At 39.1% G+C, this 71,435-nt stretch overlaps 7 protein-coding genes, 1 long non-coding RNA gene and 1 pseudogene across 8 annotated transcripts in view; 4 read left to right on the top strand and 5 right to left on the bottom strand.

Moving 5' to 3' along the window:
- The window catches only part of LOC128378223 (hydroxyacylglutathione hydrolase-like protein), a 3,737-nt gene extending 1,722 nt beyond the window's left edge, over positions 1–2,015 (bottom strand). The window contains exons 1-5 of the mRNA XM_053337669.1: positions 1,911–2,015; positions 748–812; positions 521–638; positions 251–359; positions 1–24 (exon numbers count right to left, since the gene is read on the bottom strand). The exon at positions 1–24 is cut by the window's left edge and continues 80 nt beyond it. Of these exons, the coding sequence (XP_053193644.1) occupies positions 1–24; positions 251–359; positions 521–638; positions 748–812; positions 1,911–2,015 (421 nt within the window). The remainder of the gene's footprint in view (positions 25–250; positions 360–520; positions 639–747; positions 813–1,910) is intronic.
- A 1,387-nt stretch (positions 2,016–3,402) lies between these two features.
- Positions 3,403–7,490, bottom strand: LOC128378222 (hydroxyacylglutathione hydrolase, mitochondrial-like). The gene is made up of 9 exons (XM_053337668.1): positions 7,351–7,490; positions 6,042–6,226; positions 5,467–5,531; positions 5,130–5,247; positions 4,914–5,022; positions 4,600–4,703; positions 4,287–4,388; positions 4,101–4,180; positions 3,403–3,972 (listed from the first exon to the last, which is right to left on the bottom strand). Exons 1-9 carry the CDS (start codon positions 7,415–7,417, stop codon positions 3,873–3,875), a joined length of 930 nt encoding a protein of 309 aa, XP_053193643.1. The 5' UTR covers positions 7,418–7,490; the 3' UTR covers positions 3,403–3,872.
- A 362-nt stretch (positions 7,491–7,852) lies between these two features.
- Positions 7,853–10,031, top strand: fahd1 (fumarylacetoacetate hydrolase domain containing 1). Its single transcript, XM_053337670.1, has one exon. The coding sequence runs from the start codon at positions 7,853–7,855 to the stop codon at positions 8,513–8,515; it is 663 nt and encodes a 220-aa protein (XP_053193645.1). The 3' UTR covers positions 8,516–10,031.
- An 8,460-nt stretch (positions 10,032–18,491) lies between these two features.
- LOC128378221 (heparan sulfate glucosamine 3-O-sulfotransferase 6-like) lies at positions 18,492–29,856 on the bottom strand. Its single transcript, XM_053337667.1, has 2 exons — positions 29,336–29,856; positions 18,492–19,110 (listed from the first exon to the last, which is right to left on the bottom strand). The coding sequence occupies exons 1-2, from the start codon at positions 29,854–29,856 to the stop codon at positions 18,492–18,494; spliced, it is 1,140 nt and encodes a 379-aa protein (XP_053193642.1).
- A 10,039-nt stretch (positions 29,857–39,895) lies between these two features.
- Positions 39,896–42,057, bottom strand: LOC128378234 (methionine-R-sulfoxide reductase B1-A-like; annotated as a pseudogene).
- Positions 42,058–44,594: 2,537 nt separating this feature from the next.
- On the bottom strand, positions 44,595–46,982 carry LOC128378235 (methionine-R-sulfoxide reductase B1-A-like). Its single transcript, XM_053337679.1, has 4 exons — positions 46,815–46,982; positions 45,773–45,915; positions 45,405–45,519; positions 44,595–45,246 (listed from the first exon to the last, which is right to left on the bottom strand). Exons 1-4 carry the CDS (start codon positions 46,867–46,869, stop codon positions 45,227–45,229), a joined length of 333 nt encoding a protein of 110 aa, XP_053193654.1. The 5' UTR covers positions 46,870–46,982; the 3' UTR covers positions 44,595–45,226.
- Positions 46,983–53,340: 6,358 nt separating this feature from the next.
- Positions 53,341–56,964, top strand: LOC128378232 (zinc finger protein with KRAB and SCAN domains 3-like). The gene is made up of 2 exons (XM_053337677.1): positions 53,341–53,585; positions 55,834–56,964. The coding sequence occupies exons 1-2, from the start codon at positions 53,402–53,404 to the stop codon at positions 56,850–56,852; spliced, it is 1,203 nt and encodes a 400-aa protein (XP_053193652.1). The 5' UTR covers positions 53,341–53,401; the 3' UTR covers positions 56,853–56,964.
- A 2,518-nt stretch (positions 56,965–59,482) lies between these two features.
- Positions 59,483–61,288, top strand: LOC128379254 (zinc finger and SCAN domain-containing protein 2-like). Its single transcript, XM_053338878.1, has 2 exons — positions 59,483–59,778; positions 60,093–61,288. Exons 1-2 carry the CDS (start codon positions 59,595–59,597, stop codon positions 61,286–61,288), a joined length of 1,380 nt encoding a protein of 459 aa, XP_053194853.1. The 5' UTR covers positions 59,483–59,594.
- Positions 61,289–63,579: 2,291 nt separating this feature from the next.
- Positions 63,580–65,973, top strand: LOC128378236 (uncharacterized). Its single transcript, XR_008323351.1, has 4 exons — positions 63,580–63,628; positions 64,253–64,440; positions 64,849–65,011; positions 65,876–65,973. It is a non-coding gene; the product is annotated as an uncharacterized LOC128378236 (long non-coding RNA).
- Positions 65,974–71,435: the final 5,462 nt, after the last annotated feature.

Genomic DNA, 71,435 nt, shown 5'->3' with positions numbered 1-71,435 from the left:
ATCCACCAATAAACAGCGTATCCCCTGACAACCAAGAGAAGGGACAATTGGGATCTTACAAAGGGCAGTGGCCAGTTCATGTCCTCCCATACAACAAGAACAATGGATAGTGTGCTGGTCAACAAGGACTCATATCTCTAAGCCACTTAAAACTGAGGTAATTTAACATATGTCATGGTGTACTGTGTAAATATGTGCTGTATGTAGATTTCAACTGGTTCACCAGCTCTTTATGTTTCCAGACAAAGACCTGTGAACACAGCAGGGGCGTCAGTGCACTCGTCCTCCCAAACAAAGTAGCACATGTGACCAGAGGTATGGCAGGGAGTAAATAGGCACCTCACATTGATGGAGTTAAACTGCAAATGGAGAAAATACAACATCAAAAGACAATATGGCAAAGACACAACAAGAAAATATTTTATCAAATCATTACATTTCTGTATAATTTACATTTGGAAAGTCATAATAGAAGCACGGGCCAAATAAAGACATTTTACTCCTTTTACAATGTGAGCACCTTCAGTTCTTGAGCGCTGGTGACCTTATCAGTCAGAGCCCCGATCCGATCATCTCCCCCATACACCTTCAGCCCAGGAAGCTCCTTCACCAGAGCCTCATTCCCACGAGCATGGTCCCTGATCAGTGGCAACAGGTTAGAAACTGCCGGTTAGTCATTATATTAGCAGTGACTCGGATCTTCTGTCACTAATATGCTCTTATAATTCTTGCAGTAAACAGTCTTACCAGTGGTGGTGTGTGGTGAGAATAGCCACCAAGGAAAGGCCCTCTCTCTTCACTATTTCTAGCAACTGTTGAAAAAAAAGTCAACTAGTCAATCAACAGAAAAATAATCAGAAACAAATTTGAGAAGTGATGGATCATTAAAGTAATATTTACATTACATTACCAAGTTTCTGCTTTTTTGTCCTTATATGATAGTATACTAAATATATTTCATTTGATGACTTCACTTTGGAGGTACAGAAATAGTAATGTTCACTATTTTCTGATTTTTCTCTACTTTTGTCTCTTTGTTATTCATACAGTATGGGTTTCATACTTATTTGTCTTTTGTTTACTTCTTTCTTCATTGCCATCCTAAACATATTTGAGTTTTTTAATTTAACCAGCACTTTATCCATGAATGTTTCATGTTTTATTGCTTTGTTACTTGTGCAAATATAGATTTTAAAAAGTCCAAAAAGACACATTTTCAATGTACATCACACAGACTGACAGTGTTGGGGATTAACTGGTTACATGTCATGGGGTTAATTAATTTTTAAAAAATGTTTAAAGTAACTGTAATCCATTACAGTTAATGAGAAAAAATGTGTAATTAAATCCAAGTTACTTATGAAAATGTTGATGATTACAAAGGAGGTTACATCTGAAGTCAGACCTTTAAGATTTTGCTCAGGAGGGTTTTTTCCTAATTTTTTAGTATTTAACATGTAATTGAATACATATGTTGCTATTTTTAATTCTTTGAAAACCTTTTTTTATAGTTTGTAAATAAATCATGACGTGGGCTTAAATTGTGTCACAGTACCAATTACGCCCATACCAGAGTTTTTAGTTTTTTCATAAAAATATCTTAATATTCCAGTATCTACATGAACTAATGCATACATTTTCAAATGAGATAAATCTTATTTTATAAAAAATTATCTCCCTTATAAATCATGTCAGTATCCATGAAAAACACCTGAACTGAAAATTAGAAGTAGTAATAAGTAGTAAGTAATCAAGTAATCAAATGTAATGAGTTACATTGCTCAGATTAAGTAATTGAAATAGTTACATTAATTATGACATTTTAAACAGGGTAACTAATTAGCTGTAACCTATTACATTTCCAAAGTAACCTTCCCAACCCTGCAGACTAAACAGTATGTGTCTCTCACCCGGTGTGGTACCGCAGGGTCCACAGCTATAGCCTGTTTGCTCTGCTCTTCAATCACCAGGTACATGTAGTTGTCCTCCAGGATGGAGATCACCTTTACCTTCATGGCAACTCCACACACATGTGCAGCAGAGTGTGCCGCACTTCAGAAAAAGGCTTAGTCAATATATATTAACTTAAAACGACAATTATCCAACAAGCATCTGCATCAGGTGTCACAGTATAACTCTTAGCTGAGCATTAGGACACCTAATAAAAAGCACGCTAATATGCACGTCTGTTCCAATAACCATCGCTTTACGTTAATGTCAAATTAAACAATATGCACAAGTCAAATATGAGCACATTTACCTTGGTTTTACTGGTAACGACTATATTGTTATACACTCTTGTCCGGCTGTAATGCTCTGAAAAATGTTTATACTACATTTCTGCCTTCAGACAAGTTATCGCGACATCATCGAGCCAACAAGTCAAAACTCAGACATTTTAATCGAGACGAAATCATCCGACAACACGCTTTATTTTTTTAAAGTGCTTCTTTACTTAAATTTGTAGATATAAATATGACATAAAATTGATTTAAAAATATTTAAAAATTTACTTTTGTCAGAGACAAATATTGAATTATTATCATAGGTTTAATTGAAGTATTTCATATATAAATGCAAGTTCACCGAATCCTTTTTATATATGGGACCAAAGCCTTAAAGAGGATGAACAGTGTCCAACCTCAACATGAGATCCTTTGCCAACTAAATACAAAAGCATAACCCTGTGCATTATAAATCACATTTAATAGCTTTTTAGCCTTCTGTTCTGATATTAGATAGCTTGAAACACTTTTTTTCCACTAATGATAAACTTCATTTCACTTCCTAGTGAGAAATAATTTCAAAAACCAAATGCTCTTGTTATCACCAGGACATTTAATCAAGCACAATTTTGGGGTATTTTACTTGAATCTTTCCTATTTTCTACATCACTATGTTTCAGACAAAAAAAAAACATACTTCTTACTCCATAATATTTAACAACTATAGATATTTACTTTTGAGTGTAGCTTCTTTCTATAAAATATGATTCCTTATTTCAGATTGACCTACCCAACACTATACAGAGTAGTTAAATTTGATCCACCTCTATTTGAATATTGGTAACATGTTAGTACTTTTGATGATCCAATAATTCTGCATGAGTACTTCTGAATCATTTTGTTGAAAGTACACATTTACACATTGAATGCAAGACTTTGCAAGAGAAGTGTATTTATTGCTAATTGTTATTTATTTCAAAGAATATGCAATATTCTTTGTAAGATTGTACTTAACATGCAAAATAGCTTTTGGTGCATCTAACATTTAATGCTGGCAGTTGCTTTTAAATAAAGGACGGAATAAAAAACATTTGTGCTAAATTCTATGTAATGTAAAACCTAACTAACAGCATCCAAACAATGATTCAAATAAAATGTTAGGAGGAAACATTGCAGGTCAGAATTGAAAGAAACTTTACAAAGAAATGACTTTAACAATTTACAGACATTTTTACATATTTTCCAACATGTCACTTCAGTGGCTCAATTTATTATTTTTTTTTAAGCACTGAAAGAAACAGTAGTTTGTACATCAATATATTACAACATGATACTAAATAAACTCTAGAACATTGCCATTTACAGATTAACAAACTTATTTCTCATTTAAAACATTCAGTTGTTGGCCATATATTCCTTAAAACTATCACACCAACAATCAGACAAAAAACTGTTGCTGAATAGAACTAAAATAATGACATAAGTTTAAAGCCATATTAGGGCTTGACAGAGAGTGAATGCAGTAGATCTATTTCAAGTGGCTTTGAAGATGAGTTGCAGATATTTCCTTCAGTATGCTATTAAATTAACTATTGCAGTGTTGCAAGCGGGCGGTCAGAAACGGTAAGTTGTTGCATCGTGAGCACGTCACTCCTTCGGCACGCGGAAGCCATCCTTTTCTTTCCGGAGACTTCTCATGGTTTCAATTGGTTCAGTCTGTTTCACGTGATCTTGCACAGACTTTTCTCTAAATTAAATATTAACAAAAATATGAGTGAGTAAGGCAGCATGTTAACTGTAATTATCTCTAAACAAACATGTTGAAGTTTGAAACAAAATGGATGAAAAAATTAGTATTGATCATGTTCTACATACTTTACTCTCATAAAAGGGTTAAATGTGAATTCATCCTCCAAAGTGGACGGGATAGTAGGTTCTCCGCTGCTGCATTTCTCCTACAGAAATGCAAATACATGCACACAAAAGGTGGTTTTATTCAGTGAATTGCTAATCATCTGATTGAGGCAATAATTGCTCGGATGTGACACATCAGTACAATACCTTTGCCCATGCTAGCTTCTTCTGAATGACCTCATTGTCTGGTTCCACATGACGTGCAAACTTCAGGTTGCTGACAGTGTACTCATGACCACAGTAAACACGCTGCAGCACAAACACACCACAGTTAGTAGGTCATGCAACCTAAATATAGTTCATCAATAGATGAGATTTTTAAAATCCCAGAATGGAAAATGTATCCTTTATCTCTGATGAGTTTTTCTATCTTAAAACTGCAAAAACGTAGATTTAACTCTTTCAGTTAAAAAAATGCTGACGCTACAGCACAACACTAAACATGTTGTATCATATTTACTGTCTCAGGAGGTAGGCGTCCCAGAATTTCTATCAAGGCTTTATACATCTGCTCTGCAGTACCCTCGAAGAATTTACCACAACCAGCCACAAACAGTGTGTCCCCTGCACAGATTTAAAGAACAAAAACAAAAAAAGTTCTTCCTTAGGGCATTGAAAGATCACACAACTGATCTGCTTTTTAAAGAGTCGTATTAATACAGGTCAAGCTCGACAGATTAAAGGGTTTTGTTAGAGATTCCACTGTCTCTGATATAACCCCATATTTATTTCTGGTGGTCATCTGATCTAGGGTGCTTGTGTGATTAGACATACCTGTGAAAACAGCTGGAGGCTCAGTGCTGTTTTCTTTGGTCACATAGTAGCAGATGTGACCAGTTGTGTGACAGGGTGTAAACAGGCATTTGATGTTGAGAGATCCAAGCTGGGAAAGAATGACACCAACGAGAACACATGTTGATTTTAGCAGATTCTGTAGACTCTAAAAAGCTGAACATCTAGATTGCAGGATACTCGGTTTGATGGCCTTACTTTTAAATTGTTGGAGTGAGAAACTTTCTTTGTTATCGCATCAACTCTGTCATCTCCTCCATAGACCTTCAGCCCTGGCATTAGCTTCACCATCTTCTCATTTCCACTAGCATGATCCCTAAAGACAGAAAATGATTAGTGTGAGATACTACTAAAGGCTTTACTACTAAAAGGCAGTTTCATGCATGTGTTAATGTTTTTTTTTTGAATATGGCCATTTTTGGCTGGTTAGCTAGTGAATTCAAAAATGCTATTTTTAATATAATATGCATAAGGTATCCACTGTAACAACTTGTTTATATTTTTTTAAATCACCATTATTTAACATGTAGCTTACCAGTGATGATGGGTGGTCAGAATAGTTGTGAGTCTCACGCCATGTTTTCGGACTGCCTCTACAACCTGTAAAAAGCACATAAAGGGTTTAACTGAAGTCATGCTGAAATAGTTAGTTGAGTAATCTGTTAGTTGGACGAAAAGAAAATGAATCACCAACACTTAAAAGTGTTAAGTCATTTGTAAAGCAAACATGGCAATCAATCATTGTTACAACTTTTCATATTTTCCTCATCAATCATTGGGTGCATAAAACATCAGAAAAGTGTATTTAAAAAAAAAGAATAACTGTTACCCAAAGAACAAGATGCAACTGAAATGGTGTGTTTTGTCCTGAACAACTGTTCACAATGCAAAAATATTCAGTTTACTGTTATTGCAGTTCACTACAATATCATATCATAATTGCTGAAAGAATAATTGATTTGAGATTATATAAAAGGAATAATGCCCTATAAAAAAATATTCACTGCAGGACTTTTATTTATATAACTTTTAAATTACCTCAAAATTGTGTGCAAGTACATTTTTTGAATGCATGAAGTTACTTTTCACCACTGATATGATGTAACACACCTTTATTGGCTCCACTGGGTCAACAATAGCTGCTTCTTTGGAGTCCACGTCAATCAGGAGGTACATGTAGTTATCAGTGAGTGCTGGAAGAAGTTCAATCCTCATGTTTGCTTGTTCCACCAGAGACGATTTCCTCACTGCGCTGTGAAGGAGAGCAGCTGCTTGGGCCTTGACTTCCAAAGGTGCTGGATGGGGGGGGGGGGGGAGACACACATATCAATATAATATGACAGATACTTATGTCAGAGTGACATGAGGACATTCTCAATTAAATTTAAATACCCCCTCCAGACATGTCTTCAGACAAAACTTATCTGCTTGGAATAATATACCACTTTAAAATCCTTAAACATTACACAACTCCTTCTCCCTTTCTATAAATATGCATTTCTAGAAGTTTAACTGCTGTACACAAAATAATAATAATAAATTTTATTTAAAAAGGTGCCTTTCAAAGCACTCACAGACACCTTACAAGACACACATAACACAACAACAGTACATCAAACAATATTAATCAGGTAACATTGATGTGGAAGTTAGTACAATTGATTGAAGTTGTATCTGACTTCACTGTAAAGTCCTTCTCAGTGTATGTGTACTTGAAGGCTGCAAGTTTCCACATCACACTTGTGTAAATTGACTATTGGACCATGATGACTAGTTGTTATGTCACAACATCATGCTTGTAAGGCCCACCACTTAAAACTGTATTTTCAGTGAGCACAGATAAAATATTCAACTGAAGCAACAAGAAGGATAACATTTTTGACTATAGGGAGACTTCAAATAACTACTTTTATCATTATAAATCACCATGGTTTCATGACAGGCACCTCTTTCCCAAAAAAATAAAATAAAATGTTTATCTCATGCAGCCACAAATGCTCTGTGTAAAAGTTACACCCTGGATCAACACATACAAGGCCTGGTACACTAGCCATAACCTTAACTCGGACGTAACTTAACACCCAGACATACACCCAGCTGGATCACTCCCAATATATAAACTAACACATTAGCTGGATAAGCAACAACACTAGCTTTAATGCTACCTGTAAAAACGTGTTATTTTTTTCCCCTGGCTAACACAGCATTGGTTTAACTTGACAGTCGCAGCCGGTGAGATTATGCAAGACAGTGCAGATGTTGCTGAGATAGGCCATGCTGTGTTGGTCTGACAGCTCTTTTCTCAAGACGTCACGAAACAGGAAAAAAACAAGTTAGCCCAGCGTGTAGTTCACTTTACAGTCCAGGAGCTAATATTAGCATGCTAACAGAAGAAAGAGATAGTAGCGGTGTGACTTACCAAGTTTGAAAGCGGTCGCAGCTCCTATTAGAGTGCAGGCACTCCCTACAAGTGACCTGAGTAACATAACAACACCAGCCTTATCACTTTAGTAGAAACCAGAATGGTTTAGTTGTGGTTCAATTCCGCCTCCGCCTCCTTTTCAACTCTCACCCCCCAGGCTCCACCAATCTACTCTAGGGGAGTAGATCGTTAATGAGTAACACAAAAAAACTTCAACATTTTGGTTATTGACGCAAATTTTAAAAGATGAATCCATAAAGATAAAGCAAATTATTATAGAGTGGTATTACTACACATTTTGGCTGCTTAAAATGACTCAAAAACATCGCTAGATTCGCGTTGATTTGAGGTATGTCCCTGTTGGCTTGCCGTAGGTGAATAATCTAGGTTGTAGGCAGCTGACTGACAGGTCAAAGTTGGAGTTGAACCTTTATACAGTCTATGAGTTGAACTGGTGCTCACTGCTCCAGAGCGGTTCAAACCTTCACATTTCTCCACAATGACTACGCGAAACATCTCTCGGTTTTGGGAATGGGGCAGGAAGATAATTTGCGTTGGGAGAAACTACGCAGACCACGCCAAAGAGCTGAAGAATGCGATTCCAACAGAGCCAATCCTGTTCTTGAAGCCACCTTCTGCATATGTCAGAGAGGGCTGCCCCATCCTGGTTCCGCTGTACTCCAGCAACCTGCACCATGAGGTGGAATTAGGGGTGGTCATCGGGAAAGGGGGCACGGCGATCCCTCAGTCCACCGCTATGGAGCACGTCGCAGGCTACGCGCTGTGCTTGGACATGACAGCTAGGGACATCCAAGACGAGTGCAAGTCCAAAGGTTTGCCCTGGACCATGGCCAAAGCTTTCAACACCTCCTGCCCCGTCAGTGAGTTCATCCCCAAAGAGCGTATCCCTGAACCGGGCAACGTCAAGCTGTGGCTAAAGGTGAACGACCAGCTGCGACAGAGCGGCTGCACCTCCCAGATGATCTTCTCCATCCCATTTCTCATCAGCTACATCAGCGACTTCATCACGCTGGAGGAGGGGGATCTCATCCTGACCGGGACCCCAAAAGGAGTGTCATCTGTGCAGGAGCATGATGAGTTGCAGGCTGGGATCCAAGACGTTGTCACCATGACCTTCAAAGTAGACAGACCAGATCAGTAGTGAAAACAGCAAAAAAAAAAAAAAAAAAAAAGACACTTGTTATGGCAAGAAACATGATCAGAGAGGGGACTTTACCTGGAAAGTTGAGGCAAATATTCAGGATCTGTCCAATATCTATTGGATCAGCAGGTGGCAGTGCTGTGCCACTATAAGGGACCATAGTGCAGATACTTGAATGTTGCCTTGATACTTGAATGTTCCCCCCATTAAAGAAAAAAAAAGTAATTATTAATTGATTGCATCAGTGTACTTATGATCTGTTTCACTGTATCATCTACTTAAATCAGAGTTATGAAAAGTATTCACCCATTGTCACTGTCTTTGTGTGAGATCACCAGTGGTGGAAGAAGTATTCAGAACATTTACTTGCTACTAACTAAAAGTAACAATACTATGCTGTAAAAATACTCTATTACAAGTAAAAGTCCTGCATTCATAATTTGACCAAAGTCATAGGATGAAAGTCATTATGCATTTTATACATTTTGTTACTGTCTAGGACATAGTTAAATATACACTACATTAATATACTTAGTAAGATGATCATTTACTTTGTATGTTAAATGATAATCTGTAAAGTAACTAGTAGCTGTTAAATGAATGTAGTGAAGTAAAAAGTGCAACATTTTCCACTCAAATGTAGTAGAGTATAAAAGGGAAATACTGAAGTACAGTTCTTGAGTAAATGTACTTGCTTCTAACCTCTGCAGATCATATTTTTGCCTTCATTACCTCAAAAGCAATACATAAATACTGTAATGTGGACTTCAGTTAAGTGAAATGAGAATTAAACACTTCCTTTCTTTTGGCAAAAGATTTGTATTTTAATGATTATTTTCAGGGGCAATACTACTTACAGGTACTCTGGATTAGGTGTTGTATCAGAGCACAGTCAACTGTATTATTATCAAGACAGAGTCAAAAATATTATATATTTTTTATTGTTGTCTACTTGTGTATGTCACTTTATGGTAGACAGCAGCCGTTCCCAATTGTTTTGGCCCTTAAAATGAGTTACACTAGTGACGTATCATCACAGATTAAGGCCATAAGAGTGATTTTTCTTTTTGTTTTAAAGGATTTTAGTGGCCTAAGGAGGTGAAAATAATGATTTCATAAGAAAAAGTGAAAAAGGGTTAGGGTTAGAATTAATGAATCATCTTGCAATCCCTCAGATTTACCCTGTGTTTGGGGCCCACTGCTATAAGGGACCAGCAACATGTATAGCATTTTGAACTCATTACACCATAAGCAAGATAGTGTGTTTCTCTAGCTTGCGTGCTTTGGATAAAGCCACCTCACAGGAGAGAACATTTCTTACAGTTACATTATTAAGCTGAATTCATGTGGTCCATCTTTCAGAAGCTTAAGTGTGAAATAGAGTTTATCCCAAATGAGTTCAAGTTGAGAAAATAGTGGAGTTAGTGAGGGAGTTTAGAGTACTGACGGTTTGGCACAGACTACCTGTGGTTCCTCTTAAATTTGGAACACATGATGCTGCTTGTTGGATTAGTCGAAATGTGTCTTCTTCAGAGAGTTTGATGAGGTCACGTTCAGACATCATGTTTCTGCTGCAAACTAGCATATAAACAAAGGTTTTGATACATTTTTGTAGCTGCACAGAGAGTTCTGTTGTTACCCCTTCAGTGCATGTTGTCTGGTTGGCCTTTGAAAACAACAAGAAGACTCCCTGCTAACACCTCGTAATAAAACAATATGAACTGTTGTATTTCTGTTCATACAGTGTAATTTTGACCTTGTGGCTCCACCACATCTTTTCTTCCGAGACTGTTTAACATCTGTTCCAGGTTCAATTACAATTCTCCCACAGGCTTCTCTGTTTTCAGGATCAATCAGAGCCTCCATCAACCTGTCCCAGGCCAGTCTGCTGTAACCTGAGTCTGTGTACATCATCTTCCCACACCTGTAGGGCATGTTATCTCCAAGACTCACAGGACCCGAGCCCTGGCCCTCAGGGGACTCTGGGGTTATATTTGTCCATCATCAGAACAGTTATGACAGATTTCAATTAGACTTAGGATCTGGGAAATATTTCTCCACCACGTTAGGATATGGCGTGTACTCACAGGTGTTGTCTTTTACAAGATATGAATCATACTATTCATTGTCCCCGTGTGAGTGAAGGTATTAAACCCTAGCAGGTTTAACAATGGCTTCAAAGCTCGGATTCGGCTCTGGTTTAGCGTTCACCACATGAAGTGGTGTGTTGTCATCAAGCGGGAGCCTGAGAAGGTATATCTGACGCTTTCTATGCATGAGGGGATTACGTGGAGACTACAGTCTTCCGATCTAACATGCACTAACAATGATGTCACTCATGACATGAGCCAGGTGTTAATGGGGAAAAAGCAGAGTTTGAATAGAGTCTCCTCTGAAAAACAGGAAGGTTTCTGCAGTGATACCAACGAAAACTTAAAATTAAAAATCTGCAATTTCCACACTGTTAGCTGTGCAGTTGCATAATGCAAGTAAGTTAAAATGTTTACATTCTTCATGTTCTTATACGAGGTCATATAGACTGAAAGTGAGCTGATACACAGGCAGTTAAATACAAGACTTGTTTTGCACCCATAACAGTATATGTGACTTATTACTTCTGTTTAACAACATCTGTTCATAGCCATCAGTTCAACAGGAGGTTCAGTGCAAAGTTATCTATCTTGCTGCAGGTTACTCAGTCAAATCTCTCATGGAAATCCATTTGAATGCAGGCTAGAACATGTTTCCTATGGATCATGATCATGAGTTGTTTTTTTTTTATTCACAAACAGTGAATTCCAGTTAAATGTGTCTTTTTAGAACAATGTCATTTTAGTTGCCGTCTCTTTGTAATTATAAAATGCTCACATCCTAGAATATACTGCCTTCAGGCATCTGAAAATGTGAAAAAGATTTTTGCACCACCCTTTTTTATTGTAAATTCAGAAAATGACCATTCGTGATACCTCGATGTGCGTGCCGTACTGTATGTCACCAGACGGTGCTGTGGTGAAGCCATTCTTAGCAGAAAAAAACACTAACATACACGAGCATTGGAGAGACTGAGTCAGAGAGGATATATATGACATTGCATCAAAAAGACAGCGCTCACATGGCTAGGAAATTGATTTTATTTAACATTTGGAAAAGCATAAGGGCTACTGTGCGTGTCTGCATCAGTATGTGTGTGTAATTGTACACACTCCCCTGCCTAGGTTTTCCCATATGTGCCAAATCATTGACATGTTTGACTAGATCTCCAGTACATGCAAACACTTACAGTGTGTTTAATTAATCTCACGGAATGAATAAGTGGATGGTTGGGGATTAATAAAACAATTCAGCAAATCAAATTTGCCGTTTTTATAGGCCAAACTATGAGGCTGTAATTCATTCCTGTCGAATAATGAATGGGGTCTTTGGCAAATGAAAAGAAGCCATGCATGAAGTCCAGGTGCAAACCTCTTTCATTCAGAGAGATTGACTGCACACAGTGTGTTAATATTTTGTTTGAAGATGCAGGTGGAAGGCAAAGTGGGTGGTGTATGGAACATACTGTAGATTTAACAACTAAACTCAGTATTTGATTTGATTCTTGTGAAAACAATGCACTTTCAAAACTTTTGCATGTTTCCAGAAGAGCTATATTGATGCAATAATAACACAGTTTTATTTCTCAATGTAAAATGTTTCCATCCGTTTGGCTACAGTGTCTCAGTTAGTACCTCATCAACCAAGTGTATGTTTCTCTATAAAGTTTGATTGTTCAAATTTTCCAATCAAGGCCCAATAAGCAGGGCAGAGTTTGTATTTAGTAGACTAGAATGGCAGTGGAAGTATGTGCTGAAACCCGTCCAGAAAAACAATGTTATAAAATCCTATTGTAAAAGTTCTTAATCCCATATCCCCAAAAAGTTCCCCAATTTGCGCTACCATGACCATTTGAAAATCTCTCCAACCCAAATGACGCTCTCATCAATTAAAGTTGAAGTTGCAATTTAACAAGATACTGTGAGGCCTAAAACCGCAGAGAAGAGAGAAAATCCCCGAGCATTTCTCCACTCAATCGAAGGAGACTGTGGTATGGGTGGAAAATGTGTGGAGTCCTCAGTACGAACTGTCTTCATTTGTGGTTCCTCACAGGGAAACCACTTTACACTCTAATCCTGCTTTTTATCTGCTGTGTAGAAATCATCCCTTTTCCTTTAGCGTTGCCTTCAGAGTGGTTCATCCCTCCCTCAGAGTGTTTTTGATTAGTCTGCCATGTGCCCATTATTCCCAAATAGCAGTCACCACACAAAATATACATCCCTCATCATGCCTAATCTCAAATAGTCACAGTGGCCTGTAACTCTATCCACATTGGGTGATTTTCACTCGTGCAAACAAATCCTCATTGGTAGGAATTGATGGCATGCATTAAATTGTGGGCTCAAATCCTTGGAAGCTGCATGCCAGCCAAAGCTTAACAAATTGCTGTCCCCATGAGAAGGGAAGATTTGCAGTTTTAAGAGCCTGTCATTTTTGTATTTGCTTTTAGTAGTTTTGAACAAATGTCATCTGAGTATCTTGTATTTCAAAGTGAAAAGCTAGTGTTTCAATCATTTGTATTTAGTGTCATTGTTGAGTCATCTTTTACAACTGTTACCTCCAGGCTGTCGCTCAGTGTATGTTTCAACTCTGTTTATGAACAGCCCAAAGGGTTACATTTGTCACTGGTGAGCTGGTGTAACTTGTACACAACACATTGTATGATGTTGAATTGTATCATAATAGAAAAATTGATCTTATTAACAATGCAGTTCTATAATTATTCCCCTTCAGACATGACATATAAAATAATCGACTTGGAGTAGTGATTGTGTTATGAGGTTTCCCTAAAAAAAACTTAAATTCCCTCTACTCCTTCTCCCTCACAAAAACATCAAAAATCTATGAATATGCAAATATTTATAGTTTCAAAAGTTTAAGTGCTAGACAGAAGATGTCTCCTATTTCAATGAAAATTCTCGCAAAGCCATTCTCAGTTTTTGTGCACTGGAGGCTTCAAGTTTCTACACACAAATTGCAATTTTGGGCCATGACTGGCTTTAAAAAATAGTTGTAATGTCACAAAATCATGCTTGCACCTACACAAAGGTGAGCACAGAAAAACACCTTTTCAGCAGATGAATGTGCAAACAGGCTCCTAGTGTCAAACTCTGTACATACGTCATTCTGTGAAGGTCAAACCAAGTGAAGTGACAAGAAGAAAAACACATTTTTTGAGTGGCACTGGACTTTAAGCTAAGATGAATTATTACCTGTTTTTGTCACAATTTTAAATGATAAACGCAGTCGTTTTGATACTTCTTAAATGTTGTATGTTGTTCAGAAACCAAATGGTTGGTTACTTTGTTCTGAATATGTTTATATATGCTTGAATCTGAAAGATTATACAAGTAAGAAGATGAATCCTATAGCAAATTGCTTAGGGAAATGTAAAACACATTCAGACAGTCTTTATTTCAGTGTCTGACTCTGTGACACCACCTCACTCTATAGCAACAAATCAAGTAATGACTTTTGATGACAGAATCATAAAATATGACTAAATGCTGGTGATAGTAGATTCCTGCAGCAGCCACAAATGAAGGTTGTCTATTCATGAGCTCATACGCAGCAAAATGTGCTAACACAGACCAGAGGCCTTGTTTGCTGAGATCACAGAATTGGATAAAGTAGATCTTTCTCATGAACACCAACACCCATCTACATATCTTTTTGGGAATATATTCTCAATCATTCCTCAAGTTTTCTTGCACGTTCTTTCATTCGACTCAACTGCTTCTCACATCATTATCAGTGTTCATTATGCTGAATGTGCGGCTGATTTAATACAATTTAATATTTTTACTGGGGTTCTTGATTATACAGACAGTACAAATGAATAAAATGGTTAGTCTTGGCAGCGAATACAGTATGCAAGTAAATAAAAACAGTAATTAAAACAGAGGTGAATATACACATGTTACAGTAATTAAAAAGTACAAAAATCTTGAAGATTGCATGGACTACTCCACATTATAATTCCAGTTGATGTTCTGCCACCACCCTTGTCTTTGGCTTTATTGATCATTACCAACATTTCTCCATGAAGTTCCTCCAGATATTAAAACACCACTGTATCTTGTAAATGACCCCACTAATAATGCCTGGATTGTTATCAAACTTCTACAGTAGTACAGATTGGGTCTTTACTCATAAATCGATGCACTGAAAATTTTGTATGTACACCAGGAGTTTATTAAAATAACACTTACCTGATGGCTTTTACTCTGCTGCTACTGCTAAAGCTGTAAACATCGTCGAAATATCGCAAAATTACAAGATACACTGATGGTCCCATTAGCGTCTGTACTAAGCCATTTGGCTGATAGCTCTAACTCCATTATTTTGCGACCAAATGAAAAAAAAACGGCTGAGGTGCTGATTAGATAGACCTCATGGTGCATATGACGCTAGGTCAAAATTACACCGAACCATCACTTTAAGCTACGTGTTAATTATGTGTTTGAGCCTTCAGGCATACCTCAGACCATTCCTCTTCTGAGATTTAATCCCGTAAATATAGCCTCTAGCTTTTAAATTCATTTTCTGAAGTAAAGGTGACTCATCTACAAACATTTCATAGAGCAGTGATACCTGCCACCTACCACCTACCAACAGCGTCTTTCACTGTCTTCCAGTATTGAGAGAAGTGCCTGAGTAAGCGAGTGGTTTTGAGATTCAGAGATAAAATGTCTTATTTGTAAAGACTTATAGAAGAACCTTGAAGAAATACTATACTTTTCTTGCAGTTGAGTAAAAGACATTAGAATCCCATCATTGTATAGATCCATTATCCTGCTTAATCCCTTGTTTGCTGTGAAAACCTGACAGTGGGGGGGATTTCCCCTATATATTTTTGGGCTTTGTGCCACATTTATAATGTATAGTGTATTTTTTAGAAAGTTTTTTTTGTGTTTTTTCCCAGCTTTGTTGGCTCAGAAGAGTAAAGGTAGCTGCAATGTGGTAATGTAGGTTTAGGAGTTATAGACCCCCTCTGTCATAAGACAGGTAAAGTAAAGTAAAACAGAGTCTAAAGCGTCTATTGTTCCAGATGAAGTTGGTAAATTCTTAAATCTTTGAAAAAATGACTTGGATGGTGTTTAAAACAAATAAAGCAGCTTGACTAATGTATTCATCTTTAAGACGTTAATGTGACTAATTAAAGAGATAGACTTAGACAACAAGTCTTTCTATTATGTCATTCTTCTACAATATCCACGATAGGATTATAGCTGGCTAGAACCAGATCATTAATTTGTCATTTTAATTCCGAAATAAATTAATCCCTCTTCTTTTTAAGTTTGGAGATTGTATTCTAGGTTGCTGCCTCTCTTGTTCATTTAGACATAGTATTGATTGATAAATTTTCTATCTCATAGCCACCTGGATTGAAAACCCAGGTGGATTCATAACAAATTTAGAGATATCAAACAATAAGAAATTGGTGAATGATCAGAAATGACAATATGGTCATACCAACAATGTGTAATTCTTTACATCAGACCCATATAAGTGAGTGGCAGCATGACAAGAATATGCTCTGGATACTGGTTCACACAAACAAACATTTTGGATCAGCTGTTAAAGTGTCTTTCTTGTTTGGGAGTGAGAGGTGGACTCCAGTGCACAGTTAAAATCTCTGCCTATGATATAATGACCTGGGAGGGATGATAGAGTTAGAAAAAAGGGTATTGTGAATAATGGAGTGTCTGCCTCTCCTACAACGGGAAAAGTAGGAAGCTGCAATAACCAGGGGTATTATATCTTTTCTGGGGTTTATGAATATCACTGTGTGATTCCTGTAAAAGCAGTATTTTAGAATTCAGTTGCTTAGCTCTATTTAAAACTTGTTTCAGTTTGGATTAACATACATTCCATAATGTTAACTTGAATTGTATTGGCCACATTCTTTTATTTAAACATTAATAAAAAAGTATTGAAAAGAAAAGATACATACACCTGAGTGAGTATCGCCAATGAGACTGCTCAACAAAACTATGAAACTTAAAGACTGATACTAACATCTTTCCCAGATGGCAGGATGGGAAATCAGTTATTTTTAATGCCTGCTGTTGGGCTGGCACAGCAAAAATGTACCTATCAGTATGACTGGTAATGGAGAGTAATAAAACTTGGCATAGATGAAGTGAGGCGGGCACATTTGAAATTATTATGAGGCCCACTAAAAACTAATGCCAGACATATAAAACAGAGGGGAATGTGACAGAAATACTGACTGGAATTAGAGGAGGCAAGATGTACAGAGGGAGCCAAAGCATTGGGCGTGTGTGCATGCAAAGTTGCAAGAATACACACGTAAGCGTGCTCATGCAAGCAGCCAGTCCTTTTTCCTCATTCACAAACCACTAACATTTCCACAAACAAAGCTCAGGCTTACAGTAATCAATTTGATTGAATATTTTTGGTCTAATCATTTTGAATATTTTTGGTGTAATCACTGAATGCAAGATACAGTATGGTCAGGCATACTTCCATGCATTGTAAAAAAAAAACAAAAAAAAAAAAAACATCTGCAACTCAGTGTATCATAAGTGGGTTCCTTTTTTGGTTGTTCCACCAGAGCAGATGTTTTTTTTCTCTTTCTTCCATACAGGATAGTGTACCATGAAAGAGAAGAGCACTGCTGCTAATTCTGAGCCCAGAAAGAAAGGAGGGGGCTTTCTGAGTTCCCTGACATCTTTCTCATAATTAAAGGCCACAGCGCACACAGGCCTCAGACTGTACATGTGGTCTCACTGTGTGGAAGCGGCGAGAGGAAAAGCAGTGTGAGAGAGAGACTAAGGAAGAGAGGGAAAGAGACAGATTTCTCTCTGGCAAAGGCATGAGAGAAAATAAAGTTGGAGCTTGTGAGAGTAAATAAAGTATGGAGCAGTAGAACATGAACAGACAGAGAAAAACATTATTGATTCATAAAATGGATCAAATATTGCACTCTGGATAGACGTTATGTCAGATAAAACTTTATTTCATAATACAGAGAGTTGGAGTCAAAATGAAGGTTTTATACACTGCAATGTGCTTTGCATACTTTACATACAGAAGTCGAAATAGTCCTGTGAGTGAGTAACAGCTGTTACACTTGATACTGTCCAAGGCAATTAAAACAGTAATGTACATTTGAAGGGACAAATATGTACAAATTTGTACATTTCTGTGATTGGACCGCTTGTAAGTGTGGTTTCTATTAACCGTTACACATTTATTATTTACAGATGAGGTATCATTTGGTATATTAACTGCAATGTACATAGCTGGCAATATCCAACTCATTTCATTTCAAAGGCCGTTTTGAAACAGTAATGCAAACATAAAAGCAGTCCAAGAAATAGTGGTTTATCACTGAGTGTGACATTTTTTCCCAATGTCGTGTCAAAGAATGTTTAATGAGTCTCATGTCTTGCTTTGTCTTGTAATAAATACTTTCTCTCATAAAAAAAACAACTCTGTAACTTATTTTAAGTCAACAAAAACTATAAATATCAGCTTATTCTTATAAACAAAACATAGAGCAAGTCTAAAATTATATTAAGACGCAATGTATTTTGCTTACCATTTGGTACTTAGTTTCCTTCTAACATCAACATACAAGCAAGAAAATGGTTTAATGGTTTCTTAACCGAGCCATTAACTATGTATGTAACTTGCATATTAACAGCACCTTGTCCAGCTTCTACTCTGCTAAACAGCTCCTGTGCTGCATGTCATGTTGATTCCACTGAGGCGGACTGGTCCAAAGAGAGTCCCAGCTGGTGGACTTTGTATTCCTCTACCCCGTCCCTGAGAACGTTAGCCCTGCAGAGCATTAAACAGTCTCTACAGAAAGAAAGCAACTGGCTTTTATCTGGGCTATGATAGGATCCTGCTGTTAGTCCCAGCCGAAGTCTTGTCCACTCATCTGGTAGAAACGCTGGTTAAAGGGCCTGTAGAAGTCTCTGAGCCTTTGCAGGACCTCAGAGGGGATCTGAGGATGGGGCCTGCCCTTCGACTTTCCAAGGCACCGAGGCCTGCTACTCCCCTCAGGCTTCTTCAAGCAGGGAAAACCTTTGGTCTGATTGAAATAGAAGTGCTTGTCTGAAACAACCCTTTTCAGTCCCAGGAAGTCCTGAACCCGGCCCATCTCCCCAGCCGGATCTGACACCAACCGCTCACCACTGACAAAAAGAAAATGAGACAGGGGAAAGTGCTGGAGCCAGTTCTCCAGATGTTTGGCATACAGGCCGATGCGCACGGCACTCCACGTGGTGTCAATCAGACCTGTGGAGGAGTTTTTCAAGGCCAGACTCTGGAAGGACGGAAGACCTGGGTTCTTGGACAGCGTCTGGGTGTAGTCAGACACCGCCCGCGTCACAGGATCCCTCACCACCACAATCAGCTTGGTTTGACAGTTCATAGTGCAGACACGACTGGGAGCCTCCTTCGTGACAAAGTAGCTGGGGGTCTTCTCCATGGTGATCTGACCATCCAGCGTTCGAGGCATCAGGTTCCTGAACGAAAAGAAGAAACTCTAATTAATCTCTCAAAGCCATAATTGTAAAAACTTTTTTCAATGCACTACAATCCACCAGTGGTCATTTTATGTTTGAAAGCTTTAGTTGGGCCTGCACATTTTAAGTTTTTTGGCTACCATGGGGCAACAAAATAACTGAGCAAGGAATGTAAGTCCAACAATCACCCTGTTTTTTAACTCCACTTTGGTCTCTACTAACTCCTGAGGGAAATACCTGGCTTGTTAACAGTTTTAGCCACTATTTTCACCAACTAGTTGCTAATTTTTTCTCAGTTGGTTTACCAGAGCTGATTACACTGCACTGAAAAGAACATCAAGAGATATCTTAAACACATTATACAGTACATACTATATATTAAAGCACCCCAAAACGTGCATGATTAAAGCTTCACACACTGTTCTGTGTTTATGTACGAGGGCCCCTGACAGCCCATCAGAGTCTCATTGCCAGGCCTGCACAACAGTACCATGCACTCGCTTTGGGCCTGATGAGTCAAAACCACAAAGCCTCAAGAACCACTTAACAGCAATTTCCTACATATCCCCCCCTCCCCTTCTTCCTGCAGGAGCAAAGTGTCCCCCCCTTCACCACCCCTCACTTCCCCTACGGGTTCTTACAAGGACCCAAACAGACCAAAATCTGCAGGAAGTGCGACCATGATGGCTAACTGCTGAGCTCAGCTTGTGTGTTAAACATATGGCTGCAATGAGGAGAGATGCTGTGTACCACACACTAGTGAAAAGATGTGTTGAATTACGCGTTATTACATTGTGAAGATGGAAAGTAATCGAGTAATCTTAACTAATCTATAAACTACTAATCAAGTCATTTATCTTATATTGCATATTTAAAGTCTTCTATATGCATTTTCTTCACTACTTTACAAACTTAGTGGACCTGCTGCTCTCTAATTTGATGGCAAATAGCTGGCTTTGTGTGCATTGTGGGTAACATGGTATTCAACAGACCTTGCATTCATTCATTTGTCCATTTCTGACATTGACGGACTGTGTGAGGCAGAGCTGTGGTGAATTTGAGTTTCAGGGAAAAAATGTTTTGCATGAGAATGGCATGATGAGCAATGTTTGAAACAGCAAATGAAGGTTCTGTACTTCATTTACCCAACACGTCTTCTAGTGTTACTGGAAACAGGGAGCTTTCATGTGGTTTGCTGTAAAATAAACAAGTAATAGAGCCTCTGTGCTTTATTCGTTTCAGACTGGATGTCTGTATAAAGTCCAAATTTCAATGACAAGAGGATTTTCAAAGCTGCAGATGATGATGATGATCATTCATGGGAAATTTATTTTAATTTTGCCAGTTATTCTAAGGAAAGTCTCTGCGGTCAAAACACTGATTTGATGATTATTAGTCCCACTCTTTGCTTGTTCAAATAACGACTGGCAGCTTTTAAGAGAAAAAAACAACAACAGTGAAAGCAAGAAATTGATATTAATCATTTTTTTTGATCAGAGAATAATATTAAAACTTTTTTCTGTGGGGAAAGATTGACGAACCTCACTTAAATTGTAAATTAAAATGAATGTCTTGAGTGCAGTATGCCAACATTATTTATTTCTGAGAGAGAGCAGTATTAACTGATTTTTTGGCCACTTGAGAACATTGTTGGGAACAAGTTGGGAAAACAAAAGGTAAACTGTGTGTTATCAGGTAGAGACATTTGGTCATTGCATAACGGTTCTTGTGGAGTGTGTGTGGAGAGGGAAAAAAAGCCCCTGTGTACGTTTCAAGTTTCCCCCCTTTACTTAAAGTTTGCTTAAAGCCATTTCAATCCAGCCCATTAAATGATTCCCATATTAAAAGACCATTAATTGATTATTACCCAACTACAAGAGCTGCAAATGGCTTATCCCTGCCCGTCTGTCCCCTGTTTATCTGTGTCTAATCAATATGTCTGTCTCTATATGACAGATTGTTTGTGTGTGTGTGTGTGTGTGTGTGTGTGTGTGTGTGTGTGTGTGTGTGTGCGTGTGCGTGTGCGTGTGCGCTTCAGTTTGTGCATATATACACATGCATGCAGGAGAGCACAGAGGTGTCAGTATTTACTGATGAGAAATTGAGCACCACCCTCCCAACCTTCGTCTTGTCCATAGTCTTGGATTTGTCCTTCAGTCCTTCACACAAGTGTCACTTCAGTAATTGACCATAAGTTGTCTTTCTATCCTCATGAATAGTTAATGAGTTGTGGCTTCCCCCCAACTCTCCTCAGGTCCCTATCACCCTCATCACAATCTGTCTCATTATCAGAGAATCAATAATAGCCATTTACTATCATAAATCTGTTCCTGTATGTGGTGTCAGGAAAAATTGTAAACAGATCAGGGATGATGAATTTCTTGTCAATTTTCTCATACATGCAAATCTATTGCTGTGTGATTTGTAATTTACAAATACACCTTTTTCATTGGGAAAATACCTTTCAGCCTACTCTCTTCAATAAGTAACTCAGGTCTTGAAGATGTTTTTTTTTTTTTTTTTTACTTATCCTTGTATTGGAAAGCCTTGCTGACTGGCCACATTAGTCTGGAACTGCCTGCTGTTAAAAGGATGTAGCGCTTTTCCTCCCTGAAGTGCTATAGTGCTGATTACATTACTGATATGTTCTGGCAGTCTGGATCAGAAGATTAAATAGCCTACTAACTGTGGCAACAAGGATGTGGCCAAGAGACTTCCTGCCCCTGAGATTGTGGGGTCTCTTGCTGCAGCTATAGCCCCCGTAGTGCCCTAACAAAAGGGCTAATTGTAGATAAGAAAATCATTTAAATAATCTTAATTATCATTTTGCTTTCTCAAATAAGAACAGATACAAAATTCAATGAGTTATTATATTCATCTACTTGACCGTCTAGCTACTGTCTTGCTGAAGGAAAGAAGCCTTCTGCTTTGGCAGACATCTCTTCAAAGAGGTGGTGAAAAAATCAAGGTCGTAAAAATGAGAAAGAAAGCAAACAACAAACTAAAGGAAAACATTTCCCAGCAGCACTGCTGCGCTAAAAGGGACAGAAGGAACCCCAGGGCCACAGGCAGCCAGTCAGACTGAAGAGTGTGGGAACTTGCCTTTACACCTCCATATGCTGCTGTTGTCTTCAGACCAGAAAACAACAAAAAACAAGTTATTTTTCTGTGACATGAAGGCTAGATGACACATAGTGTCTGAGACACCACACTTGTATGTGCTGGTGTGTAAAACATATTATAACTCTTTTGATTAATGATCAGAAAATAGAGCAGTTTAAAGAAATAGTTTGACATTTTGGAAATAATCTTATTTGCTTTCATGACGAGTTAGATTAAAAGATTGCTGCCACCCTTGGCTGCTAATTTATCTTAGTTTAAAAACTGGAGACAGCTAGCCTGGACTAAGGTTCACTAATTAAAGTTATATCTTGTTTGTTTAAATAGATACAAAAACCAAACTGTAAACATTTGCAATTTTATTGGTTGGCTATGTGCCACCTTGATGAATTTTGTTACAAATAGCAGCCAATTAGTTTAGCACAAAGAATGGAAATAGAGGGAAACAACTAGCAAAGCTCTCTCCAAAGATAGGGTGGATTTTGTTAGGCCTATCAGCACCGAAAAAGCTCACATACCACCTGTGAAACCGCAACTTTCGGATTAAACAAACAACATATAACATGTTAATTAGTGAGTTTCTGAGTTGCTGGTATGCAGGTTTATTTTAACCTGTGGAAACTGGTCTTTGGCCATTTTACTCATGGTAATGTGTCTAATTGTCATTTTTGATCTTTAATTGTTGTCTTGACCAGGAGCAGTTGCCAGGCAACAAGGGGAGGCTGGCTAAGAAATAGCTATAGAAATAAACATGTTAATCCATGAAATCAGTGATCTTTTTATCCAACTCTTTGTAAGGAAGCAAATAAGTGCAGTTCCTAAAAATGCCTCACAATAGCTGTAAGTATAACCTGAGTACACAGCCGTGGCAAAGCATGAAAGTTCATCATATGAAGACGCCACTGTAACAACATAATATTACCCAAGACTACTGGAGGACCGTTGCCGTCCTGCTGTCTCCATGTTCTTTGTCTAAACAGAAACTTGAGCAAGCAAGGGGGCCTCAAAGTGTCACAGACATCAAAGTTGGAAAGAAATAGATATTAATGTGTATAATACCAAACGTAGCCTGAGGAGGGACTTACGACTGAGCAACAATGCAATAAACAACATGTCACGACAGCCAATGACACAGTGTCTATTAAAGTCATATTCAACTCACACACTACTGAAAAAATACTTGATGCAGTGTGTGTCCCATAAGTGCCTGGAGGTGAATTTCTGAGGCTTTTACTGACACACATCACCTCTCCATAGGCAGGAAGAGGAAGTGGAGAGTTAGGTCCCTCTGGGAAACCACATGACTGGTAGAACGACTGTTGCCACCCACAGATTTTAAATATAATCTTATCAGATAATTTTTTCCCCATGAATAATGATGCAGTAATGTAGTGAGAGTAGGGCTTTCTCGACAGGAGGTTAGCTGAAGTGCCATGCTTCCACAGAGATTATAGTATTTTACATTTTCATCTTTGGTGGGTTACAGCAGGATGCCACCGGAATGAGTATGAATATGTGTGTGTTGTGGGTGTGTGGGTGGGTAGGGGGTAAAATCATATACATGTGTGTATGAGAGTTGTGTATGTGGGAGGGTTTTCTATAAAGGATTGCAATACATTTTGTTGGCTGATGGCTAATTAGTGAGTAGCATTGCCAGTCTCAGTTAGAAATCGGATGTGATGTCAGTGATTTGCTGGGGAGTTCAGTTATGGTCTCAGCATTTGGCACATGAAAGAAGCAGAGGCACATTTAAAGGTGCTGATTTGGGTTGGGTATTTTATACAAAAGTCTCCTTTCTATTCACAAAATCTCTGTGGATGGCAATGTTGGTCTGTCGGTTGGCTCCACCACTTTGGTCCAGACTGAAATATCTCAACATCCAAATTTTGACACATATATATATGATGGCCAGGCGATGAATTCTAATGATTTTGGTGACCCCTTGAGTTTTCCTCTAGTACTACCAGCAGGTTGACATTTTTGTTTCAGAGTTGAATTTTCTCGCAGCTTTTGGATTGCCATAATGATTTTTTTCCAACAGACTTTCATGCAACCCTCAGGGTGAATATTTATATCTTTAATGATCCACATAACTTAACCAAGAAATAATAATGAAACATAATATATAAATATAAATATATAATCACAGAATAATTCAGCAAGACTATGACTTTGAAATTGAAGCTAACTTTCAGTACTGACACTAACTTCCAGTACTTATGATACTCGGTTGTACTCCAAATGTATTAATATGTATTTGCCAATGCTATTATTGACATGATCATGATGTACATGATGATATCATTTATAACATTTATGAGAATCAGACTCAGACATGTTCCTTTCCATTTATAGATCAGGTTAGATTCAAACCATTTAATTTTTGATTAAGTGTGATAAAGAAATTGTTTCCCAGAGGCAATATGGTTGAGTTTCCATTGGATACACCCGTCGGTTTTCAACCTCATGTTATTCTTTTCTGGAAATGGCAGTGCATCTGAGCATGACTACCAAGCATCTGAAACATTTCATTTTGGACGAATGAAACAAAACCATTATTTCTTCACACAGCATTTTCCTCATTCGCTAAGTACAGAACTGAGCAAAAACGACATGACTGAAACCTCCTCAAGATTTTACAGGCGTCCCCAAAATGGACCACAGTGCACCTCAAATTATTATAATTCCCACCATATGGGGTGTGAGTGTGGGCCTTTTCAAACCTTATAACACCAGCAAGACCCAACTCTAGCCAAAACCCACCCATTAAAACACACTGCAACTCAACACTACAGAGACCACTTCCTGGTCTGTTACACCAATCAGTTGCGCTCAGCCTCTATCGCTAATGGCCTCAGGGCTGGACACAGAACGAGGTGTCAGGAAAATCACCCTCGCTCTGGAAAGCGTTGCACTAAATGTGCACTAAAACAAGTCCACTTTCACCATTTCAACTGTCAAAAATCTAGACCGACACAGTAAGTGTGCCAATCTGGCCCCCTGGAAACTGAAATAAAACAGGCATGACTTTAATTTAAGTACAGCACAGTACATAACAACGCTGACTCACAAGATTAAACATATAAATAATGGAGGTAAAACTAATGATTTAGTTCCACCATACAGCAATTAAACACTATGAAATTGAAGAGTAAAGTATATTCATTTTCAGTTATTAAGTATACAGTCAGGACTAATTTATATTCACCAACACAGCAGCATCATTAAAATAGTGAATAGCACTTTCCGCTCAAGATTAAATATTGTGCAGTCAATACTCTGTCACGCCTCATCAATGTCTTGAAATATGTCTTTAATTGTCTTTTAATTGAATATATAGGATTTCTAGCCTGTATGGTACTGTATAACCTAATTTACACATAGTAATATAACACATTTTCTTTAAAATAAGAATTAATATTTATTTATACAGTTAATCAGAAAAATGTGAAGGGTCAAGGAACATTTTTATGTTTGTGGTTGAAGTAAAAAATTATGATTTTCTTCCAAATTAAATATGTATTTAAGTTTATTCTCTATATTTTGTAACATCCATCTAGTTGAAAAAGTTACAGCTAGTTTGAGCTATTTGTAAGATCTGGATTAATAGAAAAAGAAAATATAGAAGAGGGAAGTTAAAAAGATTTTGTGGATTTATTAGCCGTCACATTTCTCATCAAACAAGATTGGTCTAAATAACTTGATGTTAAAATAAACATATTTAAAGTGACATATATTATCCTCTACAACAGCAGACATGACCCTTATTTTCACCTGTTGTCATCACCTTTTTATCATTGTCTACAGATATGTCTTTTTAAAACCAGTGTAATTTTCAGCAGGGCTGACATTTCTTGTTGCCCTTGTACTGCTGCCCTTAAAGGACTTACTAAACATACTATATTTCAATAGCAATCCAATCAGGCATGGCCTTTGGTGTCAAGACTGTAGGTCAGCCAATTGACAAGCTTTCAAATATCAAATATTGATGAGGTTTGCGGATTGGCGTTTTTCCTCAAATCAAAATGCAGAAACGATCTTAAATCAAATTTTATGGAGATTCAGTTTCTAGAATTTATTATTTTGGACCTTAGATCCAAAGCTGTGTAACGGATGGTTGCAAGTGCAGTGTTCATCTCTTTTAATTTTTTTTTTAACTGCTTGTTCTGCTACACGGCAACTAAAACAAATGTGCTCATTTTAACGTCATCAAGGAACTGAAGATATACCAAAAAATGGACAGAATTCATGAGTTACTCATTCCAGTCCACGTCATGGTGATAAACCCATGACAATCAGAACCATTGTGCCATGGAAAGCTGAGGTTTTTCAGTTTTCTGCGGCGGCTCTCAAGTCCCATATGAAAGCCATCACTCCATGAAGTCCCCTTAAAGCCATAAAACAACACAGAAAATCATTAAATCTTTGCTTCATTTTCAATGCATTATTTGTGGCTTTTTCCATTCCCGTAATGGGCTCATGCACACATGCAAACAAGAAGATGGGACAGAGACAGACGGGGTGAAGGAAAGGCAGAGAAGACTGACTGGATCGCTCGGATAAAAGCAATGGAAAACACACACATGACTGAGGTCTAAGTTTGTCTTAAAGACGATAATGCTGTTGGAGCAACACAACAGGAGGGCACTGCTGTGTCTGTGAAGTGCCTCCAGTATGCAGATCACCTCTGTTTCCATCCAATATCTGACAGGAAAGACTGTGCAATATATGACAGTGCCCGACACTCATCCATCTGCTAGAATCGCATCCAGACCGTGCTTATTTCTCAGTCCAAGACACGTGGAACCAGACGAACTATCACAATACATAAATTGTTGTCAGATATGCTAATCCAAGACCATGCGTCTTTGGCAAAGGCAATGTTTCTATATCAGATTCTGACTCGTCTGCAATGATGAACAATGTTCTAATTTGGAGGCTTTTGAATACATTTTTATATTGATGGTGGCAGGCAAATATCATACAATCAATAAAGAGAAGCAATGTAGATTAATTTGTGCTATATTAATGATACAGTGAAATATCTATATCCATATTTATGTTTGAAATATCCTGTTGACCTGAGAGTAGCAGATGAAGTGAGGAAAAAGAAAAAATGTCAAAGGTCAAGGATGTCTTTCAGAGCCTGTCATGCACAGCAGCCCTACTGAATCAGTGAGTAAGTGAGTAAGTGAGTAAGTAAGTGAGTGAGTGAGTGAGTGAGTGAGTGAGTGAGTGAGTGTGTGTGTATGTGTGTGTGTGTGTGTGTGCGCGCAAGAGCGTTTGCTTCCAGATGTGAGTTGACCTTCTGTATTAACTGACAATCAGGTGAAAGGGACTTGGTTGCACCACATGGATGAGTTCTTTCTGTCACTGACACACACACAAGCACACACACACACACACACTCAAGAGCCACTGCTCTACACCACTTCCAAGCGGCTTCTCTGTGGGTCGCCGCAAATGACAGAAAACAGATTTTTCCAAGATTCGGTGACAACAGGAGAATCATCTTTCAGTGATTTCATCCAGGATCACATTGTTGCTGTCTCTTTTGTTCTATTAATCCTTCCAACTCTTGTCCACCTCCAGTTTCAGCTAAGTTCATGTCTATGTAAAATCTCCAGTGTTAAACCCCAGTCATAATGTTGGATAATGCTGTTTGAGATATTATGGCCATGTTAGTTTTGCTGCAGCATCACAGCAGTAACAAAACTACAACATTAAAGCATAACAGCTTTACAGCTCTAGTGAGGCTAATTAAAACACACAGAAACACACATAAAACATGCCCTGGAAACACCAGGACTGCCACAGGTATTTCCACATAAAGACAACCTATAGCACTCTAAAAAAAATAATAAAGAAGGAAAGGCAGATGGGAGAGGAAAATGAAAGGGTGAGAGAAAGTTGTGAGAAAGGGCGTGGAAAGGTGGACATATGAATTGAAAATGCGTTATCGAGAGACAAGAGAAGTGTTAAAGAGAGGCATAAGGGAGCAAAGTGCTATGTGTGCGTGTGTGTGTGTGTGTGTATGTGTGTGCGTGCGCGTGCATGCGTGTGTGTGTGTGCTGAGAGAAAAAAGAGACAGGATGTATAGCACCATGCTAAAATTATCAGCTGTGAAAGTGTTTCCATGTGTTAGTTAAAACGCAACTAAGGGGGGTTCAAAAAGAAACTGAAGATTAAATTACACGTTAGTTTCAGGCCTTTGCACCATCTTGCTGGTTTCTCACTTCTTTTCATCCTATAATGTCTTGTTCGCTCCTTATGGTACCTAAATGATATTTTCACGCTGCCATGCTGAGACGCTTGAGCTCAGTTGAGACTTTCTCCGGGAGCTTGTAGAACATCTGGAGATGATCAGGACCAGCTTCATCCAGACCCAAATCCTACTTTAGGGCCTTAACTACACTTAAATGATAGCTCTGGTCAGCCTGGTCACCCCAAATCAGCTGCTGTAACTACGACAGAAGCCCAAGAACATTTTTTGGACTTCAAAACAGCATATGACATGGAGCAGAGGCCATCTGACACACACCATGCCAGCATGATATAATTGTGTCAATCAGGTTTATTTGTATTTGGAAAACATACTGTTTTATCACTGTAATGTTCTCCTGAATGGCTTTTTTGGCACGACCATTCAAAGCAGGGTGTAAATGTTAATACACGGATGTCACATTGAAGTGTATAAATGGTGTTTAGATGACTGTCGAGATGATGAACAGCTCCTCAGAGACCCCACTAGCCTTTTGATCTATACATTTGCAGTACACATGAGAGAATATTGGCTTATGGTGATTTAAATACATCAGCCAGTCAGAGCAGAGCCGCTCCAGCACTTCTGCACAGGTGACTGGATGTCATCAGGGACATCAATGCTGCTCATCTGACCCTTCAGCCTGCCAGCCTGCCTCCATACATCATTATTTTGAAGAATTCATATTCTTACTGTGACTCATAACATGTCTGTGGCATTCAATAGTGAATTTATGGTGAGCCTCAAAAAATTATAACTCATATTTATGAGTGTGTGTGTGTGTGTGTGTGTGTGTGTGTGTGTGTGTGTGTGCGCGTGTGTTCGTGTGTGTGCGTTCCCTACCTGTACCAGTCCAGTCCTCTGTCATAAAACCTGTCGAAGAAGTGAGGCTCGGCACCGACAGCTCTCACGTCGGGATGGATGCGGAGAAACTCCAGCAGGGCGCGGGTTCCTCCTTTCTTCACACCAATTATAATCGCCTGGGGGAACCTTTTGGACCCGAATGTGTTGGACACAGGGATGCCGTTGCTCTGAGCGCTCTCCTTTGTGCTGTCCGACTCGTTGGGTGCCAGCTGTCCCGGTGCGTCCACCTGCTCTCCCGAGGAGACTGTGCGGTTCCGGTGAGACAGCCCGTCTGGGACGAGGCGTGGTGATGGTCGCAGGTCGCCGAGAATGCGGTGATGATTGTCCAAAATGTCATAGTCTAAGTTTTGTTGGTGATATAAAGTTCTCGGAGCGGAATCACAAAATCCAGTGAGGCAGTAGAAGAAGTAGGTGAAGATCAGGACCATGGTAAAAAACACCGAGACTTTGGACAGCGCTTTTCCAAAGTTGAGCCTGACTCTGCATCCACTACATCCCATGAGTTGATCTCCTGCTCGGTGCCCAAGGGCCGAAACATTGACAGCATGCTTCTCCTTCCTGCATTGATCGGAGTCGCTACTGTTGAATGTATCTTTTGGAACCTGTTGCGTAAAAGTGAGGCATCACATTGGCTCAGTGGATTTGTCAAAAATGATCTTCATAATCTTTGTGTACTTATTTTTTCAGGAAAGATTTGTCCAAAATGTCATGAAATCCTTTTAGGAAGAGAAGGTTTTGTCATAAACAAATTTAAAATGATTTGCAGTCTGATGAGACTTCACAGCCTGCTGTATCTGAGCGATCTGAGCTCCACTCAAGGTTTCTCCGCTTCTTCTCCTACGCCCTTTTTTTCCCCACTGAGTCTCCACCCTTCTCTCCTCAATAGGATAAACATGCCTCATGTGGAGATCAACTTCATATAGAGGCAGAGTAGCCAATTTATTTACATATGGCAAACATATTTTTAAAAAAGTTTAAAAAGTCTTATAGGCTAACATAGTAGCTATCAAAACATGAATGAAACCCAAATGAGAAAACATAATTTTTTTTTGAGGTCTGTGTTTGGTGGTCTTTATTGCATTAAAGGGATTATTTGTATTATTTGTAATATTTGTAATATTTGTGTTGTGTGACATAAGTGACTCAATTTGTCATGTTTGAGGAGCGTGTTGCCTTACAAAAACAGTTCTGGATCACTTTAACCTGAACTGAGATCATCAGTGTTTTACATATGTAAACTGACCCCATAGAGGAAAATCCTCCATGCCCCTTTGAACCCATATGATAGATGGTTCAGTCAGCACTGTGAATAAGAGAAGCCCTCAGGATGTCTATCCAAAACCTCTTGTACTCTCCCTGGGACTCAACACTGAATCGGTACTAGTGACAAGTCCCCCGACACAACCTCCACAAACAATAGGCCTGAAGTGAGGAGGGGGGCTGTGACTGCTCTACCTCCATCCCATAAATACAGTATCTGGGGATGGCTGTGTCACCTTTGAGGCTGTACAGGAAGGATCAGCAGCGGGATGTTCCCTCCGTATAGAGTTTCTTCTGGCAAAGAGATGCAGTTCAGACTTTGAACCTGACTAACACACCAAGGGCGACTGCCTGAATGGATGAGAGGATAGAAAGAGAGGGAGGAGAGGGGAAGGGGATGAGGTAGATAATCTGTCTGAGAAAAAGTACGTGCACACACACATGCACACACACACACACACACACACACACACACACAGCTTCCAGCACAGTAATGAATTTGGCAAACTTACCGCATTGGCTAATTGAGGATTTTAGTTTTCTCCTTATTTGGCTCTATTCCTCAATATCCTCAGAGAAAACACACTGAGAGAGCTTGGTTAAAAAAAAAAGCTTAAGTGAACCTATAAACTTTTCAAAGTTAAGTTTTACAAAGCCTGTGAATGCAATTTCCTGAGATGTTAAAGCAGTTTGAAAAAAGGTGCTCAAACAAATGCCTCACTGGATAATGTCATGACCCTGGCAAATATAGAATAATGATATGTTTTGAAGCACAAACAGCCATTGTAAACCCATCCAAAGAGGGGCCAGCCTGGCACTGAGGAATTCACAGCTTTGGAAATGACTGTCTGCTGGCTAGCAGGCAGATCCAGTCAGAATGAGGTCAGGACCCAGCTTTTGCTTTCATCAGACATTTTATTTGCTTTTCCCTCATGCTAATTGCTCCATTTAGAGTTATCCTGACAGGTTTGGACTCAGAAATATAAACAGTGAGATTAAAGAAACAAACAGGCTGCAGCAGTGTTGAGGAAACAAGTTGTGAACTATGTCTGTATGTATGTATAGGATTGAGGTTGTCTTTCTGTTCATATGTTGCACGCATGTCCATGTGTAGGCATTTATGCATGTATGTGAGCCATCTAGGCCATATCAACTGTCGCACCTGCAGGTGTGTGTTGTTGCATCCCTATGTGTGTGCCGCTGATAGAGCTTTCCATAGTCAGAGGCCTGCTGATGGCATGTACATGTGTCAGCCATTACAGCAAATCCTCCTTTGCAAAAGCAGAATGATCCACTCTCATTTTGTAGTTTCCAGTATGAGGAAGAAGATGTAGGCCATTTCCAATAGCCGCAAAATCCCTAGCCAGCAGAATCCTTGCAGCCATCATGACAGATCTTTGAAACCATCCAGGAGATATCCATTCAGCAGTGCAGAGGCATTGAGCCTTAATGCTGTTATCGTTTTTGGACTTAAAGGAGAGGTTCACAGTTTTTCCAGATCTGTCTTAAAACAACAGTTAGGTGCACATATGAATACTGAAATAGGTTTTTCTTGCCACAATCATTCCCCCTGTTCATACTGGCCATTAGAAGATCTTTTCATAATGAACTTGCAATGAAAGTGATGGGGACCAAAATCAAATCAAAATCAAAGTGCAAAGTGTATAAGATGGGTCAAATGCAGAGGTCAAATTTTGTGAGTGCTGACAAATTACAATAAGGAAACTTTAATCTTAATCTCTTGAAGAATTGTGAACCAATAATTTTTAAATGACAATTTTTTTAAGTGACCACCAGATTGAAGATCAGAGCATTTTCCATATGTGTTTGGACTGGATCTCTTTCCTATTCAAGCTTTTGGTTTTATTACCTTTAAATACATTCTAGTTTCCTATGCAGTGATGTGGTTATCAGATCAAAGTGTGTTATCCCAAAACAATTCCTTTTAATGCCCATATTGTAATGTCTGAAATGGAGCTCCTTTGAAGAGATCTCACACACATGCACACACTCTCTGCCATATGTAAGATGCTCAATGGCCTCACCCTCAGGTAGTGAGGATCCCAGAATACAAAAGCCAACAACAAAGTAACTGCCAGGGTCCCACCCTTCTCCTGGAGCCTTCCCAGCTTTCATCTGCAGCTTTCCACAAAACGTAAGCAAAATCAGTAAGAATGATGGATGGATGAGGAGACAGAAGCCAAAAACACTTAGATCTCTCCCATCTAGCATATTCTGCTGCCCTCCACATCCTCCTCTCTTCATCCATCATCTCTCTCCACCTTCACACAGGTGCATCAAACTTTTTTCACACCCAGGAGTACTTTTAGACTCACCCCACAGCTTGATAGAGACATCACTGAGAGAGAATGGATGTACTAAAGATCTGATAGGGGAGATGTTTGTATCTTATGCAACATTCTCAACAGCCTCGAAGGTTCAAAGTGAGAGTCATTTCAGTCTAAGGAAGAGTTTGCTACGATTCATTCCAGCTCCATGAGGGTTCGATTTTATGCATCGATCAAAGCCAGGAGGTTCAATTATATAACTGGTATACATGTATAGAGATATGAGCCCGCAGATATTTCTCACGTAAATAAAAATGCATGCAAGCGTTCCTCGACCACTAGAAACAGCTGCACAGAACCGTTTTCAATGTGTCTTTCATCTTGGCAATAAAAACTAAAATGCCTTTCCAGGGAGCAAGTCTACACAGGAGCCTCGAGTTTTTTTAAAAACTGTTATTTACAGTACTTTCTCTTTGTGCTTCACTGTAGCAGTAGATTCAGGCGAGCAGGATTCTAAAGAGTACAGAGGGAATTAAACTGAATGACAATCATGTCATCACACAAGCCGCAGACCATTTGGGAAATGCCTTCATTACTAATCCGCGGCTCTGTGGTGAAAAGTGGGATCTGGCGGTGATATTGGGTGTGTTGGGAAGGGTGGAGGCGCGGGGGGTGGGGAGGGGTGGGGTGCAAAGGGAGCTTGTGTGTGCCTATATGTGCGTTTGTGAGACGAGCCTGAGTGAGAGACAAAGTGAGTGAGAAAGAGGTTAAAGAAGAGACAACTGTGATTAGCTCAGTATACAGTTTCATGCCTTCCAGCTCACTTTGGGGGATTCACTGAGACGTGTGGATGCAAATCTGACAGAGCTGTGAAGGTGAAACAGTTTGAACTGCAGCATGTGTCTGACTATATGTATGTAGGTATGCATGCAGAATTTTATGCCTCTAGGGTCTTCTACATGCATCTATGTATGTGTTGAGACCTATTGTTCCACTCTGCATGCACATGTACCACTTGCGGTACCCAATCCCAGACTGTTAGTGACTGAAATTCTTGTGGGTTGCTCTGTGTGGCTTTCGTTCATTCAAGGCCCCGTCGTCTTAAATGTTGATTGCCATGACGTCATCTCTAAACCGCAGCCCGGCCTTTTATGTGTCACTGTCACCATCTATTTCCGCCAGTGTGTGAAAAACAACTTTCTTTCCATTCTTGCAAATTCACTGACATGGACGGTTGGATCGAACACTGTGCTACTGTTACAGGGCCAGAACCACCACCCAAATGGATGTGCTCGTTAATTTTCACACTCACTCAGCTTATCCAAAACAATTAGAGATGCAGAAGATGTGAGTGTGTGAACAGGCATCAGGGCTGAATGTGTCATTATTCAACCAGGGCTTATGTGCTCATTTATGTAAACAAGTCCAACCTGAAGAGTCTCTGTAAATAAAAACATAAAGCGTCTTCAGATGGGTGTTAACTGGCTGTAATTACTGGTGTCAAACCACAGCAGTTTGTCTCGCCACTCTCTGGAGTTTCCCATGTTTTTGGAATTCCAACCTGTCACATCGACTGTGAGAAAAGAGAAAAAGAAAAAATGAACTCCTGTCCATTGCCATTCCTTGAGTCAGGACTGCTAAAATAGTATCACCTGTCCTATGATATCCTGGGGGCCAGAGGTGGCGTGTGTGTGTATGTGTGTGTGTGTGTCTCAAACTATTTCATGCTGCAGAAACAGGAGATGGGCTTCTACCCTGTGGGACCAGTCTGTATTTCACACGAATGCAAAATTATGTTCGACTCAAACAAGCAGACCGTCAGCTAAGGTGCTGATGGTTGTTTTGGCCAAAGGGGACATGAGTGTACCAAATATGTGACCCACCAGGAAAATGGGAGATAAATGAGCTTTAAAAATGAAATATTTCACCCTTTTTTTCAGATGGAAATGTGATTTAGTTGTAGTTGTATTTTTTGTGATTTTTTTTTATGGGTTTCATGTGCCCTTGTCCAGTTTATTCACTAAAATGTTTTATCTGAACCAAAAATGTAACAGAATTTTATCTAGCAAAGTTGCCGGTTTGCTTTACCTTCTCACCAATCATATATATCACTGAAAACATCCCAAAAAGATAAGCTACCATGCTATTTGGATCAAGATTTCCTTTTACACATCTGCACAGATTTATGGTTTTGAATCTGTGTAATGGAAGAGTTAGAAACACGTTTTCTTGACAACAGCATGATCACGCCCCTCACTTTGTCGTAAAGCTGATAATCACATCGGTTTGTCTGTGCCCTCCATTCCTGTGGGAATGTATTCTGAGCCTTTGACCTCTTCTTTTTTAACCCCTTTACCAACACACACCCAGACATGCGCAAACACACACACACACACACACACACACACACACACACACACACACACACACACACACACACACACACAAACACGCACACACATGCACGCAAATCTTCCTCTCCTTCATGTAGTTCTCATCTGGTCTCACTTTAGGTTTTGAGGTCTGTGTTTTGGGGACAGAACAGAGCTGCTGGTCCAAATGACAGCAGGAAGGCTTTTTCTGCAGACTTCCCCCAAAAATACATTTAAAATTAATTTTCGATTCTGTTTTGACAAAACAATAATTCACTTCCTGCAGTAGTTGTCACAGATATGCACTCTGTCTGCACTGTGTCTTTTAGTGTTGGCGTAACATGGTGTTCTGTACTGACAAGCCAATAAGGGAGAGGCTATTGGATAGAGAGAAACAATTACTGCTGAGTGACTGGCAGGCGAGATTAGAGAATATTTGCTTTTCTGGTACAAAAATAAAAGAATAAAGAGCAAATGTGAAGAATTAAAGTGTGCCTGTGCCAACTGCTGATGCCGAAGAAATGTTAATCATGTGTTTGTAGATGATTTCTTATATATAAGAGCGGAGTGATGAATGATAACTCTAGAAAGATAGTTGGCTCTATTATTGAATACTTGAAGGAGTTATTGTAATAAAGATTAAAATCATGGTGTGTATGTGTTGCACAAAAAAGTGCTGAGGGGCATGAATCTGTAGAGGTGAGTGGAATTCCCCACATTCAAGGGATCCAGATGTGATGGCACAAACAAACACACACTCTAGTACACGTGTAGGTATACCGTTAATGCATACACACACACGCACACACAAAATTCAAACCCAGTAATCATTATTATTTGTAGCAAAATATACAAATGGAAGCTGGTTCTTGGAGAGCATGCCTTCCTTCTGTAGCTAAGGGCAACAGATAGATATATACTGGCATACTGTTACATACATCTATCACAATATCTTCTAAGAAAGTCTAAAGTCAGAACACCTCCATAACCATCTCATAATACTGATATCATGTACATTTTGAAATGTCTGATTGGGTAATCACAGCGGAGAATAAAGAGCTGAAGCAACCCTGAACATTCATGCACAGAAGTTAGCAATCAGCATGACCAAAGGAGCAATTTTGACTATTGGGACCACCCATTTGGGGCCTCTCGGGGGGTTGTAAGGTTCACAAAAGTTCTACATAGACCATATGTATAGCCTAAAAGTGTTGCAAACACACACATAGAAAACGTTGCATAAGAATGTGAAGAAAAGACACTCACAGTATAATCTGAATCTCATCTGGAGAACTGGGATTACTATCCAAGATGAGAGAGGATGAGCAGCCACAAATTGCAGAGAGCCAGGGTTAGTTGCTGGGTGGGTGGATGTAGGTTTAGGAGGAGGACTGTCTGTGGCATCGTACCCAAGGAAAGACTGTCTGGGGTAATTACTTTCCTCTCCTAAACCTTTCTCGGCGTCAAAGACCTCTGACGTTTTCTAGACACGCGCTGACACAAATACAACATTTTCCAAAGTCTGTCACTGTTCTTACTATCTATGAACTGAACCTCCTTTTAAATCATTCAGCTGGAAACCATCCTGATATTTCCATACTCTGAGGACGCGTTTTATAATGTTTCCTAGCCTCTTGCGCACTTTCATCTGTGGATCTATGTCATTGTTTTTACCAGTCCTTCACTCTGAAACGTATAAAGCAAACACATAGAACAGAATAGATGTTTGACATGATGCACCCTTGTCCTCAGTTTCTTTTTGAGGCCTTTCAAACGCCCTATAGTCTCTGATCAAGGCAGGATAAACATGGCCATGTGGGCACACAATCAGTCAGTCTTATTCTCCTGTTCCTCCTTTCTCATCCCCTAGCTTTCCTGGAAATAAGGACTCCTCTCCCTGATCCACCTGAACAATGCCAGTGCCACACACCTCAAGTATTGCTTTGAAGCTTGCAAGCCAACCTGTGCTGCTGTCTCGGGGTCCTATCTCCCTGAACCAGATCAGAGTACAGATAGCGAGTGATATTTGCAAATACATATATGTTCAAAACCCTCCCTGTATTATTGAAGCTGGTGGAGCTCAGAAACAGGAATGTGATCCTGCGATAAAGGTGACAATAAAGCGGCAAGATATGTGGTTTCTTTGAAATTTGTCGTATTGTTTATTTTCATACTGAGAGCCCGCATACTTGGGATTTTAAAGGGTGCTTTTGGGTGCTTTTTTGGCTTTCTTGGCTTTGCTGTGCAAGTTTGGAAAAATAATCCCTCACGTTTAAAAAGGTGAAATATACTGTTCGACATTCAGATTCACTAGATGTCGCACTAGAGCAACAGCATCTCAGACCAAAACAAATGCGCGCGTTATTCTCTCAATAAAGACGGGGGTGGGGTGGGGTGGGGTGGGGTGGGAGGGGGGGGTCCTTGAACTGACAGGTCACAAAACTCAGATCAAACTGTAAAACTAGGTACTGCCCGTTTCTCACCTACAGAACTGGATCTTGGTTTAGCTGTAATATTTGAAACTTTGCAACCCACCCACCATCTTGAAGACAGACGCGGGGGACTCACATGCACTATGATTCATGCATGGCTGAACCAGCTTCCAAAACAAAGAAGAGAGAAACTTCAATAAGAACACACACAGATGGAGTGTGACTTAATTCTCTGCTGAGGACGCCATTATTGTAACTTTTTATATTATATTTTATCTTATATTTGCGGTCATCTAGAGGGCCTGAATGTCATATATTGCACCTTTAAATGGTTGACATTTGTTTGGAATTAACATAACTTATAAGAGGTCTCCCATAGTTTCTATATTTACGTACAAATCCATACTCATTCCATTTTTGCAGTGTTTATAACCAATACATGTATTTCACATACCCACGCCACATAAAATCTGTTTATACTCACAGTAAACTACACATCATTTCACATTGCGGTTCCCTGCTGGGCCTCTCTAGGAGAACGAGAAAAAAAAAAAAAAGAGTCTCATTTTGGTTTTCATAAGCTCCATCTTTTTCAAGCACATGTTGTCCTGACAGAATTACAACAATGCCCAACCTGGAGTGCCTAGAGTTTCCTTGAAGTCTCCTTTGATCCAGAGCGGAAATCACATTCCAGTGTCATGTATAAAAGCCTTGTTTATCCTTTCATTCATTACACAAAGGGAGAGAGATGTTTGGCCAACATATGTACGTCTGAAACATGTGGAGGGCAGTCTCACGTATGGAGACATCATATATAACACGCATACTGCAGATATTACTCCCTGATGAAAGGAGTTTTCTCCATTTCTGCTACAGTTAAGTATTGAGGAGTTTTATTCCTTACGAGCCCACAAAGTGATCACAGCTTCTGTGGCGTGTGTGTGGATGACAGATGTTTTTAGGGAATCCTATCTTGATGAACTGGATATAATGTCATGGCGTGTGGACTGAGAATGAGACACTTTTCTCTGGCAAAACAGAAGCAGGTGCAGTAAACAGCCAATATCTAAGCAACAGGCTAATATAAACTACGATTAAAACAAGATGTCCTGCAAATGAGTCACACACACATATGTTTAGTCAAACCTCTAGGTTCAGCCTTTAGGACTTGGGAAAGCTTTGGAGTAGTAGTGGTTTAATGTAATTAAGGATCCCAATCCAGGATGAGCCCCAGAGGTCAGTGGGAGAAAAGTGCGGTTGCAATCCAAGTCTGTCTCCTGATTTTATCAAAGGATTACCACTTCCTCCTTCCTGTTTGCTTCCTCTTGGCCATGCAGCCGTTTTCAGATGCCAACCAGAAAGAGTGCTCTCACAGATAGCAAATGTTAATTACAGCCCTTTTCCTCTCCATCTCTAATTCTCACATCTGGTTTATCTTTGTGTTTTGGTCTCTGTCTGTTGTTGGGTTTGTCGTTCTTCCCCTCTCAAATTCTCCCTCCCTCTTTCAGACTTCCAAACTTCACCCCGAGGACAGTTTAGTCTGTGTGCCATCTGTGTGTAGCGACATTACAGAGAATCCACAACAAAGACATTTAATCAGTCACAAGGAAGGTATTAGTGAATTAACAAAAAGAGTTTGAGGTGAAGTTGACAGGCAGAGGGATTTCTCTCTGCTTAATAATCTATGGGAAAATAACACTACTCTTTAAATACAAGGGACTTAAGTTCTGAAATTAACTTACTTTACCAGAAAACTTTATCTTCACACCAAATGATACAAGAATGTCTGTACTTTGTGAAATACTTTATGACTACATTTAATAAACATCATTACAGTCTATGAATGTTTGCACTTCCTTTCTTAATCCTCTGGCTGACACTGGAGCTTTCATCTTCCCCTCTGATCTAACAGCCTTTGAAATGAGCAGCTCCACACCTGCTCATCCCAGAGACATTTAAACAGCACAAGAGGCATTGAACATACCCTCACATCCTCACTTTGTTTAGAATTCCATTGCTCCGCGGGCCCTTTCCGAGCCGCAGGTCTACTGAGTTATCTGGAAAACGCAGGACCCCTTCAAGCCTGGAACACAGAGGGATGTAAAAAGGCCTGGTTTGAGTTTATTAAGTTAAAGATATCCAGATAACTCAGTAGATCTGCTTCACCCTTGGCATGAGACAGTGGAAGCATGTTTTACAGATATGTACTATACTTGTAATCAGTGAATCTTAGCAGCTTAATTAAGAATGTCAAATAAATTACACGCACAAATATGTTCTATTGTAGTTTTTCCTGGTGAAATATGCATTGAACTGTTACAGGCTGTGTTAAGGAATCCTCTTGCAAAGAGAATTGGTCTACAAACATTGTGACTCAAGAAGACATTGGTACAGGTACCTGCTCTAAATGTTCATGTTCAGACCACACTAGTGCATTAGGTGAGGATATATTTTGTAGGTTAAATAGCACCATCAACTGCTTGAATCATGCAATTACACTTTCAAAGAGGCCTGTGTTTCAGTGTGTTCAACATATTTTAATGCACCCAAACCAGTCGTGTAATTTGAACTAAGGCCTGCAAACCATATGCAATACTGACACAAAAAGGCTGCGACTCATTTTTTGGCCAGACTTCAATTAAACATCTTACTCTGTGTACCAAACAGATTACTTAAATATCAGAAGGATAGGTTGTCACGTCTGTTATTTTTCAGTGGTCAGGTGTACAAATGAACACTGAACATTACTGCAATAATTCCTTACTGCCAATACTGGCCATTAAAATATCCCTTAATTCAATTCCAATCTAAGATGAGTGACAAAATCCACAGTCTTCCTTTTGTGTTAAATTGTATTTAAAAAGTATATTTGAGGCATATATGAGGTTTTGGTTGTCTGAGTTAGTCAAACCAAGTAAGTTACAAAAAAGAAAAGAAGTCATAAAGAGCTAAGCTTTAAAAATATCCATTTTATGACCAATATGAATGGCTGAAGCTTTAGATTGTTTGTTTTTAAGTGTATTATGAATGGATCTGATAATGGCCAGAAACAGGAGGAGTGATTAGAACTAAAACCTGTTTTGCTGTTCATTTGGACATTGAATGCGGCTGAATTTGTATGACCCTTTTACATGTGTCTGTGCCGATTGTTTTTAAAATGCTGACCAGTCCTCTTCTCTTGCCGTTATGTGAGGACACTTTCTATCCGTGGCCTGGAGCTCCATAAGGCTTTGTCCCAGAACACTTCATTCACTGTCCACACCCTCAGCAGCAGATAACGTTCCCCTCTTTCACAGCTCACTTTTCTGTCCAATAACCTTTTCTGTGGAGACAGAAAAGGCCAAAACAGTGGGTTAAAGGTGGATAATGGTATAATCTATCAGCACAACTGTGTAATGCACTGTATGCGAGTATTAGAAACCACTGATAGGCAAACCTTTAGGTATGAACGTCATTGAGCTGCTGAATATTCAGAAGCGTGACAGCCCTTCTCTTGGTCCGTCATGCAAGAACTCGTGGCCCAGCCCATTGCCACACTTTCCACAACAAACCTGGGAAATTTTAATTCAGCTGGTTCAAACAAAAACCTATAAATTATGACAAAAAAGGTGTCGGGATAAATCCCCATTTAGTCCAGCTGGATATGCTGACATTATAAAAGATATCTAGCTGTACAGTTCTGCAGTGGTAATTTACCTTTATGGGTCCCCATGCTTCAGGGTGTTTGGAGACACTGTCCTTATGAATGGTCTCTGAGAAAGCTGGCCATGGAGAAGAGTGCTCGAACTTTGACGAGCTGGAGAAAAGCTCATGTCCACATTCAGAACACACGTATATACCTGAGATGGGAAAAACTGTCAGTGAATGCAGAGCTGACATGTTTTAAGACCTATGAAAAGGATTTGCCTGAAGTGTTATTTCTGTCTATTATTTTTCAACAAAAAAAGTTAAATTACCCTGCTAAAAAGTCTTAAAATTACATCTATTCTTTCTTACTAATTGAATCAGAATCTATGAACATATAATATAAATATTTGGCTTCAACTGTCCACATCACACTACTGGGTTTGAACACTGGTGAGATCACAAATCACGCTTGTAATTACATGCCTTCAACTCAGATTTTAGGTGAGCACAGAAAAACATTTTACAGAAAAAAAACAATGACTGGAGAGGTTCTATAATTTTCACTACTGTGACTTGTTGCCCTTCACATGAAGCGTCATGCTTCTTTGTCACTCACCAGGATGGAAGTGATTTTTATATTCTTCTCCGCCAGAGAAAGAGCAATATGACATTTCATCCATGTCCAATGATTCAGTGTCTAATAACCAGAGGTTTAGTTTCTCTTCAGCTTGAAGCTTACAGTATGTTTACAAAGAGTCACCCAGCTTAAACTAGAACAAACCTGCATGCCCAGATCAAGTGTCAACAGCTATGCCCTCCTTGTGTAATACTGGAACGTATTCTCATTACTTCCACATGATGGCAGTACTTACATCACTGAGCAACAGTGTCAGGCTATTTACTGAACCCCAATCCTGTGTTTTTTACTTTAAAAGCAATACACATTCACATAACTACTTTACATGCACTTTTATACTGGGTTCTAGCAATGCTGAGGGTGGGAGGGTGTGTTTAATGTATTCACACTGGATGGATGGGGACAGGAAATAATCAGAAAAATGGCTATTTCATGTTTAAAATTATATTCATAATTTAAAAAATATATTATGTAGCCTAAATGGCGCTAGGCTCCAGATTACTAGCCCAACTTTAAAAGGTCAAACAAGGAGAAGAAATGTATATAAATGAAATAAGTAAGACTTATATAATTAAAGCTGGTTATATCTGGAGGTTGATATTCTCAGCACTCAAGGTCATCTTTAAAGTATGATCATTGCAACAAAGCACAAACACTTTAGATCAATGAAATGGCTTCCCAACCTCTGATTCCAATCTCACCTGCTTATCTTTTACACAGGTTCTAGTGAGCTTTTCTTAATAGCTGATGTATTTTTAATGTTAGACAAGAATTACCATAACTTCAAAAGCAGATTGTCAGTTGTATTATCTTAAATCTTTTTTTTTTTTTTTTTTTTGCACAACCCAGAAAGTGAGTTTAGCTCATCAAGTCTTAAAAGCCATTTTAGTCCAACTAGACCTTACTGTGAAACCACTGCTTAGAGTAAACTGGTATAAGAAAATGAGAATAATCAATATAACCAAAGAGAGACTAAATGGAAGGAGATAATTGCACAGAGAGAGATGAGTCCTCATATTTAAAAATCATTCCATCCAAAGTCTGACTGAAACTAAAGCAAAGTGGTCTACAGAAGTCTAAATAGGTCACTTTCCACTGCTGAACATTTCACTGTTTGTTTATTCAGACTGGTGGCAGCTGGTGACTCAAAAAATTGGGGAGGACAGGAGGAAAACCAGCCCAGAGCCCCATTACTTTTTTATACACTAGTAAACACATTAAGTTTGTTTTTCCTTTTCATCTTTGTGCACTGTGTAGATAATCTTAATTTAGTTTTAAACTAGTCTCATCCTGCCTTCTACAAAAAATTAACACTTCCACAAAATTATACTGTAAAATGGAATTTAAACACTGAAAAAGACCACAAAAAAAAGTAGTACTTTGCTTCTACTTACCCATCCTACCCTTTGTCCTCCCAAGCTAATTTTTTTAATAAACTCAACTCTTGGGTGGGAAACATCCCATTGCCCTTCACCTATCACAGATGTGAGACATTCTGATTGGGTGGATTAAAGATATCCCTGTTAAATTAAAATTAATTCCTCAATTGTTCAGAATATTGTTCAAGTTGAAGGTGAAAATCCAATCAAATAAAACACTGATATACTGTATTATAGGAATGGGAATAGCAGAGTGGAGCAGGGAGCAATGCAAGGTGAAGGACTGAACAAACAAGAGATCCACGATCCAAACTGGCAAACAGCTGACGTGGCAGGTATTTTGGAAGCTAGCGTGGTGAACCTGAAGCACAGGCAGAGAACAAGATTAGTAGAATTAGGATTAGAAGATCAGACAAACAACCTAACAGGTTACAAAGGACTTGACCGTAGTGTCTGCACCGCATTGGTGACTGAATGATCTGGCAGAACCTGGAGAGATGAACTGGTGCTTTATACTGCTGTGGCTTGTCGAGTTGATTAGTCGATCAGCTGCAGGTGCTCAGGTTAAATGGTAGCAGAGGGAAATCAAGAGGTCACACCCAGCACACACACACAAACACAGTGAGACACAGACTGGGGACAAATATGAAACATTAGGAAGGGGAAACAACATAGAGGAAAACATATGGAAGACGCCATAATTGAGTTACTGGAAGACACTTTAACTTCTTGGTCTACTGATGCCATTATGTGTCTACGCATCAACAGTTACCTTGAAATCAATATCTATCATTTTTAATGTATAAAATGAGCAAATTAGAGAAGAATGTGGGAAGCAAACATCCTACACTTGAGGATTTCAGTTTGAGTCACAAAAATAGAGAGGGAGTATAATTAGTTATTTAAATGAATCTCTTTGCTAGAAAAGGCAAATGTGCATGTATCTATTTACTGCCTGGAAGAAAGATATTACTTTACAATAAGCCTAATTAGCCCTCAGTGGGGCTGTGTTTTAACTTGTTAGCTATGGTCGTGTTTTGTTGTTGTTGTTTTTTACCCAATTTTTGATCATCATACAGTTCCTACACTCAACAGATTACATTTAAGCAGTCGATAATCATTTCACTATTTTCAGCAGTTCTGAGTTGAAATAATTTTTTTTACCTAACCCTAATCTTCTTCTGCAGGCAAAACCATGACTATGCACCTCCTGAATGAATAATGGGAAACTATTCACAGCAAGTAGGAAAAAAGTGACTTTAATATTTGAAAACAAGATTATAGGCATGAGCTATTTATCAAAGTACCATTATCTTAATTTAAAATACATTTCAGTTATTTGCAATCAGTCATTGTGACTAATTTAAAGCTACTCAGTAGTGAAAATATGATTTATTTCATTACAAAGTTTCTGCATCTGGCATGACAAACATTGCAGTTAGAGGTCATTGTAGATGAATGAATATTAAAAATATCATAAGTAATCTTTGGAAGTCTTAAGTTTAAAGTTTTACAGATTGGTGTTTGCTCACTTTCAGTTTAAACACACACTTAAACTCTCTGTAAGAAATTGCTGACAAAATCATCTGAAGTCTGTTACATAAGAAATGAAGTCTCAATCAATATGCAACTGATGAGATAGTGAATGTGTAATCAGTGATGTTATCCTGGTTAATGAGTCTGTGATTATTGCATAATAAAAGATTTGAGACAAGTCCTCTGTTCTTGCTGTCCAGTGAGGCCACCGTCCATCAGAGCCCTGGTGCTCCCACATTGGGCCTTTTCCCAGAACACTTCATCCACTGTCCGCACCTTCAGCAGCCCAGCCCAGAGAAACGTCTACAAGTTCAGCAGCACTTCCCCCTGACAGCTCACTTACTGCCCATCAACCTTATCTGTGGAGAGGGGAGAGATACGAGGACATGTTGGGCTATGTGGAAGTTGTTACCCAGCAAACACTTGGGTCTTTGTCCAGTACCTTTCAAATTATTTGAATGTATTATCCTTTTGTTACATATACTGAACAACAAAATGCATAGGAGCATTGTTTTACCTTTAGGGATGAACTTCAGTGAGCTGCTGAATATTCAAAAGCGAGACAGCCCTTTGCCTGGCCCATCGTTCACAAATTCATGGCCCAGTCCATTTCCACACTTCCCACACCGAACCTGGAACAAAAAAAACATACATCTGAATCACATGTGAGCATTAGTGCAATAAACCAATCATTCAAATGAAAGGTCCTTTAGGGTTATGAGTTGTTTACAAGCTACTGGTATCTGAATAGGTGGGTGACGTAAACTGCAAACAGCTGCTGAACTGAATATTCAAGTATAAACTGTGTGGTGGCTGGTGTAGAAGTGAATTTCCTCTGAAGGATTAAGTTATTTAAAAAGTAAATCTCTCTGCTACTGATGGTACCTTGTATGCCCCAGGTCTCTCCTCATGTTTGGACACACTATCTTCCTGGATGGTTTCTGTGAAGGCTGGCCAGGGAGATGAGTGCTCATATTTGGAGCGGCTGGAGAACAGCTGGTGATCGCACTTGGAACACACATACATCCCTGAGGAGTAAAGAATGGAAGATGATGGTTAGTATTAGAGCTACAACTAACAATTATTCTCACCAATCAATGAATCTGTTGATTAAACTTTCAAATTATTGTTTAATATCAATGTAAATGACTGTACAAGTTAGGGTTAGGGTTAATTTCATGACAGAAGAAAAGCAATGAATTAAAGTTGCTTGACGTCAACCTGCTGTTTGGTGGATTTAAATAAAGAAAACCTTATGCATCAGTCGAGACTCTCTATTGTTTTCAATCCAAGGACTGCTACAATCAATGAAACATCAGAATTGTTGCAGCTCTAGTTTTAATCAATCTTAACTTTGTCGGACTCTACCACAGTATCAATTAACTTACTAAATATCGGCAGGAGAAAGATCTGTTTAAAATGAAAACACACAAACACGAATCACGTGTTATCGTCTATTTATCACTGGAGATGTTTTTGTTTTAATTAAATTCCTTCATATTCGTCTATATAATATGTTTTATATGCTTTTTAAATCCAGGTATGTACATAGTGCTTTGCATTTCTTCAAATGTGTGGTTGATTTCATGAGTGGAACTTAAACTTCTTATCTGCAATATCCAGTTTTGTAAGAGTTGTGTAACCTGTTCATGGGTTACAAAACAAGCTTAAATTGGTTGGGGTTTTTTTCAGTAGCCTATGCCAAACAATGTCAACCTTTCCTTAAAGTTAAACATTTTAGCTCCACATCTACAAGCCTGTGTGTAAAGTTATTTACAGTAGGCTAGATAATAGTCAGGTTTGTTGGCTAACGGTGGCTAGCTGGTTATCATTAACTCTGCTAAACCGTCTGTAACGCCGTCAAGCAGAAACGTTTCATACATTACAATACGTCGACGATAACAATGTAATAAGATGATAACAATACCTGTTTTGAAGTGGTCTTTGTAGACCTCTCCCCCGAAGAAGCTACAAAATGACATTTCTCTGCAGTGAGACCAGTCACTCAGCTGCTGCGTCGTCTTCTTCTACTTTGGTTTTACTGGCAGACTCAACCAAACTTAAAGGTACACGCCGGTGTTACACAGAATTTGGTGACCCATCAGATTCATGACACCACAATGTAAAAATAGGCTAGTAGTAGCCTACTTAATTAGCCTACATGTAAAAACATTTTATTCATTTAGTAGCTTCCTTATTTTCACAATTACATTATAGTTTCATTTCATAATGCCGTTTGTCAGAATTTAGGTACCTACATTTTAGCCTATTTCATAGCCTATTGGCTGGCAAAAAGTCATTCTGCTGAAAAACAATATTATGAAATAAACTATGATGTAATAAACTATGTGTTTGTATTTGATAACCAACTTAAGCAAAAGTACATTCATACAAATTGGGATAGGCTAATTTCCTTTAAAAATAGCCTACTTTTACTTCAGTTGCCTACAAGTAAGATTTTAAATGCAAGATAATAAAGTTTATATGAAGCTTATGTGAGTAAGTCAAACCAATTCGATATCTTCCACAGTTAGGCTGGATGTGCTTTTGTATTTAAAGTGTTTTCCTGTTGAGCTGAAGTTGAAGGATGGCAACAAAAAGAATGAATAAAAAATGCAACTTTGGTACAAAAAAGACTAACTATGAGAGATATGCAATTGATTTGACTAATTGTGATGTTTTGATGCTTTAGATTAATTTTTAAATGTGTTTGTTTGTCCACCATCACTTACATTGTACAGTAGGGGCTGGCTCAATTTGCGGCAGCGGCATCTTCCGCGGCATTTCGTGCGGCACCCAGAGATGCCGCAGAAAGTGCCGCTGGCTGCCGCCGGCAGCCGCCGGCAGCCGCACTTTCCGCGGCATTTCTTGCGGCACCCAGAGATGCCGCAGCTAGATGTCGCTAGTAGGCACTTTCCGTGGCATTTTTTGCGGCATTTTCTGCGGCATTTCTTGCGGCACCCACAGATGCCGCGGCTAGATGTCGCTAGTAGGCACTTTAGTAGGCACTTTCCGTGGCATTTTTTGCGGCACTTTCCGTGGCATTTTTTGCAGCACCCAGAGATGCCGCGGCTGCTGGGTGCAATTATGTGATACGGCATGCCGCTGTGTGCCGGGGGATAATGCTTGTGTCACCATGTGCTGGAGCATGGAGGAACACGTAGGGGGACGGGGCAGATGATAATAGCCTAAGTGCGGGATAGGCTATTAGTTTGAATTTCGGGGAAACCTGAGGAAGTATTTAGCAATGATATCCAAATTATAGCCTACTACAATTTGTCCAGATAAACCATCAACCACGAAACATCTCAAAATTATAGCCAAACAGATTAATAGATTTGTTCTGCTGTTTATTTATTATTATTTTTAATAATTCTCTTCATTTCTGCCCTGTTCCTAACTTTAAGCATACGTAATTTTGATGAATTCAACCCTTGAAATTACATTTTTATGGTTTCAATTAATAGCCTTGCAATGTTTTCCATAAAAATTTATTAACAAAAAGAAACAAACACAACAATTGAACAAGGTTGTGTGTGTGTGTGTGTGTGTGTGTGTGTGTGTGTGTGTGTGTGTGAGAGAGAGAGAGAGAGAGAGAGAGGGAGAGGGAGAGAGAGAGAGAGCTATATGCACACATCCACTACTTACTGAATTTCAGCCTGCTCCTGGTTTCCCATCCTACATTATTGGACAAACGGATTAATCCAGGTGTGTCTGACCTCAACTTTTGGTCAGACACACCTGGATTAATCCGTTTGTAGGACGGGAAACCAGGAGCAGGCTGAAATTCAGTAAGTAGTGGATGTGTGCATAAAGCACATTAATCTTCAAATCTAGCCCACACTTTCAAGTCCATTTTATCTATCAATTCTTGATTGAAAGTGTCATATTCGGTCTTTTTTCCAAACACAAATGTGAGGTGTTCTGCTGGAGAACATTCGTCGTAGTCCTCGTTCCACACTTTCAGTTCCTCCAGCAGGTCCTTTTTTTCTTTGTTGTCCATTGAAAGAACCGCTGGCAGTTTCAATTGTCCTTCAAAGGATCTCTTTTTGCACCAGTCTGCAGCTGCCACAACATCGCGGAGAAACACATTTTGCTGCAGTGAAGATGAAAACATGGTCCAGGTATGGATGTCATTCTCAAATAGGGTTAAAATTTTGAATTTTTTAATTGCACACCATTAACCAATAGAGCCTAGTTCATAACTTGTACGTAATAAGGAGGACCTGTAAGGTGTTGCTGAGGTGATGAATATCTCAATTTCCAATAAGTTACCATTGTGATCTTTTTCCGGATAAGCAACAGCAGATAGATGTATGGATTTCATCTACCAATTTTGTATTTGTTTAGATCCACTTTTACAATATACAATAATGGATCTGGCAAAATGTTTAGATATCTGTGACATTTAATATTTTTGATATATGGTGTCTCTAAATGTGCTGTATGGCTTCCCCCAACCTGTAATACAAAATTACTTTTTCATTTCACAATAAGATGCAGCAGTACTTTCTGAGAGCCAATATGTAAAGCTCTTTTGTTAGGTGCAGAAATAGTAACTTGTTACCTCTTCCTCTGTGTCTGCTGTTATCATATCTTCAGCACTGGAAAATAAAAAAGAAATTATATAGGTTAAATGTATTGATGCAAAACCACTTTATGCCACAACTAGCGCCATAAATTATTTACTGGCACAAATTTGGCATCTACACCCACACTGCAAATAAGTTGTGTACCTTTGCTCTTCCCAGGTAGTTGAGCACTCCTGAAGCACTTTTTCAGCTCGATATCGGCACATGTTGCTGCTTGTTTGCAACCACCGGATCAAAACCTAAAAACCAAATAACAATAAATAGAGTGAAGTCACGTTTTCATTATGCTGTAGTTGTGGTATTATTTTAATTGTCAAAAGCCCATTGACACTCATGGCTCCTACAGGCATATGTCATCAGTCACTCACTATTCTATCTTTTTATATTTATCTATTTATATCATGTACATGTAATTTCTTGAAGAGTTGACAGAGTTGTTGATTGGACTGAGTGGTTCTATTTGTCTAGGTATGTCCATGAGAATGTAAGTACTGTGGATAAACTTTGAGAATAAGCAGTGGTTGGAGAAACATGCTTGTTATATTGCAGTATGTTAATATTAGCATGTGCATGCCATGTCCTCCTTTGTTAAGTTATGCGGTCCTATAAATCAGACAGTATTATTCTCTTGTCCCAGAATTTCCTTTGTATGACTGTAGAAATTGTTATTAATCTGTAGAGTTCCAGATTGTGTAGCATTCATATATATATATATATATATATATATATATATATATATATATATATATGAGTTATTGTGGCTGTTTAAGCTACACGCTGCATACTATGCAAAGCCTTTCATTTGAAAAGCTGAAAACGTAACAAGCTTGTTATAAGCTAGTGCCTAACTACTTTGGTGAGAGGGGGAGGGGGCCTTGCTAGAAGTTTTAAATTTGCCTACTTAATTGTCAAATTACTTGAGTGGAAATAGCAGACGCTTTAAATTATACAACTAAAATCAAGGCACACATTTGACTAAATTGATTATGACTTACCTATGTTTCTCCAGTCGTCAATGTCTCTTTAGGGATTTGAAATACAGGACTGACAGTCGTACGCTGATGTGACAAATGAGTGGGCAGTCGTCAAAATGATTTGACACGCTCTCGGGTTGCCAGGTGTGACAGGTAACTCTCCAAAGTAGGTTATGATATTTAAAAATGCGGTTTTATACACAATTTTCCATAATTAAAAAAAAAAATCTCTCATAAAAATTAAGTATAGGCTATTTTAGTAGGCCTTGCCTCTTATTATGTCACATATCTCCAACACTATAACAAAAATACACAAATCCGTTTATCAGTATTATAGACCAATTGCCTAAAAAGCTGATGTTAAAAATGTGACGCAGTCTCATTGTGTCATAAAGTGTCACAAATCTTATTGTAAGTATTGCCTTAGCACACGTCCATTTTAGTTATAGTGGATAAAGAAAGATGAGGACAGGGAAACCCAAACATGGCAACCATTCTATATGTATTCTTTAGGCTACGTTTAACATGTGTGGCATCAAAACATAATTATTTTCTAACGTTGACATGTCTGTAAATTGCCATCTAAAGCCTAAAACCATGCCACAGTCATGAAATCATTGCCGCGTAAAGTGCCTACTACCGACATCTAGTTGCGGCATCTGTGGGTGCCGCAAGAAATGCCGCAGAAAATGCCGCAAAAAATGCCACGGAAAGTGCCTACAAGCGACATCTAGCTGCGGCATCTCTGGGTGCCGCAAGAAATGCCGCGGAAGATGCCGCTGCCGGCGGCAGCCAGCGGCACTTTCTGCGGCATCTCTGGGTGCCGCAAGAAATGCCGCGGAAGATGCCGCTGCCGCAAATTGAGCCTGCCCTCTCTCACATTGTAAGCGCATGATCTATGGATCTGTTAATGGTCAGTATGAAGAGGACTGCTATGGGACCAAACACATATCTCACGGGGGTTAATGCGATTGTGGAGCGAGGAAATATCAAATAGGAGATTTAGGATGCACCCCTGGATTCACAACCCCTGCACTTAGTAAAAGTTACCAAGTCAAGTAAGTGTACACATTCTGCTGGTACAATGCGACTTCCGGTTAGAATGCCTGGCCTTCAGAATAAAAGGTGTATCGTCAACTCATGGGATTTCAGTGGCATTACACCGCGTTCCAAATTATGCAAATGATATTTTTCTGATTTTCCTAAATAGTCAATGAGAATGACAGTCAGTATAATTTTCAAGTCATCAACCGTTAGAGTATAATTCGAATTTTATTGAACAAACGTCCCAATGATAACAGTATTTTTTTCAAAAATAGAAAACTCAAAATGCACTGTTCCAAATTATGCACAACACAGTTTCAAAACATTTTATAGGTTGTAAAGAACTGAAAATGGTCATTTGTTGAATTTGCAGCATTAGAAGGTCATAATTACTGAAATCAAAATCTATTTCAATAAAAAAATAAAAAAATAAAAAAAACACATCTTAACAGGCCAAGTTACATGTTAACGTAGGACCCCTTCTGTGATATCACCTTCACAATTCTTGCATCCATTGAACTTGTGAGTTTCTGGACAGTTTCTGCTTGAATGACTTTGCAGGATGTCAGAATAGCCTCCCAGAGCTGCTGTTTTGATGTGAACTACCTCCCACCCTCAGATCTTTTGCTTGAGGATGCTCCAAAGGTTCTCAATAGGGTTGAGGTCTGGGGAGGATGGGGGCCACACCATGAGTTTCTCTCCTTTTATGCCCATAGCAGCCAGTGACACAGGTATTCTTTGCAGCATGAGATGGTGCATTGTCATGCATGAAGATGATTTTGCTACGGAAGGCACAGTTCTTCTTTTTGTACCATGGAAGAAAATGGTCAGTCAGAAATTCTACATACTTTGCCAAGATCATTTTCACACCTTCAGGGACCCTAAAGGGGCCTACCAGCTCTCTCCCCATGATTCCGCCCAAAACATGACTTCCCCACCTCCTTGTTGACGTCACAGCCTTGTTGGGACATGGTGGCCATTCACCAACCATCCACTACTCCATCCATCTGGACCATCCAGGGTTGCACGGCACTCATCAGTAAACAAGACTGTTTGAAAGTTAGTCTTAGTCTTCATGTATTTCTGGGCCCACTGCAACCGTTTCTGCTTGTGAGCATTGGTTAAGGGTGGCTGAATAGTAGGTTTTTGCACAACTGCAAGCCTCTGGAGGATCCTACACCTTGAGGTTCGTGGGACTCCAGAGGCACCAGCAGCTTCGAATACCTGTTTGCTGCTTCGTAATGGCATTTTAGCAGCTGCTCTCTTGATCTGATGAATTTGTCTGGCAGAAATCTTCCTCATTATGCCTTTATCTGCACGAACTCGTCTGTGCTCTGAATCAGCCACAAACCTCTTCACAGTACGATGATCACGCTTAAGTTGTCGTGAAATATCTAATGTTTTCATACCTTGTCCAAGGCATTGCACTATTTGACGCTTGTCGGCAGCAGAGAGATCCCTTTTCTTTCCCATATTGCTTGAAACCTGTGGTCTGCTTAATAATATGGAACGTCCTTCTTAAGTAGTTTTCCTTTAATTGGGCTCACCTGGCAAACTAATTATCACAGGTGTCTGAGATTGATTTCAGTGATCCAAAGAGCCCTGAGACACAATACCATCCATGAGTTTAATTGAAAAATGAAAAATGAAATGTTTATGACACTTAAATCCATGTTGCATAATAATTTGGAACGCGGTGTAGAAACCTTTGTTTTTACTCGCCACATCACGATTTGGTGCTGACGCTTTTATTCTGAACAAGTCACACCGGAAGTCCTATTTAGTGAATTGACGGGTTAGAGCCTGTAGCTGGACGACAGTCTTTGAGCTGGACTGACGGCTTTCATACAAAGGTAGCGGAGTTGATCTCCTAGCCGTCATATTTTAATACCTCTGCATGAGACATGGACGCCACAATGTTTCAGCTGAGGTCGTTTGTTCACCACCGGCTGTATGCAGCAGCAGAGGAGATCCTCGGAGAGGTGGAGAAAACCATCACGCTAGCTCTGAACGAAGCTGAAGTTAGTCGCTCTAAAGAGGAGGTGCAAAGTGTGCGACACCAGCTGGACCTTCTGCCAAAGAAATCAGGTTGGGGAACTTGTGTAATTTTTTAATTTAACATAATAATTAACACATTCAGGAGAGAAAAGATAGCTTTGTAGAACAATGGATGCTTGTCTGCGCATGCGCACACGTAATCCACTCAAAGTATTGCTCTCCTATGGGGTGCCGTTTGTAAAGCGGCTCACGCTGAAAATAAAAGGAACATTTTGTCACATTTAGCTTCAAACAATGTTTAAAAAACTGGTGTGAATTTTTGAGAGTCACTTTTTTGCACATTTACAACAATATTTGTCAACTTAGAGATATTTTAAATATTTAAATCCAAATGTTAAATTTAAATGTTAAATCTAAATGTTAAATGTAAATGTAAATGTTAAATGTAAATCTAAATGTTAAATGTAAATCTAAATCTAAATGTTACATTTAAATGTTAAATCTAAATCTAAATGTTAAATCTAGATGTTTCGAGTGAAACTAAATATTTAGCTAATATGCAAATTCAAATGCTGGAAACAGGAAGTACCAAAATAAAAGCTCGAGGAGGTCAGAGTGTGTTTATAGTGGCAAATAACGAATAAACCCCATCTTATCCGGGGAAATGGACTCTTGGACATGGATTATCGTGATAATAACTACTTAAAATAACAAACACGGTTGGAGAAACTTTATTTGAAGAGTACTGTGAGTTTTTAGTGTTACTTTTATGAAGGGTGCCGGACTTATGACCTGTAGCCACTACAGCCATCCACAAGGGGGCTCACTATGACTGATCTGTCATCCTACACCGTCGCTCCTCCACCCGGTACACTGTACTGTCGGCCATGATCGCGCCGCAAACATGACTGAATCTGCTTTAGCTGAGAACATCGGCAGAGCCGTTCTGGCGACAATACAGAGTATGTCGACAGCGGGATCATTCCTATGTTCCCCGCTTTGTATGTGACCGGGGAACATAGGGATGAACCCGTCTACAGTTAGCCAGTTAGCTGAGTTAGCCGCCGAGTTAGCAGATGAGTTAGCCGCCGAGCTAGCAGCCGAATTAGCCACCGAGCTAGCAGCCGAGTTAGCCGCTGAGCTAGCAACCGAGTTAGTCGCGATCGGGGAACATAGGACCCGGGGAACATAGGTACGCTCCCGTCGACAGCGACAGCAACCGCCACAGGGCCACCACAGGCCACCTCGGTAAGTATGTTTTCCAAATCACGTATCATTGGATGCTTGTCAAGGCTAACTTAACTAAACTAGTTAACGGTAGCCAGTAGAGATTTGCTACTAGCACCAATGCACTTTATGTGTAGCACAAGCACATATGTTTCTATAAACAGTAAAACTCACACCGGTAAATGACAAGCATCCAATGATACGTGATTTGGAAAACCTACTTACCGAGGTGGTCTGTGGTGGCCCTGTGGCCGTTGCTGTCGCTGTTGCCGTCGCCGATGTTCTCAGCTAAAGCAGATTCAGTCATGTTTGCGGCGCGACCATGGCCGACAGTACAGTGTAGCGGGTGGAGGAGCGAGGGTGTAGGATGACAGATCAGTCATAGTGAGCCCCCTTGTGGATGGCTGTAGTGGCTACAGGTCATAAGTCCGGCACCCTTCATAAAAGTGACACTAAAAACTCACAGTACTCTTCAAATAAAGTTTCTCCAACCGTGTTTGTTATTTTAAGTAGTTATTATCACGATAATCCATGTCCAAGAGTCCATTTCCCCAGATAAGATGGGGTTTATTCGTTACTTGCCACTATAAACACACTCTGACCTCCTCAAGCTTTTATTTTGGTACTTCCTGTTACCGGCATTTGAATTTGCATATTAGCTAAATATTTAGTTTCACTCGAAACATTTAGATTTAGATTTAGATTTAATATTTAAATGTAACATTTAGATTTACATTTAACATTTAGATTTAGATTTAGCATTTAAATTTAACATTTGGATTTAAATATTTAAAATATCTGTAAGTTGACAAATATTGTTGTAAATGTGCAAAAAAGTGACTCTCAAAAATTCACACCAGTTTTTTAAACATTGTTTGAAGCTAAATGTGACAATGTTATTTTCAGCGTGAGCCACTTTACAAACGGCACCCCATACTCTGCTGCAGTAAAAATGTTTGATTTGTGTACAGCTTCAGAGTAGTGAGCAACACTTTTCCTGGCATTCCTTAGAATAAAAGAGCTTGCAGATTTGAGGGTTGTATATCATGCGTCTAATTTAGAATCTAGTGGAAAGTGACTTGTAATTGGGTAACCTCTTTTGCACCTGTAGAGCGTTCACCGACCAGCAAAACTGTGGAACATGGAGATGAATGTGAGTTCCCACTGCTGCAGGAAAATCCAGGACCATCCACGCCAGAGGAGTCCAACTTCAGCCTGAGTGCTGCTGAGGTCCCAGGACCCTCTCAAACCAACACAGATCTGGATAATAACTGGAAATACTGTCGGGTTGAGATAGTCAAGATGCCTGAGATCAAACAGGAGCAGGATGAACCATGGGACGACGGTCACACACAGGAGGCCAATTTTCCTTCTCCTGAAGTTATGAAAATTGAGGAACATCTGCCGGAAACACCAGGAACTTATGAAATGCAGCCAGTTTCTTCAGATGGATCTGCAGCTCAGAGTGAGAGCAATGGCAGTGATGAGGATTTGGCGAGCACCAAAGAAGAAAAGACTAAAACGATGAAACAGAATGTAAAGATGTTGCAAGCACAAAGCGTCAGTGTTAATAAGAAAAGTCACGTGAAGTTGTCTTATGAGAATTCCTCTGCTAAAGGTCAAAAGGAGCGCAGCTTTTGCCATTTGTGTGGCAAAGCATTTCAGTACATCGCCTCTTTGAAGAAGCACATAAAAACACACGACAAAAAAATACATTGTACTGTTTGTGGGGTAGCATACCAGTCTATAAAACTTCTGGTAACACATTTGAAAGGTTATCATAACAAACATTATTTTTGTTACATCTGCGGCAAGACCTTTGCCAGTAACCGTTGTCTCCAGATGCATGGGAAAATACACACAGGGTTAGGGGAGTTTGCGTGTCAGGAATGTGGCAGAAAATTTTCCCGGAGAGAGCATTTGGTATCGCACGTGAGGATTCATTCTGGGGAAAAACCATATCACTGTGAAATATGTGGAAAAACATTCAGCCAGAGCCAGAACCTCACTACTCATAAAAGAAGTCATTCAGGGGAGAGACCGTATAGTTGTAGAATGTGTGGCAAACTTTTTTATACAAGCAGTCACCTCAAAAAACACATGAGATGCCATTCAGGAGAAAAACCGTAACCGTAATTTTACCTAGGCTACTTTTATTTCATATTGGCTGGCAAAAAGTCATTCTGCTGAAAAACAATATTATGAAATAAACTATGATGTAATAAACTGTTTGTATTTGATAACCAACTTAAATAAAAGTACATTCATATAAATTTCGTATGCTAATTTTCTTTAAAAATAGTAGCCTACTTTTACTTCAGTACAAGTAAGATTTTGAATGCAAGATAATAAAGTTTATATGAAGCTTATGTGAGTAAGTCAAACCAATTCGATATCTTCCACAGTTAGATGTGCTTTTGTATTTAAAGTGTTTTCCTGTTGAGCTGCAGTTGAACGATGGCAACAAAAAAATAAATAAAAAATGTGACTTTGGTACAAAGAAGACTAACTTTGAGAGATATGCAATTAATTTGACCAATTTGGATGTTTTGATGCTTTGGATTCATTTTTAAATGATCCACCATCCACTTACATTGTAAGCGCATGATCTATGGATCTGTTAATGGTCAGTATGAAGAGGACTGCTATGGGACCAAACACATATCTCACGGGGGCTAATGCGATTGTGGAGCGACACTTTTACTAAGTGCAGGGGTTGTGAATCCACAACCCCTGCAAAAAAAAAAGTTACCTGGTCAAGTAAGTGTACACATTCTGCTGGTACAATGCGACTTCCGGTTAGAATGCCTGGCCTTCAGAATAAAATAAGTGTATAGTCAACTCATGGGATTTCAGCATAGACTGTATAAAGAATGGACGTAGCACCCGTGACGTCACCCATTGGTTTGGGGGAGTGTGTCCTTACTGTACTTAAGTAATACCTGGTTTATGACAGGTAACACTACACAAATGCAAATATTGTAACACCTATAGGATAATCAACCGAGGTACCAATTGATTTATCAACGGTTAGATATAATGCACACGACCAGGAGGAGGGTCAGCAAAACCGGGAAAAGCGGACTTGCAGATCTGAAAGCTAAATTGCATTCAGCATCTATGCTGAATGCAATTTAGCCTATAAAACTATAGAAACTAGCCTATAAAACTCTATAACCTATAAAACTCGTATTTTGTTCAACATTTAGCTATATCTCAAATTAATTATTTAACGCATTACAAATAAACCCCTTCCCGCGGTTTTCCATTAATTATATCAGGGTTTAATTATCCACAACAACGTCCTCACCAATTATTCCTTACTGTACTTAACACAGGTCACTAACAAACTTAATTAGGTAGTTACGTGCACCTTCATTTTTGAAAGTTTCACTTACTGTCACAGCTGTAGCTCGTAAGCGATGTAAAACTGTCGGAGTCCCGCCTTTCTGTTTTTGCAGGCTTTGGTGGTTGGTCAAAATGTCGGATTCTCACTGGAGGCGTGGAAATTTTTTTTATTTCCGGGCCTCACGCTGGAGGTAGACCTGAGACGAGAGCCTGCACAGGGAGAGGCCTCACGCGAGAGGTCTGCAGCCAGACCCTCTTGAGAAATTCTGCATAAGACACACTCGATCTGGAATTTTATTTTGAAGGCTACATAACGGTTTATAACGTAACAGTAACGTAGCAACTAGCAGTAAGAAAGACGGCTGGTCAATCTGAATCGTCTTTGTTATACTCACGAAAGCAATGGCTGTAAGTTTAATTTGAAGTGATATATAATATGTAATGATAAGTTAATAAGTTTAGTATTGTAATGTGTGATGTTTATTAACTAACTTAAGTCAAACAAGAAGTTAAAAGTAATTTGTGAGCTGATGTAAAGTCATAGACTGTATATAAGAAAGTGTAAAGTGAGCGTTGCTTAGCAACAATGTATCTCAGCCGACTGTTAAGGTAAACGGCTCTTTTGTGCCATGTCGTTTTTCAGCTATTCTTTAAATATTATTACTGTTTATTAGCTTTCTTTACAGCGTGTCGCTAAGGTTTAGTATTGTTTTTCATTTGCAGTTTCACTCGTGGTATTACTACTAAATCTAAGGAAATAAAGGGAGCAAGACGCTCTGATCCTGGCTCAAGTGTAGCTACCTGAGTTTGGCTGACTGATAAACTGTGTTAACGTACACAAAGCACACAACACACAGGGAGAACATTACAAGTATTATCAGCAGATATTGACTTATCACAGATATATCAGCATTGGTGAATATATTGTCTAATATTTGCCTATTTTTTCAATTTTTTAAAAGTTATATAGGCAATATTTTATTGCATATTTGATCAATTTTCTTAATTCAAGTGTAATGTGTGTCTCATACTTAATTCTAATTATTAAATTCCCACAGAAGTTGTCATTTTATACATTAAAGTTTATTGTCAAACTATTAAATAGCATTCCTTCATTATATTTGAGAGAGCACTACAAAAAATGTGTGTTCATCTATACATTCTGTATATATAGAGCACTATTATCGGCCAATATATCGATAGCAGAAATCCAGTATTGGTCAAATATTATTCCAGTTTGCTCTTGTTTTTTGGTTGATTATTTCCAGCGTGTCAGCTCTGTTGCAGGTATGTGTGGTGCTGATGTTTGGACAGAGGTAGATATAGTTTTTTGTAGGAGTACAAAGGTTGTTTTTACTCTCCACATCACGATTTGGAGCTGACGCTTTTATTCTGAACAAGTCACACCGGAAGTCCTATTTAGTGAATTGACGGGTCAGAGCCTGCAGCTGGACTGACAGCTTTCATCCAAAGGTAGCGGAGTTGATCTCCTCGCCATCATATTTTAATGCCTCTGCATGAGACATGGACGCCACAATGTTTCAGCTGAGGTCGTTTGTTCACCAGCGGCTGTATGCAGCAGCAGAGGAGATCCTCGGAGAGGTGGAGAAAAGCATCACGTTAGCTCTGTACGAAGCTGAAGTTAGTCGCTCTAAAGAGGAGGTGCAAAGTGTGCGACACCAGCTGGACCTTCTGCCAAAGAAATCAGGTTGGGAAACTTGTGTCATTTTTAAATTTAACATAATAATTAACACATTCAGGAGCGAAAAGGTAGCTTTGTAGAGCCATGGATGCTTGTCTGCGCATGCGCACACTGGCATACGTAATCCACTCAAAGTATTGTACGTGCCCTGCTGCAGTAAAAATATTTGATTTGTGAAAAGCTTCAGAGTAGTGAGCAACACTTTTCCTGGCACATTTAGAATAAAAGAGCTTGCAGATTTGAGGGTTTTATATCATGAGTCTAATTAAGAATCTAGTGGAAAGTGACTTGTAATTGGGTAACCTCTTTTGCACCTGTAGAGCGTTCACCGACCAGCAAAACTGTGGAACATGGAGATGAATGTGAGTTCCCACTGCTGCAGGAAAATCCAGGACCATCCACGCCAGAGGAGTCCAACTTCAGCCTGAGTGCTGCTGAGGTCCCAGGACCCTCTCAAACCAACACAGATCTGGATAATAACAACTGGAAATACTGTCGGGTTGAGACAGACTTCAAGATGCCTGAGATCAAACAGGAGCAGGATGAACCATGGGATGACAGTCACACACAGGAGGCAAATTTTCCTTCTCCTGAAGTTATGAAAATTGAGGAACATCTGCCGGAAACACCAGGAACTTATGAAATGCAGCCAGTTTCTTCAGATGGATCTGCAGCTCAGAGTGAGAGTGATGACAGCGACGAGGATTGGACGAGCAGCAAAGAAGAAAAGACTAAAATGATGAAACAGAATGTAAAGATGTTGCAAGCACGAAGCGTCAGTGTTAATAAGAAAAGTCACGCGAAATTGTCTTATGAGAATTCCTCTGCTAAAGGTCAAAAGGAGCGCAGCTTTTGCCATTTGTGTGGCAAAGGATTTCAGTACATCGGCTCTTTGATGAAGCACATAAAAACACATGACAAAAAAATAGATTGTACTGTTTGTGGGGTAACATACCAGTCTACAAAAGATCTGGTAACACATTTGAAAGGTCATCATAACAAACATTATTTTTGTGACGTCTGCGGCAAGACCTTTGCCAGTAACCGTTGTCTCCGGCTGCATGGGAAAATACACACAGGGTTAAAAGAGTTTATGTGTCAGGAATGTGGCAAAACATTTTACCGGAGAGAGCATTTGATCGTGCATGTGAGGACCCATTCTGGGGAAAAACCATATCACTGTGAAATATGTGGAAAAGCATTCAGCCAGAGCCAGAACCTCACTATTCATAAAAGAAGTCATTCAGGGGAGAGACCGTATCATTGTAGCATGTGTGGCAAACTTTTTAATACTAGCAGTCACCTCAAAACACACATGAGATACCATTCAGGAGAAAAACCGTATCCATGTGATATTTGTGGTAAACATTTTCGCCAAAGTGGACAGATGACTAGACACAGGACAACGCATACAGGAGAGAGGCCGTATGGCTGCCAGGTTTGTGGTATGAGATACAGGTTTGCTCCTAATCTTAAAGTGCACCTGCAAACTCATGAGAAGGTAACCACTGGGTAAAATGAATTAGGTCATTTCAGAGCTTGTGTGCTCATGAGCTACACAAGAAAGGTTTACATGCATGGCACCAGTTCGCTATCTTTGGGAGTTAACCAATTAACAACAAATGAATTATGATTGTATATTTCTGCCAGCCTTTTCAGAAAGCCTACCATGATTTTTTTGTTTGTTTGTTTGATTGATTTCATGCTTTAGATAAGTCACAAAACAGTGGTCAGTCACCTTTTTTATCTACAGATTGAAATTTGCTAGAGCCATCATAGATATTTGCTGAGGTCATTATATTTCATGCACCAATTAGAATCACACAGCTGTGAATTGTCCCGCCTTAAAGGCCCTGCTCATCCACACAGGTGTTTTAAATAACTGGTTGACTAAACCTCATGAACTGCTTAGTAATTACATCTGTGCTGGCAATTAGAGCACATATTCACAAATCTCTACACACTTATAAGAATCATAAAGGTTTAGGTTGTCCTATCCTGGTTAGTTCAACAAAAATAAAGGTGCAGTCACACCAGATTTCGCTCCCCTATTATTCTCTATGAAGGATGGGGTTGTCGTGTATTGAAGCCTCTTTTGATTAGTGTATTATTCAGTCTGGTTGAACTTTGACAACTTATGACAGTGTAAATGTCCACTCTGTGGTCTAATTAGGCAAAATACACAAAAATACCTTTTGACAAGTGCAACAGGAGAAAATGTAGACATGACATTTAAACTGAGCTACACATGCTCACTGAGTGCTAGGCCGGTGTTGAATATCAGCAAAATATTGTGACACATTTTCAGTTTACATTATAGAGTAGAACATCTTATCTCTATAGTTATATACTGTTGTGTAGAGCCATAATAAAGACACATAATTTTGGTTTCAATCTGTGTCTTGCTCGATACATAAACACATAACATTGCCGCACTATTTCTATTGTAATACAGCCCTGAAGAAAGATTAATGTAGGTCATAACCATCGTCACACAGCTGTAATATGAGTGAGGGAAAAAATGTGCAATATGATGTTTTTGGGTATCTTGTAAATCTATAAGCAGTTATTACAAAGAATCAACCCAATGACGGAAATGTATTAAATATTTATTTAATTTATTTTGTTGCAATAATCTTTTAATAAAATAACTGGTTTTCTGATGCTCAGTCATGTTATTTGGAGGGACAATAAATATCCTTTCATATTACATGACAGTAGTTTGTTTATCTTCTAATGTTCAGCATAAAGCTACATGGTATTAAATATACTGCATGTCCACTATTACACCAGATCTGATAGACCCTTTTCAAAGCAGGAAAACACAGGTGTAAATAATAACATTAAAGATGGTTCCATTACACTCATTGCGACATGAAGCCATGTCTGTGAGTGATGATACCACAGTGCTGGAGTCTAGCCATCATTAATGGCATAAGTTTTAACTTTATGTAGATATTCTGGATGGTATATTCAGATTTGCTTTACCAACTTGGCTTAACAAACATCCAAGCAAGATGGTACATTTGGGAAAGAATGCAGTCCTTCGACTTGAGTGGAAGCCAATTTTATTACATGAGCTGCCACTCCGGAGTGCCTGGATGTTAGCCAGAATCCACACCTGTCATTCTCACTATTTGGTGGAGCTGGTAACACACATCTGAAATGTGATCATGTGATCACTGCTTTTTTTTTTCTAAAGCTAAAAAGTTGCAAACCACAGGTTTAATCTTTAATCATAGGTTGTATTTTAAAAGCCTTTTATATTACCCATTGTGTCAAATCTTCATCTGAAAAGTAACTGAAGTAGTCAAATAAATGTAGTGGAGTAAAAAGTAAAGCAGTAGGCTACAGTAGACTTGAGTTAAGTACTTTGTTACTTTCCACCACTGCCTATAAGCATGAAGATATCATGCCTGATTACCTATTAACTGAAATAATTTCTTTGGCCACATTGTGATAACAAGAAACGTTGACGTGTCAGAAAGACTTGCCTTTGCTATTACCACAGACAACGTTTTATTTATTAGCGTGTTCATAAACTGGGTGACACTGCTTCTATGGGCTGCGCGCGCTCCCGCGGATTGGAAACAGTTTTTCCCGTAACACCTCGCTGGGAAAGCGGAAGTAAACAATAGCAGGGCAAACCTACTTTGTAGTGTCCTTGCATCTCTAGAAAAAGATACGTTATAAATAGTTATGAATGTGAGTTTTCGTGATTCGCAAATGTCAAAAATCTGTTTTCTAAATTTAACGATACGTAACGGTACGAACAAGACGGAACTCAACCGTGAGGGCAGCGAGGCACCCGGACAGTCTGCAAGGCACACATTACAGCTTTGGTTATTACAAGAGGGTACGTAGTCAGTAAGCAGGGATGCATGCAATTTGAGAGCTATAAAACTTGTTGTAAGTGTGTTTTTGTGTGGTTTCGCCGTCTAGTGTAGAAATTGATTGTATGTTGACCTTATTGGAGCTAACTTAGTCAAAGTTATCTTTGGAGAAGTCACCTACTACTGTACCTGATCGACCAGATATTGACAGATGCATGCAGTTCATTACAGACAGTCTATAAAAAATGTGACTGTTTCTATACAATCAGTACACCTATCAATATATCATCCTACCTAAAAACCTATGTAGGCACTGTGTTTGGTAACAGCTGTCCTTTCCAATAGCAGTAGCCTATAGCCAGAATGTGGTGGGTCATAGATGTTTGTGCAACACCTGACACCAGTCAGTTATATGTGATTATGTGTGCATGCTTTTAGGATCAATGCATTTATTAATATACTACCTCACATATGTCATTCTCAAGTGTTTGTTAATTCTATAACAATCATTTATTCTAGGGAAACCAGGTCCTGAGTAGTATTATACTGTAGCAGTTATGTCACTGTGTAGACAAGATGTGGCTCTTGTATAGTGTGGGTAAGAGGAATCATTTCTGATCCATGATTATGTGTGTTTATTTTTCCAGATGTCCACTCGGAAAGAATGCCACATTTGCAAGGAAAAAATTGGGGTAGCCAGCAAAACATGTCAGCACTGTGGTGCCAAGCAGCCTTACAAGCAAATACTCGAAAAACGCAAGAAAAAGGTTTCCCTTGACTGGAAGGAGAGGCAGAAAAAAACTGCAATGTTAACAATGATGCAACCAATCTACTGGTAAGTGGGTTTTTTTCTCTCAGACAGTGGTCATAAATAGTATGTACATAATCCCTGACATTTACATACACTTTGCTATATTGCTTTTATGTCCTTGACTTTCATTGTGCAAGATAATCCGGAATTCTCAATTTAGTTGATGCATGATGTTCAGATCAATGCCTAATTACTGCATTTTGTGCAATGTATTAATCTATATTTCTGTAACCACCATAATTGGAGTTAAGGTGGTAGTCATAGAAAGTCTCTGATATCTTTTAATGTGTAGCAGCAGCAGTGCTTTCAGATAGATAGATGTTACTTTTCTCTGAATTTGAATAATAAGTGTCTCTCGATACATAGCGTATCTGTCTTTTTTCTCAGTAATAGAATTTTCGGTCTTGTGATTTTGTGTCAATTTTGTATCAGCTCCACAAGTGGGAAATTTTAGAGCGGCATCCAATCCTCCTCCTTTCCAGGAGAACTACAAATGGTTTTGTAACAGAGTATTTCTGTCCATGGCAAATGGACACTGAAGATGCCAAGGATGCCTTTGTCACAATAAAGAAGATTTATGAAAGTCTTCTTAACGGTAATGTACACAAATGTGCATGCTGTTTTTTCACCCTAAATTCCTTTGAATGACTATTTATTAGTGAGTCCTCGATTGATTTAAGAATAACTTTAAAAAGACAGTAATAAAAATATATTAAGCTTTACTAACATTTGCATATAGCCAAGCAAGTTTGGCTTAGGATGAAAATGTTGACCGGGTTACCTACCAGTCTTTAATGATGTTCTGACATTTTGATGTTGAATATTTAGTTATGATTTAGTCTATAATAATAATAATATGTCTCTTTCAGTGGTGCTGACAGCAAACAATTATGTGCTGTAATCACATGTCACACCCTGAATAATAATATCTTTCAAGGGGCAAACCCCAAGACAAGGGACAAGAGTGGAATTTTGTTTGTGTTGCACTGAAGACTTGTATTCAAAAAACTCAAGAGCAACATCTCTCTCAGCAGACACTGCAGTAAAGAAAATTCATATCAATCTGTCAAGTTTATTTATCACCAATGCACCTAAACGTCCCCCACCTTGAAAAGAAATTACACAAATACAGTTTCACCAACCATTAATTGTTAGGTCTATAAACTGTCAGAATTTTAGATTAAACTAATTGATTGAAAATGATGTATGTAGTCCGTCCAGTAGCCCAAAATCCAAAGATTTTCAGTTCATTATCACCACTACAAGCACATATTTACATTTAAGCTGTAACCAGTGAACCTTCTAATGGTTAAAGTCATATTTTAAGCAAAAATGGCAAAACAATTTGCAGGAATGTTAAAAGATTACATTTCTGTCAGTTGACTAATTGATTTATCCACTAATCATTCCAGCTCTATAAACATGTCTCTCTCTCTCCTTCTCCCTCTTTCCTTTGTAGCTACAAAACCTCCACTGGTCAACAATACTGTGACTGGAAAGAAAGTGCTGCAGGAAGACTATGAATCCTCAACATCAGCCAAGCATCAAACCAGTGCAATGGAAACTACTGCCTAGTTCAGACAGATTCCAACATATCTGGGATAAAAGAGGAGCAGGAGGAATTTGGGGATAGCAGTCCAACATGTACAGAAAAGGATGATGGGAACTATTGCCTAGTTCAGACAGATTCCAACATATCTGGCATAAAAGAGGAGCAGGAGGAACTTGGGGATGACTGTCAAACACAGCAGATTATTATTCCTTCTCCTGTAGCTGTGAAAAGTGAGCTAGATGAGTCAGAGATGCAAATGACTTATGAAATGCAGCCGGTGTCTTCAGACTGCTCTGAGGATCAAAGTGAGGAAACTGACAGTGATGGGGACTGGGTGCAGAGCCAGGGAGCACAGATGATGAAGAACAAACAGAGACTGAATGTTCTGCAAAGACCAAATGGCAGCATGAGTCCAATATTGCCTGATGGAAAATCTTCTTCTAAAACTCACAGATTGTATCCTGTGTGTGGAAAGAGCTTTCAGTGCATCCGTCCTTTAATGAAACACATTAACACACATAAGACATATGATTCTGCAAAGGAGCTTCTGAGTAATTTGCAAAGTGCTCGTAACAAACGGCTTGTTTGTGATGTTTGCGGCAAGACGTTTACAAATCACGGTTGCCTACAGATGTATTCGAAAATACATGCAGGAGTAAAAGAGTTTAAATGTCAAGACTGTGGGAAAATGTTTGTCCGGAAAGAACATCTGGTTGTGCACGTGAGGACTTATTCTGGGGTAAGACCGTATTACTGTGATATCTGTGGGAAAGAATTCAGTCAGAGCACAAATCTTCAAGTTCACAGACAGGTACACACGGGACAGAGACCATATTGTTGCAGCTCATGTGGTCAGCTAAAAATACACACTAAACGTTTTTCAGGAGAGAAACCCTACGCCTGCAATATTTGTGATCTTTTTTTTTTTGCTGGAAGAAACAACTGACTCATCACTGGAATGCACAGTCAGCAGAGTGACCTCCACATGGAGGGAAACCCCAGGTTCAGACCATATGGTTGATGGTTTTTAGGTAAAGCAGTTTACATGCATCATTGACTCTTTGCATTTCAATGTGCTATTAACAATGCTTACCGTCTGTGTTGTTCCACTCAGCTGCAGAATAATTCACTTTTAAAACTGTGAAAAGTCTATCATCAAAAATAAAAATAAATAACTTAGCAGCAGCCACTGCACATGTTGATCATTACCATGTTGTTTGTTGATTTCAGAATGTACCAGTAATCCTGTACAAGTTTCATTTTGCATAGATGGTGAAAAAAGTAAGATGTTAACAAACACACTATGTCTTGAACTAGAACCAAGTCAAGAAAAATTGTCTAGCTTGAAGCCAGTGTGGCTCCATTATACATTATACATATTCCCCATTATACATTTTATTAATAAATATAAGGCCACTGATAGGACAGGGCATGGTCACTCACATTAAGTAACAACGACTGCCTCACCCTGCCGTGCTACTAGACTGGGTTCTTCTCTGCAGCTTGGCCAACAGGTGGCAGCAGTTACACCAAAGTCATGAGTTTGAGTGAGGGCCACATTATGCTCACAACTGTCAATAACACTAGATCATAAAGAGAACCCATCTGCTGCACACCATTAACACTGTGTATGCAGAAACCTTGTTACACACTTTCCAACAGCACAGTCACAGTCTTCCTCTGGCTACCAGGCATTTCTGCTTAGACAAATGGGAAGTTTTACCTAATGAAGTAAAGTTAAGAAAGAAATGAAGTGAAAAAGTAGTTCCTTAGCTTGAAATCACAGGATTATATTTAGCCTAAGATTGTTGTGTGTTTACAGTTAATTTTGCCCGCTGCAACCACGATTATTATTAATCATACTTCTGTTATTGTTGTTGCTGTGCTTCTCTATGTGTCTCTTTCCTTTCTCTCTTCCCTTTCTTTCTAAACCCGTCCAGTCAAGGAAGATATCACCCTCCTAGAGCCTGGTTCAGGTCCCTTTCAGGGTTTTTTTCCTTGCCACTGTCATGACAACCCAGTGGGAATGTTAGGTTCCTGTAAATTAAAGAGTATGGTCTAGACCTGCTCTGTGTGAGAGCCCCACGATAACTTCTGTTGTGATTTGGCACCATATAAAAAAAAGAAAAGACAATTCTACCATTTGCTGTATTTACAGATTGGTAACAGTGCCAACAATTGATGTGACCCTACAAACCCTACATTGTTATTTAATGTGTTCTTGCTTCAGCAGTATATTGCAAATCAGGAATCCACTATGTCTAAACATGTACAAACAATGTGAGAAAACTGCAGCCAATTCAAGCAGATCATTCCCTCTGTGCATGATCTCAGATGAACAGCATCCTAAAACTCAAAACCTAGATAATGTCCCCTCTTTCCATTTTATTCTGTCATTCTTACTCTGCATGCATTCCTTTCATATGCAAACTTAATAATCACAGGCAACACAGATTTTATGCAAATCAAATCCCAATAGTCAGACTCTTTATGTAGAACTCAATAAAGACTGTTGGCTAAATAAATCCCATATAGATCTCAGGAATGCTTGAACATTTGCCCATTGTAAACTAGTAGTGGCTTTAAAATAAGAGGTTTGTGAGCTCTGGCGTGAATTTTCCAGGTCGTGCAATTACATAAGTCTGCGTACAGGACTGCGGTGTCAGAGGGAGAGAGAGTTGAGCTCAGTCTGTGTTTTGACGCTGAGTGCAGAGGGGAGAGGACGACTCGCTCTGTCAACTGTTGGCTTCTAAAACCTAATCTGGATTACAGTGTCGTCCGGTCTGCAGCCACGACTCTAATAATCACATTATTTTTGCATTGCGTTAACGCCTCCTGAAAACGGAAAGGAAAGACCGATGCCAAACGGTGGCGAAGGGTCTGATGCGCGTTTCCGAAAGCTGAACTGTTTATTAGAATGGGAATAAGGAGTTTAGGCGATTTTTGCAACAAATACTGGATAACAGTCTAAGTGAAGTTGAAAGAATACTAGTTGCCTGCTGCCGGTGGATGGTGCACGTCCCCCCTGTGCAGCACACCGCACTCTGCAGCATCCAGACCGGTTACTGCAGCCTGCGCTTGGAGCACATTTCTGCTGAAACCGGTACCTCCTTTACCATCTCCCAGCCTCTGTCACTGATATCACAGGAGCAGCTGGTCAAACATGTCAGATTCAGGTGAGTGCTTTGGTGCCATTGGTAGCTGTAAACAACAATCCCTATATAGCAAAAGATAGGACTGTAAAATGCAGTACTGAATTTGACATCTCTTTAGTTTGCAATACTGCCTGGGGAAACAAAGTTTAATTGGCAAAAATGGGGCCCATTTAGCTGGAGAGAGTCCTAAACATATAATCAATCACTTTTAGCCCTGGAGATATTGTCGATTTGCTGAATGACATCACGTACAATTCCACTAACACTGACCATGTGATACCCAAACACAGCCAAGTGCCAAATGTGTCAGTCATCTGGGTCAAGGGGTAATGTAAGGACAAGATTAAGTACAGGTATGTCATGGAAATACTTCTTTTTTAATCATTGAAAGGCCTCATGAAGTTTGTTTTTTTATCAAGTTCCTCTTGGACATAAAAAAACATAATCAGCACAGATCCTGTTGTCCTTGTTAAGCCAGAATAGAAAGGCCAAGTGGAGGACAGAGTTGTTAAACATGCATTTTTTGGGGGGAGGATTCAATCCCCCGCATGTTCATGTCAGGGATAAAAATGGGATTTTCAGCTGGTCGTGTAGTTTCTCCCTCTCTATTGTAAAGCATTTTAAGTGATCCACTGCTATCTACTCTGGTAGCATCTTGAATCTACATGCACCATCTTTTTACAACTACACAGGATCTAATGATACAAATTTCACATGGTAGAGAGGAGATGGACTTTTACATTGGGGTCTTTGTATTCTATATATATAAAATTTTGTCATTAAAGTTGTCTAGTTGAGAATAAGTTATTTAGAGTACTTATTCACACTTGCTCTCAAAAATGACTAAATTTAACTTCATTAACTGGAGTCTGTTGGAGGCCTCCAGTGTTGTTATAGTCTCAGCAACAACAACCAGCCATTTTGTCTGATGCTTTCACTCAAATTACTTTGTTCATTTAGTCAAAGTGTTCTACTTATAGACAGTGCCATTCTGTAGTTATACTGAAAGGATGTGACCTTTCTTGATAATGATTGATAAGTTGACCTCTGCCTGGAAAATGTCAACATTTGTCACAGTTTAAACATTTAATTGCTTGTATAAAACCATCTGTTACTAAATATTAAAGAGCAGTCTGCTTCACTTTTCATTTTTCCACCAAAACCTAGTTTTCTAGCCTAGTCAGTCCTCTGATGGTCTGCATTTCTTTGATTTCTTGCATCTGCAGAAATTAATCCACCTCCCTGATTAGAAAACTGTCAAATCCCTGCTGACTGCATATTCCACTGCAGAAAAGGTATTGCTCTCCTTGTCAGTATGAACCGATCCAAATAGACTCTAAAGTAGAAAATGATTAGAGTAATGCAGGGCTGCCTGAAGCAGTTTAAGGGCATGTGGAGCAGCACTTTTGTTTCATTAGATTTGACAAACAACCCAGCAGGTTAATGCTTTTTATAGTAAAAATTCATATCCTCCCTTATGAAGAGTGTGCAGAGAAGTAAGAAGAGAGATAAAGACGCAGGCGATAAGAAAATTAAATTATGTGAGCTTCATGATAACAAATGATTATTTGTGGCCTTGAAAAGTGTTTTCATCCAGGTCAGGGCTAAAATTCATAATTTGCTGTACAATGGCCATCCACTGCTCATGTGATCAAGCACTGTTCCATTTTTTGTTGGTGTTTGATGTAAAAAATGTGTTCACTATACAGCAGGGAAATTAGATTGTGACATTTTTATCTCCATCTGTTTTATCTTCTGATGTGTGATGAAACTGGCTGCAGGATTTGCTCTGTGAACAAGAGGAATATTTTAAAAAACTTACTAAAATGGGTACACAAAAGCTAACTCAAAGTCCACATACTAGCTTTTTCCAGAGATTTCAATAGTATCTCGAGGTCAAGAACATGCTGTCAGGCTCAGCAGAAGTAGAATCTTTTCGCCTTGGCAAAATATTTTTTCTTTGAATGGATTTCGCCAAATAAACTTTCATATTTTGCAACATTTGGCTGATGGTGAGCTCAAGTGGAATACAATGTATCTGATATGCTTGATTGCCCATTCATCCCAATGATCCATGTCCCAAGTGTCTTGATTTCTTTTTCTAAAACCTCTTTAATAGGGATTACAGTTAATCCACTCTGTCTGGATTGTACACTATTGACTCACGGTGATACACATCAGTGATTGCTACATGTAAACAAGTAGTGAGGGGGTTGCTAGAGATCCATATGCTCTTAAAGCTGCTATTTCCCAAAGGAGTGTCTAATTGTCATGCTTTTGAAGGCATAATGTGATATTGTTGTGTAGGAAAC

Source organism: Scomber japonicus, chromosome 18 (genome assembly GCF_027409825.1).
Source record: "Scomber japonicus isolate fScoJap1 chromosome 18, fScoJap1.pri, whole genome shotgun sequence".
Taxonomy (NCBI): domain Eukaryota; kingdom Metazoa; phylum Chordata; class Actinopteri; order Scombriformes; family Scombridae; genus Scomber; species Scomber japonicus.
Note: the sequence above shows the minus strand (reverse complement) of the source record. Positions and strands in the feature narration are given on the sequence as shown.

Coding starts and splice junctions, on each gene's coding strand:
- LOC128379254 (XM_053338878.1), top strand. CDS start 59,595: ATGGACGCCACAATGTTTCAGCTGAGGTCGTTTGTTCACCAGCGGCTG. Junction 59,779..60,092: donor CCTTCTGCCAAAGAAATCAG/GTTGGGAAACTT, acceptor TTGCACCTGTAG/AGCGTTCACCGACCAGCAAA.
- LOC128378221 (XM_053337667.1), bottom strand. CDS start 29,856: ATGGGATGTAGTGGATGCAGAGTCAGGCTCAACTTTGGAAAAGCGCTG. Junction 19,111..29,335: donor AGAGGACTGGACTGGTACAG/GTAGGGAACGCA, acceptor CTTTTCGTTCAG/GAACCTGATGCCTCGAACGC.
- fahd1 (XM_053337670.1), top strand. CDS start 7,853: ATGACTACGCGAAACATCTCTCGGTTTTGGGAATGGGGCAGGAAGATA.
- LOC128378222 (XM_053337668.1), bottom strand. CDS start 7,417: ATGTTACTCAGGTCACTTGTAGGGAGTGCCTGCACTCTAATAGGAGCT. Junction 6,227..7,350: donor TGCGACCGCTTTCAAACTTG/GTAAGTCACACC, acceptor CCCCCCATCCAG/CACCTTTGGAAGTCAAGGCC. Junction 4,181..4,286: donor AGAAGCTAGCATGGGCAAAG/GTATTGTACTGA, acceptor GCATTTCTGTAG/GAGAAATGCAGCAGCGGAGA.
- LOC128378232 (XM_053337677.1), top strand. CDS start 53,402: ATGGACGCCACAATGTTTCAGCTGAGGTCGTTTGTTCACCACCGGCTG. Junction 53,586..55,833: donor CCTTCTGCCAAAGAAATCAG/GTTGGGGAACTT, acceptor TTGCACCTGTAG/AGCGTTCACCGACCAGCAAA.